This window comes from Cricetulus griseus, chromosome 2 (genome assembly GCF_003668045.3).
Source record: "Cricetulus griseus strain 17A/GY chromosome 2, alternate assembly CriGri-PICRH-1.0, whole genome shotgun sequence".
In the NCBI taxonomy this organism is placed as follows: Eukaryota; Metazoa; Chordata; class Mammalia; order Rodentia; family Cricetidae; genus Cricetulus; species Cricetulus griseus.
The window spans coordinates 305303403-305375491 of record NC_048595.1 but is presented as its reverse complement, the minus strand read 5'-3'; the positions used below and the strand labels follow the sequence as shown (position 1 = coordinate 305375491).

Below are 72089 nucleotides of genomic sequence, written 5' to 3'. Positions count from 1 at the left end.
ATGATCTCTTTTGGATGGGAATGGTGGCACACATCTATAATCATGGCCTTTGGGAAGCCGAGACAGGAGGATCATCAGTTGGAGGCCAGTTGACTTAACAGAAAGGACTGCATAACAAAGTCCTGTCTCTATTTAAAAAAGTCTCCTTCTCTATGTCCTCATAGTCTATCTTACATTTCCTTTCTGTGTTCTCCTATGACTTGAGCACCTCAGGGATGCCTCTACTCTAGGGCTTCCATACACACGGAATTTATGACTATGTTAACTAGATGTATTGCTGAGTGGATATGGGAATAAGCACAAGAAACTTTCCATTTCCTCAAGAGTTTTTATACAAATGTTTTGGGATTGCTGACACAATCAGTCTCCATAAAGTCAAGTAAAGCTGAAAACATTACACTTGTCCAATCAGAGAAACAGCTGTTTGAGGTGAGTGAGAGTATAGAAATGTCATGTTTACAAGACTGGAGCCACAAAGAGGTGTTGGAATCAGAAAGGAATGACTGAGTAGCTCAGCAACTGGCTAGTATCTGTCATCACAGAAACTAGCAATGGCCCTGATTGGCATCAAGTATGCTTAGACACTAGGAGGGGTCTTGGTCCCTTGCCCAAGTTTCCTCTTGGGTGACAGTGGTGGAGTGTCTGGCCCTTGAAAGTTGTGAGTGATCTGTTGCTATTCATCCTGACATCAGTCCTCTATGGACTATGTGTTTTCCCTTCCTGTTTATAAGCATTGTCTTCTAGAAAACATCTGTAGTCAGTGTTGTCACAGTGGAATATGGAAATCACATAGGGTGGTTATAAGAATAAGTCTTTCCAACAAAGCTGCCCAAGCTCTGCTACCATGTGGTGTCTTCTGCCAGCTGCCTGAGTTCTGCCTGCTGCCACGTTAAGGTCCCAAGTAACACAAAGAAACTTATATTAGGTACAAATGCTGCTTGTCCAATGACTAGGATTTCTCATCTGCTAGTTCAGCCTTAATTATCATAAATCTATATATTTTATAAGACTTATCGGACACCAGTGGAAGTGTCCAGTCTTCTCAGGCTCACATGGTGACTCTGCATTTTCTCCTACCTTTCCCAGAATCCTCCTTGACTCCTAGTCCCACCTATCTTGTTTTCCTATTGGCCAAAAGTACTTTACTTATCAACCAATAAGACAATCTTATACACAGAAGGACCTCCTCCATCAGGTGACAGATGAACACCTTCTTTTATAGGTTCTTATGCTATATTATCTTATTTATTCTCAACAGATTGCAATAAGAATAAAAGTAAGAATAAAGAAAGAAGTTAAAATGAACAATGCTTCTGAGAGCAAAGCATTTTGAAGTCCATATTATGTGCTAACTGACTTCATATTCACAGTTTAATACTGAAAGTAAATGGAAGTTACTGGACTAGAGGAAGACAATGTTAGATGGTTCATTAAAGATACCTCAGTAATCCAATCAGCCTGTACTTGGCTGTACCCACCACTATGTGCAGAAAATAAACCAAATAACAGAAATTCTCCAAGTTCCTGTCATTTGCAATCTATAAGTAGTTCCCTAATCATAATACAAAGTGACTGGTAAAGGAAATGACTTCTATAATATGTAGGAATCAAATCTCACAGTCTTACACACACAAGAAATGTATTTACTATTTTCTATAATTATGATTTGTCTTTTTTCACAATGAACGTCCTTGTTTCCAGACAAGGAAAAATAGTTATGTTTCCATTATTTTGATAAATACCTGAAGTAATTAACTCACCAAAAGAAAAAGATTGTTGTGGCTTCTATCTCATGAGGGTTTTTCTGGTCAGAAACACTACTTATTTAGAGCATTTTGCAGTTTTGAAGTGGGGTCTGCACCAGCAGCAACAGCAAAGAAATTGATGAGGGTATCCAAAGCCATGAAACACTGTGGCCCTGCTCCTTTGTTCATGCTCCCTCCCACAGGTAACAGGAAGAAAGTATCAATCTTCTTTTCCTAGCACTTAAAAGAAGACAGACTGGCTGAGTCGGCCCACACTCACTGAGAGAACTGAGTACAAACCAAGCACTGCTGATGGCAAAGAAACCCTATTGAGATATGTTGTCAATAGACATTTGTGGTAGCTCACAAGGCCAGACACAGATTATTTCCTTTAAAAAAATGGGGGAGGGCTATAACTTCTCATTGTCAGTCACCCTAGATTAGCTAATATTTGGCTGTTGGTCTCTGCATCTGTTTCCATCAGTTGCTGGATGAAGCCTCTCAAATGACCATTGTCCTGGCTCCAGTGTACAAGTATGAGAGTATCATTAGAAATCATTTCATTTACTTTTTTCCAGATGTTTTTGGTTCTATTCTAGGTCTCTGTGCTATCTAACCTCTGGTTTCTTGCATGGGCTTTTTCTCATGGCATGGGTCTCAAGTTGGACCAGTCATTTGTTGGCCACTCTCACAAATTCTGTGCCACCATTACCCCAGCACATCTTTCAGGAAACACAATTTGTAGTTAAGAAGTTTTGTGGCTAGATTGGCATCCCAGTCCCACCACTGGAAGCCTTGTCTGGCTATAGAAGATGGCTGGTTCAAACTCTGTATCCACCATTACTGGCAGTTTTCACTAGAATCATCTTCATAGTTTCCTGGGAGTTTTCATTGCCTAAATGAAATTATCCCTAAAATGCACCCTAATTCCAATCATGCCTCCCAGTATTCTCTCCCTCCTTATGCCCCCCACCTCTTCCCTCCTATTCCATCTCTACCTTCTCCCAGTCCACCCATGAAATCTATTCTATTTTCCCTTTCCGGCAAGATCCACAAGTCCCCCCTCCCTTAAGCCCTCCTGACTCTTCACAATAGCCACAAATAATATAGACTATCTTGGAGTAACTCTAACCAAGCAAGTTAAAGACCTATATGAAGAAAGGAACAGAAGAAGATGGTATCAGAAGATGGAAATATCTTCCATGCTCATAGATTAGTAGGATTGACATAGTGAAAATGGCTATTTTACCAAAGCAATCTACATATTCAATGCAATTCCCACCATGATTCCAACCCAATTCTTTACAGACCTTAAAAGAATAATATTTAACTTCTTATGGAAAAACAAAAAACCCAGAATAGCTAAAAACAATCCTATACAATAAAAGAACTTCTGGAGATATCACCATCCCTAATTTCCAAGCTCCATCACAAAGCTATAGTAATAAAAACCATGTGGTATTGACATAAAAACAGACAGCTTGATCAATGGAATAGAAGCAAAGACTCTTACATATATCCACACACCTGTGGACACCTGGTTTTAGATAAAGAAGCCAGAAATACAGAATGGAAAAGGGAAAGCATATTCCACAAATGGTGCTGGATTAACGGGATGTCAGCATATAGAAGAATGCAAATAGATTATATCTATCACCCTGCACAAAACTCAAGTCCCAGTGGATCGAGGACCTCAACATAAACCAGACACACTGAACCTGATAGAAGAAAAAGCATGGTATAGTCTTGAACACTGGCAAAGGAAACAGCTTCCTGAACAGAACACCAAAAGCACTGACACTAAGATCAACAATTAATAAATGGGATCTCATGAGACTAAAAAGCTTCTGTAAAGCAAAGGACATTATCAATAGAACAAAAAGAGAAGCTTACAGAATGGGAAAAGATTTTTACCAACTCCCAACCTAACAGAGGACTAATTTCCAAAATATAACTAAGTCAAGAAACTTGACATGAACAAACCAAATAACCAAATTTTAAGAAAATAGGGTGCAGATCTAAATAGAATTCTCAATGGGGGAATCTCAAATGGCCATGAAACACTTGAAATGTTCAACACCTTTAGCCATTAGAGAAATGCAAATCAAAATGACTCTGTGATTCAATCCTACACCTGTCAGAATGGCTAATATGAAAAATACAAGTGACAGCTCATGCTGGAGAGGATATGAACCACGGGGAACACTCCTCCATTGCTGTTGGAAGTGTAAACTTGTATAGCCACTTTGGAAATCAATATGATGGTTTCTCAGAAAATTGGAAAGTCACCTACCTCAAAACCCAGCTATATCACTCCTTGGCATATACCCAAAGGACACTCCACTCTACCATAAGGACTGTTGCCCAGCTGTGTTCATAATGGCTTTATTCACAATGGCCAGAAACTGGAGACAACCTAGATGTCCCTCAACCAAAGAATGGATAAAGAAAATGTGGTACATTTAAACAAGGTAGTATCACTCTGCTGTTTCAAAAAAAAAAATGACATCCTGCAATTTGCAGATAAATGGACAGAACTAGAAAAAAATCATCCTGAGTGAGGTAACACAGACCCAGAAAGACAAACATGGTATGTACTCATAAATGGATATTAGATGTAAAAGACAACCAGGCTACAATCCACAGAATCAGAGAGGCCAAATCTTCACTTTGTACTAAGTTCTGAGTCACAGGTGTGTGCTGGAGAATTCTTAAGAAGATGTCACTCACCCTGAAGTTACTCACCCTATGTTCTCTGTTCCCAAAGCAGCAGTTTTACAACACATACAGTTTGTCTCTTTGTTGTGATTTTCATGATGCCTGAACTTTTGGTATTTGTACTAACATTTTTACCTGGTTTCAGTTGTGGTGTGGGGAGTAAGGAAAGGGTCTCTCTTTTTCCTGAGAAAGTAGCGGAAGTGCCACACTTGCTTGAGATCAGAAAAACAATAGTGGGTGTTACCATACTTGGAGAGGAAGAGAGCTGAGCCCATTTGCTTAGTGGTCTCTTGAGGATGGCCAGCAGCGGAGACAGCAGCATGGTGAGGAGGCCACCTGCTCTTGAGCATATGGGACACAGCACACAGGAAAACTCTCAAAAGTAAATAAGTCTAATTCAATGATGAGGATGATTAAAAAAAAAAAAAAACTAAGCTGAGACAATTGGTTTCATTTTATAGGTACTCTCTGCTAAATTCTGGAGCCTTTGAATTACATTTGCAGTTAGTTTATCCAGTCAAGAAAAAAGGTTTTCTTTCTTGTAACATTAATTAAGTCTCATAAGAAAATTAAAATCACAATTAAAATGTAAGTACTCAAATATAAATATTTTTGGTACTTGAGAAAAACCTCTGTGCTTGCAAAGATAACTAGGTTGTATGACAAATCACTTCAATGGACCTGTAGGAAGGACACTGATGACCAGCAATTTTGCAGGAATGTTTGTAAAGTTGCCTAAAATAAAATGCTTTGCTTACTGCCAGGAACACATTAACGAGGTGGAGGCAATCATATTTTTGGCTTTATAAAGATGCACTTGGCTTCTCTTTGAAGACCACTATCTTAAAATGAAAGCATTAAAGTCTGGACAAAAATGAATACTTTAAAAAAATAAGGACATTTCTTGATTAAATATTTATACCAGTTTAAAACCATTTCTCCAGCCAAGTTAATTTAAGAATCGGAGGGGGGAAAAACAAACTTTATCTTTGTCCAAAAAGAAAATGTTATGGTGTTCTTGATGAAGCTTTAGTTTTAACTAACCATCTTTAATAAAAATTTAAAATGTTTTTTTTTCAAATTGCAAATGCTTTTAGCAAATGTCCTGATGTTTTATTTATTCGATCTCAACATTTACAAAGCAGAAACTGAGTTAGATTGGTATTACTCATGTGGCCATTTAACATTGTTTAAATTCTTACCTGTGTAAAGTCCAATTCGACAAATTAGGAAAAACTTTCCATGAAGTGATAGGAGTAAGAGCACTTACTGGGCACCTACAGTATTGCTGCCATGTGTGGCTTCCTGGTGTAAACACTGCATATTCAACTGGCTCTCTCATGCCTTAAATTTAAAAACTATTTGTTAGTACATTAAATAAAAATTAAAAATAAAAATCACCATCGAATAATCAGTCTAGTTATTTTTGTTTTTGTTTTCCACACTTGAGTGTTGGGATTAAAGATGTTTACTTTTAAATATGTTTTTGTACCATTCATTAAGTATCCCTAGCTCTCTGCTTCTCAAATATAACACTATCATATGTCTAAGAACAAATGGAAACTTTTCTCTCTCAGAAAATAAAGCAGCAAATGTTAATGAATATTTTAATACCTTATGTCCTTAATATATATTTTTGTTGAGAATCTGATGTTTTGCTTTTAATGATAAAGCAAAGCACAATCTAGAGATTATTCTAGCTAATATTTAATGAATTATAAAACATTTAAAATGTACTTTATTATCACTGGATAGTTATAGGGCTTGGTTAAAATTATAAATAATAGGAAATAGAGCACATAGGTCATCAATAACGCTGACATCTTTCTGTTTAGAAGGGGAAATAAGCAACCTATGAACACTACCAAAGAGAAAAAACTTACTTTTTGACATCTATTATTTGGCTATCTACATTGCATGTAAATTAAATATTCTTCCTCATTCAAGGTTTATTAAAAACATTCCATTTCCGGCTTGTAAAAGGGTATCTTTGAAGCTCATGCATTGAAACAGCGTGGGCGGACTCTGAAAGCACTTCCATGCACAAAGGCAGCATGGTAATGCTGGAGGTTTTCTATTATTAATGAAGAGGAGTGACAGCAGAAAATACAAGGAGACAAGGGCAACAGCAAAGTCATGAATTAAATAGTGTCTTAAAAGCACAAGACTTTCTTCCACCCCAGCACATAACACCTGCTTGCTAAAGTTTACTCAGTGGGGAGTAATGAGGTAATACTGTTACTACAGAGGAATATGACCACTCCATGCATAGAAACAATATTTCAGTATCATGAATGCTGGAGTAAGTAGCATCAAACACCCATTGTCATTATTTGAATAGCTCATAACACCAAGTACATTTTATGCTTTCCATGGCTCCACACAAATAAGGATTCTTTGTAAACCTTCATACAATATATATTTTCCTTTGATCAATACCAACATCAAGTTTGCAGGTTATTCTGTCTGAGTATGCTATGCCAAGGTTAAGTTCAACAACTCTGGCACCATTATAAATATACATACTGAAAAAGTAGTCTCAGAATGTGGAAGAGGTTAATTCATACCTAATGAGCACAACCCAAAACTCCAATAACCAAAAATATATACAAGTTTGGACCCAATCTTTGTGATGCTGTCAGTAGTATTTGAAAAGCTCATGGCAAAGACAGAGGGTTTCTTCCTACTCTTTTGTAAGCAACTTTATATTTAATGAGGCTCATTTCTTATAACCCATTGATCTTTATTTCTGTTCCTTAGCTTGTGTGTTATATATTTATTTCTTATTCCTCAGCACTTAACTTGCAGGTAGTCTCTTACTTACTTTGCTTTCATAATAGTTTGTGAATGAAAAATAGTAAGTACAAATGTCCACAATATTCTTATCTGTAATAAAAAAATAACCACATTACCAATCAGTTAAATGACTCCCCTGAGCCAGTAAGTAACCCAAAGCAATGAGGTGTGGTTTATTTTATCCCCTTGAAATCTCTGGAGAATTTTTGTAGTTGAGCTAATGTGTATCGACAGAACTATTTACTTGGGTGGACATTATCACCTTCAAATAATAACAGCAAATAGAATTTCTTGGGAAATTGTTTTAAAAAATGGAGGAAACTAAAGAGTTTTAAGTCAGAATTGACCAATGTTCATGTAAAATAAATGAAATAAAGTAAGTAAATATGAGGCTAGAAAGACAGCTCAGTAGGTTAAGAGAATTTTATGTTCATGCATTAGGAACTGAGTTTAAATTCCAGAACCCACATGAAAAACTGGATATAGTCATACATGTACCTGTATCTCCAATGCTGAGAGGGAGAAAGGAGGACCTCTGGGGGGCTGCTGGCATCATGCTAGCCCCAGGTTTAGTGAGAGACCCTATCCCAAAGGAGTAAGTAAAGAGTAACAGTAGATAATTGATTCCTTCTTCAGGTCTCCAGGTGTGCATGTATGTATACACACATACACATTTCATAAACTATAATATACACATACACAAAAAAGTAAATACAACTTATTTTTTAAAGGTTTCTGAGTTTTACCTCTTATTTTCTCAGAACTTTCTGTCAAGTTTTCATTTTAGTATTCAAGATTACCTTTCAGACTATTACATTCTTTTTTTAACATTTGCAAAAAATTTTAATTTTATCATTATTACAGTGAACTTCTATACAAATAGAATGATTCTTCTGAAGCTACTGAGTTTCAGCTGAGGGTTTTACTTTTCCATTATCAATTACAATCTTATGAACTTATCCATCACTCACACACAAAAAAAAAAAAACCAAAAACTATGACAGATTTGAAACTAGAAAATCAATTAGCTTCATATACTTTTTCATGAATCATGTGTTCATTTGCTTGCATTCAGTCCTTCCTCAGCATCTAATATTATCCTTCCTTGGTCTCCTTTCTAAATGTTATACTATATATACACTTACATGAGTTTACACACACACACACACACACACACACACACACGTATGTATGTATGTATGTATGTATGTATGTATGTATGTATGTATGTATTATAGGCTAAGGTCTATCCATGAGGAAGAACATGTGGTTTTTTTTTTTCCATTCATTTATTTAGCTCATAAATAAAGTCATACACAATTATGATACACAATACAGTATGTTCACAATGGCATGGCTAAATTAAACCACTTAACATGTTATATCACACATATTCACCATTTTTGTTTTGAGAACACTTAAAGTATACTATCTCACAACTTTTAAAATATAGCTTATTGTTATCAACCATATTTATCATGCTCTCAGTAGACCTGAAGACTTCACAGAGTCCATGCCTCTTGTCCAACTGCAGTTTTATATCCTTAAACCAATTGTTTCCCCATTGTTAAAAGACCCACATTGAAGCCTAATAGCCACAATTCTGCTCTCTGTTCCCCTAAGTTCATCATTTCTAGGTTACACATTGCAGACATGTAGAAGACTGTAGTTAGACCCAAGCCTATCGCCTTGCACAAAACTTAAGTCAAAATGGATCAAAAATCTCAATATAAATCCAGCTACACTGAACCTATTAGAAGACAAAGTGGGAAATACCCTTGAATTAATCGGTACAGGAGACTGCTTCCTGAACATTACACCAGTAGCACAGACACTGAGGTCAACAATTGATAAATGGGACCTCCTGAAACTGAGAAGCTTCTGTAAGGCAAAGGAGACAGTCAGCAAGACAAAATGGCAGCCCACTGACTGGGAAAAGATATTCACCAACCCCACATCTGACAGAGGGCTGATCTCCAAAATATATAAAGAACTCAAGAAGCTAGTCACCCAAACACCAAACAACCCAATTAAAAAGTGGGGTACAGAACTAAATAGACAATTCTCAATAGAGGAATCTAAATGGGCTGAAAGACACATGAGAAAATGTTCAACATCCTTAGCCATCAGGGAAATGCAAATCAAAACAACTCTGAGATACCATCTCACTCCTGTCAGAATGGCTAAAATCAAAAATACCAATGACAGTTTATGCTGGAGAGGATGCGGAGAAAGAGGAACACTCCTCCACTGCTGGTGGGAGTGCCAACTTGTACAGCCACTGTGGAAATCATATGGCGACTCCTCAAGAAAATGGGAATGAGTCTACCACAAGATCCAGCAATTCCACTCCTAGGCATATACCCAAAAGAAGCACATTCATATAAGAAGGACATATGTTCAACCATGTTCATAACATCATTATTTGTAATAGCCAGAAACTGGAAGCAGCTTAGATTCCCCTCAACCAAAGAATGGATAGAGAAATTGTGTTACATTTACACAATGGAGTACTACTCAGCAGAAAAAAACAATGGAATCTTGAAATTTGCAGGAAAATGGATGGAACTCGAAGAAACCATTCTGAGCAAGGTAACCCAATCACAAAAAGACAAACATGATATGTACTCACTCATATGTGGACCTGTTTTATGATACATAGAAGTGACCATGCTTTATCAGAGCTGTTTTTAATGATGTTGCTCAGAATGGTTTCCTCCCAGATGATGACTGAGAAGCTAATTTAAAAAAAAAAAATGGTGCTAAGTACCACAAGTGTAACAGAACTGTGCTGTTTTCTGGGATTTTGTTTTTTACTTTTTTGTTGTTGTTGTTTGTTTGTTTTGTTTTTGGTTTTGCTGTTTTGTTTTTTTTTAATGGAGTGTGCTGGATGTCTCTACAATTTTGTTCAAATGACTGCAGAACCTGGAAAAAGATGTTGCTGCTATTGATGCATAACATATTGCCATTATTGCTCTTTTTATATAAATATAAATATATATATGCTAATTGAAGCTCAAATATGTGATGAATCCAAGGTGTTTCAGTGAGTGTTCACCTGTGCATGCAAATTTGATTTCATCTTTAGTAAGTAGTAAAGTTATATGCTTGCCAAAAAAAAAATAAGTGACTATTAGATTCTTCTAGTATTAAACGTCTTCCTCTGCTGACCACAGTAACCAACACTAGCTCTCCAGAGAAGACAGCAAACATTGATATCACACAAAGCAATGGCACACTTAAATGACATGGGGGAAGCAGGAAAGTTGAGTCAGGGGAAGAACAGAGGAGAGCAAGATAAGAGATATCATAAAAGAGGGAACCATTATAGGTTTAAAGAGAAATCTAGCACTAGGGAAATGTCCAGAGATCTACAAGATTGACCTCAACTAACAATCTAAGCAATAGTGGAGAGGCTACCTTAAACGCCTTTCTCCGATAATGAGATTGATGACTACATTATATGCCATCGAGTAGCTGATGGAAGCAGAAGTAGACACCCACAGCTAAACACTGAACTGAACTCCTGGAATCCAGTTGCAGAGAGGGAGGAGTGATGAGCAAAGGCATCAAGACCAGGCTAGAGAAACCCACAAAAACCGGTGACCTGTACAAGGGGGAGCTCATGGTCCCCAGACTGATAGCTGGGAAACCAGCGTAGGACTGTTCCAGACCCTCTGAACGTGAATGTCAGTTTGGAGGTCCAGTTAACTTAGGGGGCCTCTGGTAGTGGATCAATATTTATCCCTAGTACATAAATGGACTTTTGGAGCCTATTCCACATAGAGGGATACTCCCTCAGCCTAGACACACAGGGGAGGCTCTAAGCCCTTCACCAAATGATATGACAGACTATGAAGATTCCCCATGGAAGGCCTCACCCTCCCTGGGGCGAGGAAAGGGGATGGGGGGTCAGTGGAGGTAGGGGAGGAGGGGAGGGAGAGGGAACTGGGATTAACATGTAAAACAACCTTGTTTCTAATTTAAATTTTAAAAAGGAAAACAAAAGAAGCTTTATATGTAAAAAATAAGTGGATGGATCATATAAGATCCATGAAAAATCCATGACAGTAACCTGGGGCTCCTGCTACTTGTTGGTCTACCAACACCATAATATTGGGAAGTAAGAAGAGAAGATACTGGAAGACAGAAGGAGAGGAGGGTATTAGAGTCTTCAGAGTCAGGACTAGCGACTTCCTGCAAAGAGGATTCTCTTTGGCCTATAGAAGCCTGAGTAAAGAAACCAGTGAAATAAACAACCTGACCATGTGTCCTCCCCCTACTGACCTATCCTTACTAAGCTTACCATTGGCAAACCCAACCAAAACACGGGCAAGGCTGAGATGACCGATACCATAAACACAAGTTAACTTTGAGAGGAAAAAGAGGAAGTGGGGAATGATAGCTAGTAGGTCAGCAGAAAATAAGCAAGTAGGCAATATCCCCAGCATGGTAGCACTGGAAGGAGACTGAGTAGGGAAGAAAGGCACTGCTCTGCAGCAATGGATGCTCCTTCCAGGGATTTTCTCTCCTCTTGGAAGGTGGATTTGGGTGTTAATGACTCTGGAAATAAAAGGATTCTCCTCCCATAGAATCCAGAACACATTTATCAAACAGCAGCCACTGTGCATCAAGAAGATGTTGTTTATAATGCTTGGTAGTTAAAAACACTGGCTGCACTTCCAAAGGATCTGGGTTCAATTCCCAGCACCCACATGGCAGCTCCAATTCCCTGAAACTCCATTGCCAGTGGATCCAGAATCCTCTTCTGACCTCCACAGGCACCAAGCATGCAAATGGTGCATAGACATATATGCAGACAAAAGACCCATATATATAAAAGAAATAAATTTAAGGTTAATTAAAAATAAAATTAGATTAGGTGCAATCTAATCTTCTTTGAAGTAAGAGCATGCCTGATGAATACTATACTAAGGCCAGGGTCCAAGATGAGAACGGGCAACCAGCAGGCAATTACAAAACAAAATGCACAATCAATGGAAATGTGAACTCCTTAGTGTCATAGACTGTGTCCTGCCCTTTTCTTCAGCAGCAGCTTATGAACAAGATACCCATTACACAGAAGGAACAGGAGGTCTGAGGGCAGAGCTCACTAAACCCAGAAAAGACATCTCTAATGTCTGGCAAATTAGCCTTCAGCACTTTTGTGGGGTGGGTAAAATTTCTGGGTTTATTTTGCCTCTACCTTTAAATCATTTCTCATTGTTTATTCCTGACAAATACTTAACAGTTTCCCTTTGTTTTCTGTTTTCAGTGGAGATTCCTTCAATGTGAGACAAGCTGCCTTCTTCCCACTCCCATTGAAAACATTATTTTCTTAGGTCCCCATTTTGTTATATTCATATATGTACACACACACAGTCTAACGTACATATTTTTAAATTAGCTAATATACAAATATTTCACTTAAATTATACATTCAGCATTTTGAATCATTGAGAAAAGAATCTACTCAAAAACAATGATACAATTAGTTATCAGTTTGAGGTATGAAGGTAAATTTAAAATCTGATGCTTTACAATAATTTCAATTTGAGTTAAATATTTTAGTGAAAATTTAAATGATAAAAATATAAGAAGAAAATTAGCAAATTAATTATATTCACCTTGAAATATGGAAATATGAGGGCAGAAAAACTTTACTCTGAACAAATGAAAAAAAATCTGTGCACCAACAAGAGGAACATTTGAAGCATATATGTTACTATAGATAGAACAAAGAGAATGGATTGTGACTGGGATGGAAAGACCAGCTTTCTGCTGGGAAAATGATGCTTAGCCAAAATACAAATAAACCTGTAGTCTCCAATGCTCTGTTAACCTACAGCCACCAACTGCTCCTTTGTGATAGATGCTCTGTTAACATACAGCCACCAACTGCTTCTCTCCAATGCTGTTAACCTGCAGTCACCAAATACTTCTCTCCAATTCTCTGATTGGTATCCAATTAGAAAACTAAGGTTTAATTGTAAAATTACCAAAGTGCAATGGCTTGAGACCAAAGACAAATGTGTGAAGAATTGTTACAAATCAATAAGAAAACAACCTCAAAAGTCACCATAAGAAATTAGCCAAAGTGTACTTTTTTGTGATGCTGGGACCAAATCTAATGCTTAAAATGATAAAAATCCAATGTGGGATAGGGTCCAGGTAAACTGGCACTCACATGCTTTCTGTGTTAATATGTTACCTCAGCTTTTGTAATCAATCAGCCCTTACATTACTAAGAAAAATAATCATGATGTTGTAGAACAAAATTCAGGTATTTAAAAACAAAAATGCCATGTGTGGCTGACTATTTGGTGATATGAAGGGATTATTGTTAATATGTTAATTTTATGTCTTGTTAACAAGGTCTCACCTGTAAGGTGAGAGGTAAGGATCTACTTTCATTTTCTACATGCTGAAAGCAGGGTTTCCCATCACCATTTTTTGAATATGCCATCTTTTCTCCAATATATATTTTTGGAGTCTTTGTCAAAGATCAGGTAGTTGTAGTTATGTGTAGTTATACTCGGATCCTCTATTCTATTCCATTGATCTAAATGTCTATTTTTGTGACAATACCATGCTGTTTTTATTACTATGGCTCTGTAAGAATTTGAAATCATGCATGGTGATACCACCTGCAATATTTTTATGTTAAATATTGCTCTGATTAACCTTGGTCCTTTGTATCTCCATATGTGTTTTGAGAATATTCTCCATGTCTGTGAAGAAAGGTCCTGATATTTTGTTTGTGGTTGCATTACCTATAGATTGCTTTTGGTAGGACAGTCATTTTTATAGTATAATCCTGCCTATCAATAAGTTCTTTACATCTTCTGTTGTCTTCCTCCATTTCTTTCTTTGATGTCTTACAGCTTTTAATACAGAGAACTTTTGTTTCCTTGATTAGACATGTTTTTAGGTATTAAGGGAGCTCTATAATATAGGCCCTAGAGGACAGCCTATTGATACTGTTCCTCTAAATTGTCATGTTGTCACACAGCCTTCTAAATGTGTGTGTATGTATATTTGTGCTGCTCTCCTCTCAAATTAGATCACAGAAGCTTCTTACCACAGAGTGTACTAGTTAATACAGGTGTGTTGATGTTCAATGGGCTGAAAACAAGTGGCTATGAGTGCTCAGCCAGAGATGGAATATCTATATCAATAAACCCCTAAGCACACACACACACACACACACAGAGAGAGAGAGAGAGAGAGAGAGAGAGAGAGAGAGAGAGTTTTATGAAAGAGAAAACAGAACGAATGAAGAACAGAACAAATGAAGAGCTGGAGGATGAGAGAAGTGCTGTGAAATGCTGTCTTCTTGTCTTGGCACACTAATTTCACAACCTCCCAGCTGTGGTTACCTGTACATGATCAAACTAGTTAAAATCCAACAGATTGGGGATGAGCTCTCAAGTCCCCATACCTAGCCTAGAAGCTATTGTCATTTGATGGTTGCTGGAAAGAAAGAGTCACTTTTCTTTGCTATTGTGGGCACAAGTAAGTTTCCCAAAGCCCCAGTAGATGACTCCATGTCCATGGATACATGAACAAAACGAATTGGACTTGGTGAGTTTAAATAAATAAAAGTATAGATGAAAATTATCAAAGGATGTAAAGTGATAAATATGTTGGGGGTCCTGGGAGGAGTTGGGGGGATATGATCAAGATACATTATAAACATATGACATTTTCAAAGAATACTTTTTTAATTTCTTATCTTTGAAGCACATCTGTTTAAATGATTGGCCACATGGATTTTCTTCAAATTAATTCAAGTTCAGAAGACCAGGAGAAGTTACTGATAAAATGTCTAAAGATAACTGTTGATAAGCACATGGAAATTTATTATAGGTTTTTAAAGAATAGGTTTTTATTTACTTATTTTTTGACAATTTCATACATGTATAAAACGTATCCAGAGCACATCTACCCCTATCCACTACCAATCCTCCCCCTACCAGCTCCTCCCCCTACCCCTGTTCTCCTTCCCTAACAGATCCCCTCCCACCTCATGTACACACACACACACACACACACACACACACACACACACACACACACACACACGCACACACACGCACACACACGCACACACACGCACACACGCGCACACACGTGTGCGAGTGCACAGAATTCAATTTGTACAGCCTTTATATGAATGGATGTATATCTATCCACCAGAACATGGAAAACCTACCAAGGACACACACAACTCCTAAATGACAGCCTTAGAGCAGACATCAACTGCCAATAATTCCTCAGGTGGCAGTAGAGCTTCATGAGCCTCTCTCCCATTCATACAGGAATGTTGATGTGTTTGATCTGGCGCAAGTAACCACAGGTGCTGTGAGTTCTGACATTCTCAAATTGTAAAAACAAAACTCTATACGAAAATTTATTAAACTGTTACATAGTAGTACTAAAATTTTATAAAAGCCAAAGTCATAAATACATTACACAGTAAGAAAAACATTTGGAAAGATACACAAAAAGCTTTTTCTTAGGGGTAATATTTCTTTGTCTCACCTTTAGTTTGCCAACTATTTTGAAATCTTTATAGTGCATATAAATTGCTTTTAATAGCTAGTAAAAACATTTAAAAATACATTTAGGAGCACTTTCCTGCTATGCATAAAGTTCTGGGTTCAATGTCCAGCAGCATACACAAAAACACACACACAGTGGTGCAGTCACCTTCATCTCAGGAAATAGGAGCCATCAGAAACAAATGATACAATTGTCTTAGTCTCAGTTTACTAAAGTAATAATAATAATATAAATAATAAAGCACTTATTAATGTTAAAAATATATTTATTACATTTCAAATGTAGCTAGCTAAGGCATTCTAGGTGTTTTCAACAAAATCAAATACACACTTAACTGCACCTTAGCAGCAATGGTTAAATGTGTAGATGAAGGATACATAGTGTGTGAGTGCGCGCGCGTGTGTGTGTGTGTGTGTGTGTGTGTCTAAACCATATGGACATGGAGAATTATTGAACTGAAGACCCCATATACCCTAAGTATATACTGTAATGAGTATTTCTCTTCTCTCCCACAAGAAAGCTCCCAAATATTGAAATGGAGAATTATTATTAATTATGAAAGTTCAACCTTAGCTTAGGCTTGTTCATAACTAGTTCTTATAACTTAAACTAATTCATATCTTTTAATCTACAGTCTTTTACATGGCTCAGTTACCTTTTCTCTGTGACTGTCCATTCTGCTTCCTCTGTCTAGCGACCCTGCCTTCTTCATAGCATTCTCTCTCTGCCCAGAAGTCCCGCCTATCTCTCCTGCCTACCTATTTGCCATTCATCTTTTTATTATACACCTTCACAGTGTACAAAATCTGACAACAATGTACCCTGTCAACAAACTATACTCCAATATCTATTTATACTCCAATCTCTATATTTTTTTACCATTTTTTTTCTTTTTTCTTTCTTTCTTTTCTTTTGGGTTTTTCGAGACAAGGTGTCTCTGTGTAGCTTTGTAGACCAGGTGGGCCTCGAACTTACAGAGATCCACCTATCTCTGCCTCCCAAGTGCTGGGAGTATAGGTGTGTGCCACCACTGCTTGCTTTTTCTTTTATACCAGTTTCCTATTGGGTATGAAGCACACTCCTAATTTTCTGAGATGTATCTTTTTCCACAAGTTATCTTCTGTTCAATCTTTTTTCTCTGTGCATTGGTGCTTCTCAATATTAGCCTTTTATTTTATAAAGCCATAGTTAAGCATTACCTACATACAAAATGTTGTAGCATTGTACAATCATGTAAAACTGATGGGAACACATTTATAATTCAAGCTATAAGCAACAAGCAACGGAGATGCAAGATGACCTTAGGATATTTTTGTAATGAGACCTACAGTGTAACTTTCTGTGGTAGGAATGAGAATAGTGTGACCACCCAAGCCCCCAAGTGTGGTTGTTCCTGGGAGATGCTGTGGACCTGAGAGGTAGAAATGAGCAAGGGTGTCCTTTGTTCACTGTGGGGCATGCAAGCAAAGAGGACCCACCTTCTCTGCCCTGGTTTCTGGCTTGTGAAGTGAGCCAACTGCTTTATATGTCCCCCCACCCTGGTTACCCTTCCTACCAGAAGCCCAAAGAAACAAAGCCACTAGAGTAGAAGCTCCAGTATGAACCACCAGAATAAACCAAATTTATCTCCTTTCATAAGTAATTCCTTCTGGTGTTTCGTTCTGTGAAATAATATAAGAATCTAAACCATATTGCATTATCTTAACAACACTGTATGGTGTGCATTTTACACACAAGATCACCAATCCTAAACCAGCACCCACTGGTTTACATTTGAATGTCTCCATTACAGAGGAAGATGCTGAGACCCAGAGAAAGGGTCGTTAGCTTGTTCAAGATCACATATTCAGGATTTAAATTCACTTTTGTATCTTATGCCAAAGCCTATGGCCTTGATTCCACCATAGCACACCTGTGAATGTAGCCAATAACATAGACAATGGGGACTAAAAGGGGATATAGGAGGATGGGAAGAATAAATTCTCATTTTAGCTGTGACAGAGTCTTTTACCCCATGCTTTTAGCAGTAAGTGTGTACTAACAGGTTTACAACAACACTTTACATTTGTAAAGACATTGCTCTCACCATTTTCTACATAATAATGCACACTGAGATGATTCATGCATATGGAGGACATTAAAATGTGAAGGAACAATGGAGATACGTAACAGAAAAAACTATCATTTTCCTTCTGCAAATAAAACCAGAAGAATACATGAATACTATGTGGGTTCTTTCATCTATAAATTCAACCACTACTGCAATTATAATACCAAAGAACAATTGAGTGTGGATTCAATTTTTCTAGAAAACACCAAAAAGAAGATAAATAGCTACACTTGAAATGTAGTAAGTAGCAATTATAGTCAGGTAAGTAGGGTATAATAGAAGGCAAGGCATGACATTGAACCAAAATGAGAAGCTTGGGGCTTTAGTTTTATTGGAGTTTCTAACAAGCTAAATGACACTGAACACCTCACTGTCAAATTACTCATGAGAATGAGGAAGATATCAGACTGGGGTCCATAAAAGGAAAAAGCCACCAGCATCTCATGTTCAGAGTGCATCTGCTTTCCTTACAAATCAGAGAATGTTTGTTCTTCCTGAATATAAGTAAATCCACAGATACCTTCTATATTTCCCTGATGTTCTGCTTTTGTTAATGAAAGAAAACATAAAGAAAAATAAAGCCACTCCAGGTAGAGTGTGAACACTGTAGGGTTATTCTCCTTCAACTTTCTCATAAGGCCAAATTGGAACACAATTAGATATAACTTTAATCAGTCAGAGGTCAATGGGGTGAGCACATTTGAGAATCCGGGGTAACTGATAGTGGACAAAGTCACAGGATAGACACAAAATTTTATTTCTTTAAGAAATGAGGACGTCTGTTCAATGATGTTCATAGCAGCACTAATTGTAATAGCCAGAAACTGGAAGCAGCCTAGATGCCCCTTAACCGAAGAATGGATAGAGAAAATGTGGTACATTAACACAATGGAGTACTACTCATCAGGAAAAAAAAAATGGAATCTTGAAATTTGCAGGAAAATGGATGGAACTAGAAGAAACCATTCTGAGCAAGGTAACCCAATCACAAAAAGGCAAACATGGTATGTACTCACTCATATGCCGATTTTAGACAGAATAAATGATTACCAGCCTACAATCCACACTGCCAAAGAAGCTAATAAACAAGGAGGACTCTAAGAGGACATACATGGTCCCCTGTAGAAGGGGAAAGGGTCAAGATGTCCTGAGCAAATTGGGAGCACGGGAAGAGGAGGGAGGGAGCTAGGAGAATGAGAAGGGGAGAAGAGGAGGGATGCAGAGGACATGAGGGAGCAGAAAGGTTGAGTCAGGGGAAGAATAGATGATAACAAGAATGGAAACACCATAAAGAGGGAGACATTTTTGGTTTACAGAGAAATCAGGCACTAGGGAATGTCTGGAGATCTACAAAGATGACACTAGCTAACAATCTAAGCAACAGAGGAGAGGCTACCTTAAATTCCCTCCCCTGATAATGAGATTGATAACTAATTTATATACCATCCTATAGCCTTCATCCAGCAGTTGGTGGAAGTAGAAGCAGACACTCACAACTAATCACCGAACTGAACTGGAACCCAGATGCAGAGAAGGGTGAGTGAAGAACAAAGGGGTCCAGATCAGGCTGGTGAAACCCACAGAAACAGCTGACCTGAACATCCGGGAATTCTTGCTCCCCAGACTGATAGCTGCAATACCAGCATGGGACTGATCCAGACCCCAGGAGCATGAATTTCTGTGAGGAAACCTCGGAAATCTACGGGACCTCCTGTAGAAGTTCAGTATTTATCCCTAGCATAGGTGTGGGCTTTGGGAGTCCATTCCTTATAGAGGAATAATCCCTGAAGCAAGACACATGGGGGTGGGCCTAGGCCCTATCCCAAAGGATACAATAAACTCTGATGACACCCTATGGAAGGCCTCACCATCCAGGGGGAGCAGAAAGGATATGTGATAGATAGGGTTTTAGTTGGGCGGGTGGTGGTAGGGGAGGACTCGAGGGAGAAGGGAACTGGGATTGTCATGTAAAACAATACTGTTTCTAATTCAAATAAAAAAAGTTAGAAAAAAAGAAAGAAAGAAAGAAAGAAAGAAAGGAAGGAAGGAAGGAAGGAAGGAAGGAAGGAAGAAAGAAAGGAAGGAAGGAAGGAAGGCCAGGCAGCGGTGGCATACACCTTTAATCACAGAACTCAGAGAAGCAGAGGTGGGAGGATCTCTTGAGTTCAAGGCCAGTCTGATCTACAGAGTGAGTTCCAGGATAGCCAGAGATACACAGAGAAACCCTGTTTCAAAAAAAAAAGAGAAAAGAACAGCCCCCTTGTGCAATCAGATCGATCTAAGTCTTCACTGCTGTGACTACAAGGGCCAAGTCTATTTGGTTCATTGTTTCTTGTTTTCAATGTCTAGGTCTTTTTACTTTCTTTTAATCCTGTATTTAATTACACAAAGGAAGATGAAGCCTTTACAAAAAAGTACATTTTTTTGCTTCTTTGCTGAGATTCCCACCTCTACATTCTGACTTTTCCACATGCCCCATGTTTCTCCACATTATTTTTTAATAGTTTCTGGCTTATCCTTCCCTGGCTTATTCTCCAAAACATAAATACCTAATTGGATTTTCTATCTGCTTATTTATTTTTAGCAAGCAAAGCATATTCCAAATAGGTTGACCTTGCTTTGCTCAAGTTAGTAACACAGACTAAGATAATGAAAAAAAAATATAGAACTCTCTCATCCTGTTAAACCCTACTTCTGTGATAGCCAGCTGCTTGGCTCTTTCTTATTTATCACAAATACTGTAATATTTGTATGCTTTCATGTACATAACATTTCCACTTACATGTTTTTAGAATTCCTGTAGATTGGGGCATCTTGGTCAAAAGATAAATGTACTTGTTAATCTGCCAAATCAAACACATGAATGTTTGCATTTTATGTCCTGACATTAAGTTGTAAAAGGCATTGCAGCTCCCTCTCAGCTGGCTCTCTCTTTCCCATGTAGTTGGACCCAGTAAGAGATCATGTAATTTATAACTAATTTTCTTTTACATACAGAATTTGTCTAAGTTAAGGTTTGAGTCTTAAAAGGGACATGGATGTGAATGAGAATTCCTGGAAAGAAGCTGTGGCTACAAAAGCTGATTGACTGATTATAACACAATGATGTATAGAGGTTGAAATGCTGCACATCCAGAGCTTAATTATCTTGGGTCAACTTTTGCCTCCTCAATAGCCTTCCTCTGGGCATATCTTAACATCTTTGTGATGATTGGATAAATTCCTTGGAATGTATAAATAGATAATAATTCTAAATTAATTCAAAAAATAGATCAAATCTTAAGATTTCAAAAGTATTTTTAAAGAAATAATCAGATTTATATGAAAGTTCACATAGTAATATTAAAAGGCAAAAGTAAGGAAACATTTTTGAAGACAGGTACAGAAACAACTAAGTGTATCATGTATCATAATGTCATTTAAAGACATGTGTTCAAATACGATGGTAATGCTACAAAACCAGACAAGAGAACAGTATAGAAAGTTCATAAATAGATATAAGAATTTAGGGGCATCTCAGATTAGTGCAACAAATTAACTTTTTAATAAATGCTACTGGGACAAATATATCTATCAAAATATATTGTTCCAATATTCTATGTACTCTTGTGCAAGATAAAGCTGGTACACATAGAAAAAAACCTGTCAAAGGATACAAACTTTAAATTCAAAATACAAGAGTAGATAAATGTGAGAAGAAAAATGGCTGTTTATAACCTTGGAATGAGGAAGATTTTTCTAATGTGACCCAATTTCCAGGAACCATAAAAATTGATTAATTTATACTCCATAAAATTTCATCTTCTATATGGAAAAAAAGGCACAGAAGTCAGATGACCCACAAAATAGGGAAAAGTACATGCAATTCTGCTCTTAAATTTAAAACATGAAAGAAAAAGAGAGACACATAGACAAAAATGCCCAGCAGAAAATGAACAATTTGGCAACAGATAGGAAAAGGCAATTCACAGAAGAATATTATATTTGATTTAAATGTAAAAAAAAAAGTCAGTAAATCCATGTATTCAGTCCCTGCCCCCTACTCCAAAGGACACAGGTTTGTACAAGAAAAGGCATGATATAAGAAAAATGAATTCAGGAAAAAGTTTAAGAAGATCATAACCTGTAATCAACCTACAATTAATAAAAAAAGAGATAGCCAATTTAACATGACCAAGGGACAAAGTACGCAGGGTGGCAATTTACAGCGTATGAAATACCAACACATAAAAATATTCCACTTCAGTGCTGACAAAGAACATCCCAAATTAAAACAGTGATGTTGTTTCATATGCAACCAACTTGTCCAGTTTAAACCTAGTGCTCATTGTTGGAAACAACCCGAACAACTACCAACACACCAAGCATCAGAGATGCTAGTAAGGCCCCATGAGGACCACTGTACAGCTGTGAAAACAATACTGGGTGAAATGTGAGTTCTCCCAACAGCTACACAGTTCAGAAAGGTACTGAATAATGCTACATACTTTTCTGAGATGCATATGCATTTAATAACACCTAAATAATGTGAATGATAAGTCCAAATTCTGGACTCAGAAGGAGGTAATGGAATTGAGAGATAATCAAGGAATCCAATTTTATTCATCATATCCTATTTTTTAAGAAAGGTGATGCGGCTGGGCGGTGGTGGCACACGCCTTTAATCCCAGCACTCGGGAGGCAGAGGAAGGCAGATCTCTGTGAGTTCGAGTCCAGCCTAGTCTATGAGCGAGTTCCAGGACAGCCTCCAAAGCAACAGAGAAACCCTGTTTCGAAAAACAAACAAACAAAAAAGAAAGGTGATGCAAATTTTCATTCAGCAAATTTTTTGGTAAGTCTGAGAAAGCTCAAAAAGAAAAAAAATGATAAAGGAGGCGAGAACAGAGTGTTTTTATCTTAGGACAAAACTCATTACAGTCTCATGCCTGCTACCTACTCCACTTAATGAAGGGAACTCGGCCAGATTGCTTCCCTTCTTCATCCTCTGCATAATAAGGATGATGCAATCTGGTTCAGTATTAGCAAAAGAGCTAGCAAATAGTGTGCTGTCAATGTTCTCTTTATTATTCATGAATTACTAATAGCCATGAATGTTGATACTCATACACATTTATGTGGACATAATGCGCGTGCGTGTGTGTGTGTGTGTGTGTGTGTGTGTGTGTGTGTGTGTGTGCATTCCAAATTGTTCATGTACACAGATGATACATGCATCTTAATTCTTGGAGCAAAGCATTTGTGTTCCTATGATTCCACCACCCTTGCTTTATATATAATCTTTTTATTTTGTTCATGCTATTTTAATTTTAAACACGGAAGAGAAAATTTCTAGATAATCAACAGAACAGCTGCTAGGGGGAAAAATAGAAATAAAATAGCTCGATGACTGAAGATTGAAACTTAAAAGAATAGTTTCACAGTTAACAGCTGTGGGTCCCTGAAATAAATATCTGATAACCACATGATTACAATGAGGAAAGTGGGCATGTAATACTGAAAATTTGTAGCTGGCGAGCTAAGAGCTACAGGAAAGTAATGACAAAATGTTAGTGTTGATGATTTTCCACAGGGAAAATAGTTTACATAAAGAGAAACAGAAAATGTGTGATAACTCCATTTATAAAGGTTAAATTCCTGTTAAGTCATAAATGAGAACTGTGAAATATACTTTAAATTTAATTTTTTTAAAACATGATTTGAATATGATACACTAAATTTAGGTCATGAAAATGGCAACAGTTTCCTTTGTTTCAATGTCTTCTTGTTCTTGTTCTCTGATATTAATGTATGGACAGATAACATACTGTCAAACACACACACACACACACACACACACACACACACACACACACACACACACACACACACAAATACAGTGGCAGCATGCTTCTGTTTTCCCTGGGGAGATGGAGCACACAAAGTCAAGAAACCTGGATACCAACCTGTGAAATCACACCTTATGAAATAGTGGACAAGTTTTTGCCTCACTTAACTTTTATTCTATTCTTGTAAGGCAGGGTTGAAGTAGGCTAAAATATGACTCAAATCATTGAGAAAAAAAAATCTAAAGCATTATCCAAGTGCAAGATGCTAACCTCAGGAAACACTGTGAACGGGGAAGCAAAAGGACTACTTTCTAAATAGTTCTCCCAGGAAGTGAAACAAACCTTCAGCCTGTTTGGCTTCCTGTTTCTGTACCTCCCACGTACAACAAAGACAGATGCACTTGAAAGTGTCTCTGTTGACTTCCTTAGCTAGTTCGTACTTTCAGGCACTGGTGGGTTGCATAAATTTTAATTTGTTCATATAACAGATACTGAGTCTCATTAAGCCTTTTATATGTTAGGCTCCATAAGAGGGACCCATAACAAAAACAACAGGGTTCCTTGCTTTCCAGAGATTAGCATTTTATACTGGGAGAAGAGTAACAAGAGAGACTTAGAGGGTGAGATAATTGCTGGAAGAATTATAATGGAGAGGAGCCTTCTGAGAGTGAAAATCTAGTTCCAAAGCCCTAAGGTGAATCTTTCCTGGCATGTTTGGAAACATAAAACAGCTACTTACAATTGGAAAAGATTAGTAGGTAGGGGAAGGATGGAAGGGATGCACTCAACACAGCAGCTTACCTAAAAATTTGACTTACATTTTAGTAGTTCAAGAATAAATTTATGCTACATATTATGTATATTTCTATCTCCCTCCCTTCTTCTCTCTCTGCCACCTCTCTGTGTAAGAGAGAGGTATGGGTTTTCATATGTCTTTGTGAGAGTGGCCGCTTGATGCCATAATGCACATGCTGAGGACAGAAGGACAACCTTGGTATAGGTGCTCACCTTTGACATTGTTTGAAAAAGGATTTCCCATCATTTGCTGCCATACTCCAGAGTAGCTAACCCAGGAGTTCCCACCAGTCTCTACCCCCATTTCTCTATAGGAGTCCTGGCACAACAGATGGATGACAATGAAAAGACAAAGACAAAAATAGGAGACAAATAAAAAGGGAGAAAAGGGAAAAAGGAGAGGGAGAAGGGATATTTGCCCTAGAGGGACAAAAGTTACAGAGGAGGAGACAGACGGGGCCTATAGGCAAATTGCAGTTTATAAAGACAAAAGGGAGACCCAGGGTAGCCAAAACAACCCTGTACAATAAAGGAACTTCCGGAGGCATCACCATCTCTAACTTCAATCTCTATTATAGAGCTATAGTACTGCAAACACCTTGGTATTGGCACAAAAATACACAGGTAGACCAAGGGAATCCAATTGAAAAACCTGATATTAATCCACATACCTACGAACACCTGATTTTTGAAAAAGAAGCTAAAATTATACAATGGAATAAAGAAAGCATCTTCAACAAATGGTGCTGGCATAACTGGATTCTGGCATGCAGAAGACTGCAGATAGATCCATGTCTGTCACCATGCACAAAACGTAAGTCCAACTGGATCAAAGATCTCAACATAAATCCAGCCACACTGAACCTATTAGAAGAGAAAGTGAGAAGCACCCTTGAATGAATTGGTACAGAACACTTCCTGAACATAGCACCAGTAGCACAGACACTGTGATCAACAATTAATAAATTGGACCTCCTGAAACTGAGAAGCTTCTATAAGGCAAAGGACACAGTCAACAATACAAAACGGCAGCCCACAGAATGGGAAAAGATATTCACCAACCACACATCTGACAGAAGGGTGATCTCCAAAATTTACAAAGAACTCAAGAAGCTGGTCTCCAAAACACCAAATAATCCAATTAAAAGGTGGGGCACAGAAATAAATAGACTATTCTCAACAGAGGAATCTAAATGGGCTGAAAGTCACATAAGAAAATGTTCAACACCCTTAGCCATCAGGGGAATGCAAATCAAAACAAATCTGAGATACCACTTCACACCTGTCAGAATGGCTAAAATCAAAAATACCAATCACAGTTTTTGCTGGAGAGGATGTGGAGAAAGAACACTCCTCCATTGCTGGTGGGAATGTCAACTCATACAGCCACTTTGGAAATCTGTATGGCGATTTCTCAGGAAAATGGGAATCAGTCTACCACAAGATCCAGCAATTCCACTCTTAGGCATATACCCAAAAGAAGCACATTCATACAAGGACATCTGTTCAACGATGTTCATTGCAGCATTATTTGTAATAGCCAGAACCTGGAAACAACCTGGATGCCCCTCAACTGAAGAATGGATAGAGAAAATATGGTACATTTACACAATGGAGTACTACTCAGCAGAAAAACCAAACAATGGAATCTTGAAATTCTCAGGCAAATGGATGGAACTAGAAGAAACCATTCTGAGCGAGGTAACCCAGTCCCCAAAAGACAAACATGGTATGCACTCACTAATATATGGATTTTACACATAGAACAAAGATTTACCAGCCTACAATCCACACTGCCAGAGAAGCTAGGAAACAAGGAGAACTCTAAGAGAGACATGCATGGTCCACTGGAGAAGGGGAAAGGGACAAGATCTCCTGTGCAAATTGGAAGCATGGGGGGAGGGGAGAAGGAGCTAGGAGAATGAGAATGGGGGAAGAGGAGGGGTGAGGAGGACATGAAGAGCAGGAACATTGAATTGGAGGAAGAATAGAGGAGAGCAAAATAAGAGATACCATAATAGAGGGAGCCATTGTAGTTTTAAAGAGAAATCAGGCACTAGGGAAATGTCCAGAGATCTACAAGGATGACAACAACTAACAATCTAAGCAACAGAGCAACAGGGGAGAGGCTGCCTTAAATGCCCTCCCCTATAATGAGATTGATGACTAACTTATATGCCAGCCTAGAGCCTTCATTTAGTAGCTGATGGAAGCAGAAGCAGACATCCACAGCTAAACACTGAACTGAACTGGAATCCAGTTGCAGAGAAGGAGGGGTGATGAGCAAAGGGATCAAGACCAGGATGATGAAAACCACAGAAACAGATGACCTGAATACGGAGGAACTCTTGGTCCCCAGACTGATAGCTGGGAAACTAGCATGGGACTGATCTAGAACCCATGAATGTGGGTGTCGGTTAGGAGGCCTCCAAAATATATGTGGCCTTTTGTACTTTTGATCAGTACTTATCCCTAGCATAGGAATAGACTGTAGGAGCCCATCCCACCTGGAGGGATACTCCCTGAGCCTAGACACAAAGGGGAGGGCCTAGACCCTATCCCAAAGGATATTACAGACTCCGAAGATTCCCCATAAAAGGCCTCACCATCCCTGGGGAGCAGAAAGGATATGGGATAGCTAGGGTGTTAGTGGGGGGCAAGGGAGGAGAGGAGAGGGGGAACTGGGATTGACATGTAAAACAATTTTGTTTCTTTTTTTCCATTTTTTCAAAGATTTATTTTTATTTTTAACTATGTGTATATGAGTGTGGAGTGGATATGTACACGTGAGTGTAGGTGCCAAAGCCAGAGGCATCAGACTTCCCTGGAGCTGGGTTTTTTTGTTATTTGTTTTTCTTTCATTTTTTAATTTAAATTCTTTAATTAGCACTCATATTTACATATCCACCTCCCCATTCCTTCCCTCTCCCATCACCAACCACCCCAAACCCATCCCCAACTTCTCCCCAGGGATAGTGAGGCCCTCCACCAGGGACCTTCAAAGTCTGTCATATCATTTGGAGGGGGGGCGCCCAGGCACTGCTTGCTGTATCTGGGCTACAATAGTATCCCTCCATAGGGAATGGGATCCCAAAGTCCATTTGTGCTCTAGGGTTAAACACTGGCTCCACTGATAGAGGTCCCATAGACTGCCCTGGCCTCCTAGCTGACACCCACATTCAGAGGGCTTGGTTAGGTCCGATGCTGTTTCCGCAGCTTTATGACTAGGGTCTCCATGCTCTCACTAGGTCAGGTCCACTGTTTCTGCAGGTTTCTCCAGCCCTGTCATGGCTCTTTGCTCATCCCTCCTCCCTCTCCATAACTGAATTCCAGTAGTATGGTTCGGTGCTTAGCTTGGTTCTGTTTTGAACAGCTACTGGATGAAGGCTCTAGGAATGGTAACCAAGGTAGACAACAATCTCATCATAGGGGAAGGGCATCAATGGCATTTTCTCCACCACTGCTTGGATTCATAGTTGGGGTCATCCCTGTGGATAATTTAAATAAAAAGTGGAAAAATAAAAAAAAAATAAAAGGATAAACCCCTTGTTAGGATGAGGTGTTTAATTTTTTCCTCTGCATTTTTATTTAAATTAGAAACAAGATTATTTTACATGTCAATCTCAGTTCCCTCTCACTCCCCTCCTCCCCTGCTCCCCCAACTAACAACCTACCTATCCCATACTCTTTCTGCTCCCCAGGGAGGGTGAGAACTTCCTTAAGGGGTCTTCAGAGTCTGTCATATCCTTTGGGATAGGACCTAGGCCCACCCCTTTGTGTCTAGGGGAGTATCCCTCTATGTGGAATGGGCTCCCAAATTCTATTCCTATGCTAGGGATAAGTACAGATCTACTACAAAAGGCCCCATAGATTTCTGAGGTTTCCTCACTGACACCCACGTTCATGGGGTCTGGAATAGTCCTATGCTGGTTTCCCAGATATCAGTCTGGGAACCAAGAGTTCCCCCTTGTTCAGGTCAGCTGTCTCTGTCAGTTTCACCAGCCTGATCTGGACCTCTTTTCTCATCACTCCTCCTTCTCTGCATCTGGATTTCAGTTCAGTTCAGTGTTTAGTTGTGGGTGTCTTCTTCCACTTCCACCAGCTGATGGGTGAAGACTATAGGATGGCATATAAGTCAGTCATCAATCTCATTATCAGGGGAGGGCATTTAAGGTAGCCTCTCCTCTGTTGCTTAGACTGTTAGTTGGTGTCATCATTGTAGCTCTCCAGACATTTCCCTAGTGCCTGATTTCTCTTTAAACCTACAATGGCTCCCTGTATTATGATATCTCTTATCAATTGGGCAAGTTAATTAGGTGAGACAAAGGGTGTTTTTGATTGCTGGACTTCAATACTTTTATAGCTGTAACTTGGTGGTCAGCCTCAGGAGGAGTAAGTGGCCAAACAAGGAATAGACCTTGGTGGCTAGCTTTACGAATGTAATCTAACATTTCCAAACCCCCTCCCCTCTCTGCAAGGAGGAGAGGGAAAGGTGAAAGGCAAAACCTGTTGGTGCCATGTTTGCCATGCTCGGGCCTCTTAGCAGACTTCAACTACCAGTACCACATTATCTGGGTGTGCTCTGGGTCTAAGGTTCTGAACTCAACCATTAACACCTGCATAGCAATCACTTTGCCCACTAAGACATTCCCAGCCCAGTGCTATATATTTTAAAAGCAAAATTTCAGTTTTTGCTCAACAACTGTTCTGCTGAGCATTTGGCTTTTCTTAGATGCTACATCAATCTTGTAGAACACGTTTGTTGCCCTTGGCTTTGTGTTTTCCTTCAGCACTATCTTTCCTTTGTTACTATAATAATTGAAAAGTGTGAGCCCCAGCCAGGCATTGGTGGTGCACACCTTTAATCCCAGCATTCAGGAGGCAGAGGCAGGTGGATGTCAATGAGTTTGAGACTAGCCTGGTATACAAGAGCTAGTTCCAGGACAGCCTCCAAAGCCACAGAGAAACCCTGTCTTGAAAAGCTAAAAAGAAAAAAGTGTGAGCCCCTAACCTATTCAATAAGTTTATCTTAAAGTCTCCTCTTTTACCTTATATTTCTTTCTTACCACCATGTCTAGTTCTGGAGAAAGCACTTCCCTTGGTGGCCATTTTGTGTTAGAGAACCACTGTAGTTGTAATTCTATTTTTAATTAATATTTTATTCACTTTATTTTATGTGTAAGTTGTTTTCTTACTTGCATGTATGTGCACCATGTTCACACTTGGTGCTGAGTTGCTCAGAGGAGGGCATCTGATTCCCTGGAACTTGAGTGTTACAGCTAGTTAAGGGCCACCTTCCTCTCCAGTCCCCTGTGATGGGTATTCTAAATCTTGATTCTCTCCTTTCAAATGACTTTGCATTTTCACTAGTGGGAGCTTCCCATCTAGACACCTTCCTTTTTGTACCAGAACAGAGCACTGGGGCTTTTCTTTAACAACTACCACTGCTTCCTTCTTGTCTACAACTATAAGTTGTTCATGCTTCTCTCCTCAGCAACCTGCAAGTTTTTCATATCCTTGTGATCCACTTGTGCCAGTTGCTGACAGTACTTCCAACTGTTAACATCACCTTTATTGCCTCTCAGACATTATCTTCCACACTCCCACCAGAATTGCTGGTTAAGCTCAGTCTACAACATTCTAGGGCTTCTCTAGCCCAAGGCTCCATTCTCTTCCATATTCCCCCACAAACCAGTTCCAAAGGCCTGTGAGCCACATAGTTAGATTATAGCAGAGAAGGCTCTACTCCTTAATATCAACATTCCTGTGTTGGTTATTTTTCTCGTTGCTATGATAAAGGACCTGAGTGAAACAATTTAAGGAAAGTAAAGTTGGTGTTGGGTTCTAGGTTTGAGTGTACATTCCACTGAGGTGGCAGGTGTGCAGCTGGAAGAGGCTCTAGCTGTGGCAGCAACAACATGAATTGGTCAAACAGTGTACAGAGTCAAGAAGTAGAGATGAATGTGGCTTATGTTCTCTCCCTTTTATTCAGTCCACATCTCTAGTCCACAGGATGGTGTGACCCACATTGAGGGTGGATCTTCCCACTTCAGTTAAATTTCTCTGCCAATGCCCCCACAGGCACACCTAAACTTTCTGAGATGACTCTAAAGTCCATCAAACTGACAATCAAGATTAACTACCACATCCATATTCTGGCATCAATAGAGCTAGCAATGGCTTGTCTTGTTCAGGTTTTTGCTTTCAAGTAGTTGAATTTCAAAACGCCTTAAGAGAATCTTCAATAATCAACAAGGACAAAACAGTACTCCCCCAGTGTAAAAGACTTCATTTCAGGAGATCCCATATAAACACAGGAAGATGTCACTTTGGAATTGAGCATATGGAATGAGATTGTGTATTCTTGCCTTAGTTTGGGGCTGTCAATTGCAGTTTAAACAGAGAATCCTAAAAATTAACAGTTACCTATACTTACACAGTTTCCTAAAAATAGTTTGGTCAATTCTGACTGTGCCCCCCTCCCCAACATACTCCCACACCCTGTACTGAAATGCTATAGTCTCTAACTTTACATGCAAAATACTCATCACTTCACAAATGTTTTGGCAGTGATAAGATATTATGTCTGATACCCATCCCTCACAGGAGGTCAAGATGTTATTTTCTACTTTAATGGAAAAACAAGGAATGTGTGTGAGTAATACCATGGGCTCCCCTGAAAAGAAAGAAATGGATTGAACAAACATTCTACAAAATTGTCTACAGTTTCCAAGGCAAAAAGAATTATATTAAGTAATCAATCAATAATAAAAGATAGAAGAAAATAAAACTGAGTTATCTTTGAGCTTTAAAAATCATGACAAATATTAAACAGCACCTCCTATCACAAAAAAAGCAATTTTACTGAAGGAAAATTTACTGAGAGGAGGAGGACATGACTACTCCCAAAGGATAGTGTGGTGGTTTGAATAGGTATGGCCCCCATAGACTCATATGTTTGAATGTCTCAACCATAGAGAATAGCACTATTAGGAGGTGTGATCTTGTTGCAGTAGGTATAGCCTTGTTGGAGAAAGTGAGTCACTGTGGATGCATGGCTTTGAGGCCTCATATGTTTAAGCTATACCTAGTTTGACACACAGTCTCTTTCTGCTGCCTGCAAATCAAGATATAGAACTCTCAGCTCCTTCTCCAGCACCATGTCTGCCTGCATGTCACCATGTTTCTTGCCATGATGATAATGAAATAAACCCCTGAAACTATAAGCCAGGCTACAAGACCTAATTAAATGTTTTCCTTCATAAAAGTTATCAGGGTCATGATGTCTCTTCATAACAATAGAACACCTAAATAAGACAGATAGAGAAATTTTTACTGTAGATATAAGGAAGAAAGCAGGCAGATGGAAGAGTCCAGGCTGAATATGGTCAGCAGACTAAACCAGAACATGAGAGGAGAAAGGAGGAGAACAAGAGAGGAACCATTGACCAAGAGAGATAGCCTGGGCCAAGAAACCAAGAGACTGGTGTAGCTGAAATGGCTGAATTATATAGGGTTCAGTTTAGTTTAGAGCAGGGGGTGAGGTCAGAAGTGCTGGGAGGAGATGCAGGTACTGAGGGATGCTGGGAGAGCTGACAGTAGCCACAGGCACTGAGGGATGCTGGGAGACCTAGGCAGAGTCCACTTTGATAAGTTAATAGGCATCTCAGTTAGCCATCTGCCCCAGGTTTCTATGACCTAACATTTACCATCTACCACATATTTGAAAATTTTCATGACTTTTTTCCAGTAATTGAATATTTAGGAATTTTGACAAGAAAATAATCTAAAAGTCTAGAGAAATGTTTTTAAGGAAAATGTGTTGCTCAGGTTGGAGAGATGGCTCAGTGGGTAACAGCACTTGCCACACAAACAAGAGAACCTGGGTTTCAATCTCTGTCATCCACATTTTAAAAAAAAAGCCAAACAGTTCATGGCATAATGTGTCTGTAACCCTAGCATTGCCTGACAGAGGCAGGTGGGTCCTGGAAGCCCACTGACTATCTGGCCTAACTAAAATGGTGAGGTTCAGTGAGAGACCCTGTCTCCAACACTAGGATACCTGATGTCCTGCTCTGGCTTTTGCATATAGACACACACACACAGCTGAATACACATGCAAATATACCACACACACTACTAATTTTTAATATGAAATATGATCAAATAATATTTTATAAAAGTAAAAATATAAACTGGGTTTGATGGCACATACCAGTAATCCCAGCTGCTTGGGAGGCTGAAGTGGGCTGATGTGAGTTTCAGGTCAAGCAGAGCAAAAAAATGAGTCACTCTCTCAAAAAAAATGCAAGGTGAAAATGGAGAAATACTTAAAAGCCCTAAATTAAGGCAATGGCAATTGTAAATCATAGTTCAAATACACGGTAAAATGTTATCTAATCATAAATTTAGTAATGGAAAACTGCTAGGCAAAATAAGTGAAAGGAGCATTACTTTTATTTATTTGTGGAATGGTCTTTAAGAAAGATTTGAGGCAAATACTCTGAGAAGTTAACAATGACAATCTTGGGTGGTAGCATTTTGGATTGTTTTCCTTAAAAGAATAAATCTTAAAAAGAGATTTAAAGAACTTTCCTTTTCACTACAGTCCCCAGTTTATTCAAGAAAGGAGCTGCAACCCACAATATGCAAAGCCTGAGAATACCTGCCTGCCAGTGGCTACATCCATCTACATCCCCTCTATCTGCTGACACACTCTTCCTCTACCTGCTGTCAATACTGCACTAACAGCTTACACCTAGGACTTTTTCCCAGTGGCTAGTCCTTGTGAGATTCCAGAGTACAAAAGTCAGACGCCCTTTACTCCAGAAAAGACAATGTTATGGTGGAATTTGCTTCTCTACTCCCACTCAGTCAAACCAAGATGAAACCACTACTATTACACCCTGATTTGTCCAATATTTTATTACTTCCTTCGAATATTTTTATTATAAAGAGTGCTTGTAGCACAAATTCTAGTTGTCTTAATAATAAAAACCCAGAGACAGATATTAGAGTTAAAACTGAAGATCAGAGAAGCAAAGCAGCCAGCCACTAGCTCTTAACCTCTACCTCAGACTGAAATGATCCTGTCTCCATGAATCCTCGGACAGCCATTTGTCTCCATCAAATCTCAGACTGCCCTGAGCTCCTGTCTCTTCCCACCTTATATTTCTCTTTGGTTCTCAGGTTAAAAGTGTGGGATCCCAAGTGCTGGGATCACCTTTGTGTGAGCTCTGTTTCTCTTTGAGACTGGATCAAATTTGTGTAGCTCAAGGTGGCCTTGAACTAAGAGAGATCCGTCTGCCTCTGTCTCCTGAGTACTGGGATTAAAGGTGTGTGCCACCACCTCCTGACTTTGATGGCTAACTAGTGTGGCTAACTTTGCACTCTGATCTTCAGGCAAGCTTTATCTGTTAGATAATAAACAAAATATCAACTCAGGTGCCCCCCCGATGAACTATGTACAACTGAATACTGTCTCAGAATCCACTGCCAATAGATTTGCCCGTAAACCTACTTCTGGCAAGGCACACAGTGTCTCTAGTTTAAGAAAACCGAGTTTCTGATTAGTGAATAGGCACTTGGTCCTCAGCATTCAGTGTGTGTTCCAGGTCTCTAATCAAGCAGGCTTCACAGAGGAGTTGTAATTTAAACAGAGACTTGGGTAGGAGATGACAGCTGAAGGACAAGTACAGAGGCAAGGAACCCCAAGGGCTGCCTGGGCAGTGTCTGTAGCTCTGGAATGAGAAATACTTCTCTTCAGTACAGCTGATAAATAAATAGGGCCACTGTTTCCAGCCTCAGTGCTCTTCCCTTTACTTCTCTATCAGACTCTTTCCAGTTCTATTGATGGGATTCTACACCTAACTCCATGAATGTTTGAGTGTTCCTTAAGCCCCTTGCGCTTTTTCTTTTTGACTGTTAGATATCTCTATAAACTCACAGAACTATGGCTTGAAAGTTTGTATCTCACTCCCCAAAATTCATATGTAGTTTGTTTTAGAAGTGAAGTCTTCAGTTGAGCATGTCATGAGAATACTACCCTCATAAGTGGGAGTAGGACATTAGGAACAGACCTAAGAAAGCATGTCCATCTCTTTCATCATTAAATGCAAGGCACCATCTCTTACATAGAGAGAAAGCCCTAGCAAGTCAACGAATGTGCTAGCCCTTTGATCTTGAGTTTCCCAGCCTTCAAAAGAGGAGCAATAAACCTTGGCACAAGTAACCCAGCTGAGATTGGAGATATAACTCAGTTGGTAGAGTGTTTGTCTAGCATGCATAAAGCAACAATGGGTTAAGTCCTTATCACTACATAGACCCACTATGTGACACTCACCACCAACCCTAGCACTCAGGAGGTGCAGCCATGAGGAGCAGAAATCCCAAATCATCCCCTACTATGTAGCCAATTTGAGGCCATCCTGAAACACATTAAAATTTATCGCTAAGTAAATACCAAGTCTAAGATATTTTGCCATAGCGTTTCAGATGGACACACAGCCAACTCCTTTCTTAGCTTTAGGAACTTATACTCAATGGTACACTCTACATGGCAACTAGAAAATCACTCACACACCTTTTAGTTACTTATTGTGTTTTATTTATCTATTCTATTCAAAATTTACTTGAATACTCCCCATACCTTACATATCTAATCACATCATCCTATGAACTTAATTACTGGGGGGAGGGAGTGCATTCCTTAACTTCAAGTCATCTACTAACTGCTTCCCATCAACTCCTTTGAATTTTCTCTGGGTCAGACATTTATATAATATCATAGCTACATGAATGCAGTAGTTTTTTATAGGGTCTCTATGACTCCAATATTGTCATCATTCAGTCCATTCTTAAAGCCACTGTTAGAATAACATTTATAATATTAAAGATGACAATGGCATTCACACAAGTTGAAGTTCTCAACTCATTGGATCATAAAAGTCTAATCTCACCTTATTTCTTTTCATGAGTTATTCCCACTCTGACTTGGGCCTATTTTTCCTAGGTTCTCATTACTTACTTGTTCATACTATCCTGAAATGATGACCCATCCATAGCATTCAAAATGATCCACACTCATCAGTTTGGTTATACAATAGTGTCAATGTCAATGTTATCTCTGACTTAATTGACATTGGCATAGCACCTCCAACACTGCTCACTTCCTCTTCTGAAAAAATTTCCCTTGCTCTTGCAGATATGGTTAGGACATTGTTTTGTGCATACTGGTTATAACATCCATAATACTGAATTCTTTTTTAATTTATTTATTATGTATACAACAATCTGCTTCCATGTATATCTGCACACCAGAAGAGGGCACCAGATCTCATAAGAGATGGTTGTGAGCCACCATGTGGTTGCTGGGAATTGAACTCAGGACCTCTGGAAGAACAGTCAATGCTCTTAACCTCTGAGCCATCTCTCCAGCCCAATACTGAATTCTTTAAGTATATCCTTAATATTGGAAGTTGGATAAAAAAATTTTACTTTTGCAGATTGAGCCTAAGTTCATGATTGACTTAGTTTGTTAAAACAGTGCCACTTTATTTAAACTAATTGACCATGTAACTAATAATAATAATTAATGACAGTTATTTCCACCTGCCACTGACTATAAATAAAATAATAATAATTTACCTCATTTTACAGGCTATAAAAGTTTTTAAAATAAATAGAATTTAAGTATTCTTGTGTGTGCTATAGATACAACTATCTGCATAGCCATAATTAAATGAATTATGCCAGTATAGCATTAGGATTGGTAGTAATGTAAGAAGTCAGTAAGATAAGGAAAGCATTTGTGGTCAGATACAGGATTTTACATGAAACCACACTTACTGGAAAACCAAAAATCTCCATGTCAGAAGTTCCCCAGGGGATATGTGGGACTGATACAGTGGGAATTAAAATCAGAGTTAATCAGGTATTTTGAGGGCATGGAGATGGCTTAATTAGTAAAGTCTTGCCATTTGAGCATGTGGACCTGAGTTCAGATCCCCAGCACACATGTAAAAGTTGGGGACAGTGATGGGCATCTAGAATCCCAGTGCTGCATCAGGTAGTGGGACCAGAGCCAGATGGATCTCTTAATTTCTATAGCTAGGCATATAGGCAAAGCAGTCAACTCTATGCTTGGTGAGAAAGCCTGCCTCAAAAAACAATGGAGAGAGACTGAGGAAGATACCCAGTGTTGATGTCCTAGCCCACTCATGTACATGCTCACACAAACACACATATGCACACATACATACACATACACAAGCAAATACACACATGCAAGTAAATTCAGACATAAGCAAATACAAATACACATACAAGCAGATATATATACACATCCAGGGAAGTACACATGCAAGCAAATACACTGAATACAAGCAAACACACACAACTAAATACACATGCATGTGAGCATGCATGCTTACTTGCAAGAAAGTTAATATTTTAGAATGTTAATCTGATTTAAATATCTTACAATATATGCATGCATATACTGAAACATTATATTGCACCCCACTAATATAAATATTTTTTATTTTTATATGTCATCTAAAAGTAAATATAATGTTAAAACATACATTATATTGCAACCCACTAATATAAATATTTTTTTATTTTTATATGTCATCTAAAAGTAAATATAATGTTAAAACATACATGCACACAGAGTTTCAAACCAATTTCACTTTCTACTTAAAAAATAATTTTTACTAAGCTGTTTCAAAAGATATCCTACTTAATGTAAGCCTCCTAGCTCAGTTGAATTATCTCCCAGAGCAATGAGAAAGCTTGTTGGTACTCTTACTGAACACTGTTGGAGATTATTTCAAACTGTTATATGGGAACTGTTTGTACACAGGAAAACAGCAGCTGCACTTCATTTAAGTGCAGTCCTGGTCCTTGCAATTTACTCTAAGATGTGCAAGTCCTCAGTAAATTACATGAGATGGAATAATGCAATCATCATTTTTCCCAAACTGCAATGCATTCCTACCTTACTGCAGAAGTAAAATTAAAGAAATGACAAAATGAAAGGTTTCATTTGTGAAAGATTGTAGTGTCTGCACATGCAGCTTCTTAAGGTTGGAGATGGGACAATGTAGAAAGTAAATTCATTATAAGAGAATTTAAGCAGCATAAAATGGAAATACTTTTTAAAGCCTAAAGAATTAAGCCCAGTTTATTCTCGAGTATCTATCTCTTAATGCCATGCAACTGCTGATCACATATTTACAAGCTGAACATGTAATTATCAACAGCTCAGTGGTAAGTCACAGAGTGCAAACTCACATTTAGGCAACTCAAGCAGTTTCTTCAGGAGGGAAGGGAGGTGCAAAAAAGGAAGAAAACAAGGGAAGGAACCTGGAGTTTGCATAGAAAGGAAGGGAAGCAGCCCTATTGCAGGATGCTGAGTACTTCCTGGCCTGGTGGGCAGCATACACACTGTTGGCAGCACACATACACACCTAATGAAGAGGCAACTTGGTATATGAGGAGTATGCACATTGAAACCACAGTTCAGAATTTTTAAATAGTAGAGAAGGAAGAAAGTAATGCTGTCGGATATTCCTTTTGAAAAGTCCATTCTTCCTGAAGAATGGAGATAAAATGAAGACAAAAAGTAAAGCTTGCCGGATTAGGTCATTGAATAAATGGTGAAATTTAAGTTCATTTGAAGATGTTTAGTCATTCTTCTCCCTGCAAGAGACTAGAAAAAAATGTCCACTCTGAGTATTCTGAAAACGTACCCTCTGTTTTAGAGGAGAAAGTATCCAAATTATGATGGGGAATGTACTTCTTTGTATGTTTATCTTATTGATTGTTGAATAAAATACTGTTTGGCCAATGGCAAGCAAGGACTAGGAGTCAAAGAGGATTCTGGGAAATGTAGTAGAGAAGTGATGATCCAGGCAGGAAGTGACATGGCAAGGAGACTCATATCTAAGCGAGGAAACAGGAAGTATTCCCTCTTTCCCCTCCGCTCCTGCTCCCTATGGCACAATGTGATCCACCGACAAGGAGGGATGCCATTAAGGCGTCCGATAAGATAAGTCTTATAACATATATAGATTTATGATAATTAAGACTGAGCTAACAGATGAGAAGTCCTAGTCATTGCCCAAGCAGCATTGTACCTAATACAAGTTTCTATGTATTCATTTGGGCCTAACTCGGGCAGGAGGCTGGCTTAAAGCTCACACGTGGCGGTGGGGCTCAGGCAGCTTTTAGCAGAAAGATTTATCTTAACAAAATTACGTGAATATTTTGAAGACAAGATAATACATAGAAATGTATTGAGTGTGGATATAATATACAGAATATAGCCAAGAGTTATGCAATAGTACAAATAAGAATTCCATTCATTTGGGGAACAATGGTAACAAGCTATTATAAAGTAGGTAAAATTTGTTGTACATTTACCATGCACCAGGCAATTGTTCGAAATGCTTTGAATATTTTATAAAATTTGTTCTATATAGAAGTTTGATAATAAAGGTACTAGAGTTCTTCCCACATTATCAATAAGGAACTGAATCAAGGAAATAGAGAGCAACTGTGCAACCCCTGAGTCCAGGTTTTAAATCTGGAGTTCTCACTTCTACCTACTATCCTGTAGTCATTATGCTCCTCCCTCACCCGCACACCTCTCAGTGACATTCCAAACCTGATCCCATTATTGTGCTCAAAAAAATATAGCCACTTGAATTCCTCAAGCAGAAACTTTTTTTATCACTCTGTATTTTATCCTGTTCTCTTATCACTCCTGATGTTTGCATAGCTTCTTAGAAGTCAAATTATCAGTCTCTCTCCAGAAAGTGCTTCTGTCTTTGAGTTGGTGTCGCTGCTCTGAATCATAAATTACTGTAATATGGGACTGGGAAGACAGCGGTGTTGATTCCAATGTGCAGGCCTGATATTCAGATACAAGTCGGTGGACAAAATGAACCATGGTATCCTGCTTTGACTGCTGTAATAAATGATGCAGACTGGATGACTTCAACAATAGAAAATGCTTTTCTCAAAATCGTGGAGGCTGGAAGCTCAAAACTGAAATGTCACCATGATGAGTTTCTACAATGGGCTTTCTTCCTGCCTTAAAGACAACCTGGTGTTTCACTGAGTCCTTGCATGGTAGAGAGAGGAGAGAAGATGGAAGAACAGAGGAGAGGATGTGAGAGTGATCTTTTCCTCTTCTTAAGAGGTCACTGGTACTTTGGGATTAGAGGCCTACTAATCCCTATCTCCAAATACATGGGAAACCTATTGAGTTTCATATATGAATGAGCATGGAGCACATCTTAGCCTATAGTATTGTAGTCATTAAGAAAACTTATTAAAACTTAGTACAAATCTATTCGAGAGCCCTAGAACATCATTCATTTTCTCTAACTTAATAGTAATTCTGCCTCAGTTTGGCAGTAGAAGTTCACTAGATTTCATTTGTGTCTAAATAAATGGAATAATAGCTACATGGAACTCACTGAAAATAGACTGGAAAAGCAATTCTTAGTTCACTGAGGATAACAGGATAAAGCCACCCCTGCAGGAAGCATCAGCAATAGCTTGTCTGTCTGCTTTGAAAATTCCAAACCTTCAGTCACACTAATAGTCACTGATGTCTATGTGCAATACTGGAGCCCACAAGGGCTTGCTCAATATTTCAGCTTCATTGCCTCCTACGGACTTCAGTGATAAGTAAAACAGATTAGGAACTGAGTTAATGGGCCCACGGCATCTGGAAGTGAAAATCATTGAAAAGTGGGATGGCAGAACTCAGTGGCAGAGCACTTTCTAGCAAGTATCTGGCCTTGGGTTAGATTATTCAGCACAACCAAATAGAAGAAAAACTCAGATGACATCAATGAGACTGATACCCCCATACCACATTCCCAGGCTGGCGTAACCTGAAGAGAAAAGAAAATTGCATGGCCCATGACCTCACACAGTTTAGCATGACCCTAATTGTAATAACCAAATTTAGTGTAAACTCTTCTATATCTCAGTCAGTTTCTTTCACCCTTACTCTCTCTCCCTCTCCCCCCACCTAGTATTACCCCTTTGTTAGAATGATTGACAGCATATTGGAGAAAATAGTCCTCAAGAATCCAATCCTTTCAATATTAAACCCCAACAGTGGGAGCAAACCAGGGTATTTGGCCATAGTAAGTGATGTTTCTATTGATGTGGGATAATGTTCTTATTCACAGTAAAGATTTGTCACTTGTATTGCTTTAGTAAAATGCTGATTGCCCAGTATCCAGGCTGGAAATACAGGCAGGGCTACCAGAGTAGGAGAACTCTGGGAAGAAGAAAGGTAGATACAGTTGCCATACTCAGGGAAAGAAAGATGAGAATGCCTCACTGAGAATAGGTACCAAGCCACCTGGCTAAACTTAGATAATAATATGGGTTAATTTAAGTTGTAAGAGTTTGGTAGTAATAAGCCTGAGCAAAAGGCTCTGAGTGTTTAATATAAACCTCTGTGTGTTTATTTGGGACTGAACAGGTACAGGACCAGTGGGACAGAAACTTCCATCTACATTTCTATAGTCAAATTGGAGATTCTTGGGAGGGTGAAACTACAAACAATATTATCACCATCCTCCCTAAACATGGCACCTGGACCTAGTAGGGGTAACTCTTCATTCTGATTTTATTCAGGGTGCATCCTTTTTCCTTAGACTACTGACAGACAAGAGACAAAGATATCTCATAGAATGAAGAAGTTTGGAGCTCTGAGTCCTTTTGTATTTATAAAAATAGGTGGTTGGTCTGTAATTTGTTGAGTTTTTAAGGTGACCCTAAAACAGTATTTTATTACTGAGTTAGGCATACCCCTAAATTTTCCAAGTATGACACAGGGCTCCTTTGCCTCATCCTATTTCAGTGCTGCCATAAAACAACAGGTTCCTGGAGATTCCTGGTGGCTGACTATTGTCCTGTAACAGCTCAGTCTTCATCCCACCCAAAATGCATCAAACCCCCAATCAAACTAAACTGCCAGGTGTGCCCTATGATTCTCAAATCCAAGTTAAACAATGATGGGCTTTCATTGTGGGGCCTTTGCTATACTTATCTTGAAATCAAATGATGGTGATTTGATTCTTGGAAAAAAAAGTGTATCATGTGTCTTAGATTACACCAGACATTTATGATCAGAAGAAAACAGTGACATTTTAGAAAGCACAGCTTTTGAAACAATGAGATTGTTGATATTAACAGCTATTAAAAGTGTGTCCACAATAAATTTAATGAACTTCAATTTTATCCACTTTAAAATAAAACTACTATTTAAATTTGTGAAGATTATATTAATTATTTAAATGAAGTGTATATTAGGGCAGCCAGCCTTCAGCAAGATCCTATGAGTGCCCACTATCTCCATTGCTCCTGTTTAGAAGGATTCTTACCACGTCTCAGCAAAATCAACCCTTAGATTTCTATGTTGGTGTATCTAATACAGTGTCCTAACATGTACCTTGCACCTATTTATAAATGTTTTAGAAAAGAAAAAAGAAAAAACAGTTCCTTTGACATTGTACTATTAGGTCCAAGGTGTATTTCCCAGAACTGTTTGTTTTCAAGAAAGTAAATGAGCAGGCTGAAGATTTCTAACATCTAATAAGATTTTTAAAAACTAGCTACTGATCACACAAACATTTCCTTTCAGCTCCCTAGATGATACTCCACTTTGGATTTTCTAATAAAAGAAAGCTATTGTGAGGGAGCTGCTGCACTCAGGGTTTTCAATCATGAGCCACCCTTGGGCAGACTTTCTCAGCTCATGCAGCCTCTGACTTCACTATGCTCAAGTTACCACTTCCATATTTATTTCTCTGTAAGACAACATCCTTCTATCATTATCCCTCTTCCTCCCTCATATCACCTGTATTCTACTAGTCTCCTATGCCTAAACCAAACAAACAAAAGCCCCTATCCTGATCATGTGGGGGAAAGATAAATCACTCATTGAGCAATCTAACTTATTTTCTAATATAAAACAAAAGCCACGACACTAAATCAGAATGCATTAGATTAAATAATGCAGAAATGAAGCCATCCCAGTTGCTTCTTCAGCTGTTGTTTGTTTAGAGTATATGGCACGTGGCTAAAAAAGCAGGCAGTTCTTTGATCCTCTTGTTTTAAGCTATAACAATGCCTTAAGGAATGCTAACCCTCAAAATAGGCTATTATCTGTCATCTCTAATGTCTGCATTTCAATGGAGAGTACATTCAGAATATCTAGTCCTGTGGTTATGAATCATATCTTAACGAAATGTTGCCATCTTTCCAGCAGCCAGTAAAACATATCCGAAGGCCCAGTGCCAGCAAATGTGTTTTAGAAAATTATTTCATATGATCATGATTATGTACTTTTAATTAATAGAACTTACATGAAATCAAAAATGGATATTTTAAAGGAACTAGTGGCAGTAACATTTGCATTATATTTTTTAAAAGGAATATCATCAATTTTCAAATAATCATTTTATTAATTTTAAGTGTTAGGGACAAGAAAGATGCAGTTTTATCCCTGATCTTAACTTACCATGAGTACTGTGACAAGTAGAGATCTGGGAGATGGTCAAACACAGCACCTCATTGAAAAACAAAATGGTGAAAACTTCAACCACTCACCAAGGACCAACAAACCATGTGCAGGAGGTCCAGAGCAAGAGGCTTGAATTGCTGGTCCCCAGAGCAATGCTTGCCTAGTCTCTGTTTCTACTTGAGCCTTGCTTTTGGACTTCATGCTTTTATTCTTGTTCCTAAGTTTCTTTGTATGGGAGAGAAGCAGTCACAGTCCCCTTCAGGACACAGGGAGCATGTACCATACCTTAAAGTGGAAGTTCCAAATAAATGAATTATAGTAAGACAGACATTATAAGACAGAAAGAAATGTTGAAACCCCAGGCAATCTTGTCCTATTCAGAGAGCATAATAAAATACACACAGATTCTAAAATGTCTTGAGTTTCAGGGAAAATGTTCTATCAGTGAGTCATACTTTCAAAATAATGATGGCAAAGGAAGTGACTGATGATGCGTGGGTGAGATTCTATTTTTTTTTAGAAGTCACATGAGAAAAAAATAGTTCAGTATGTACACTTCTGAAGCATTCTTCCCCCACTCAGTCCAGGGTTTCCGCAAATGCCCAGACTGTCACTGACTAACTCAGATCTGCTTTGCTTTCTGCCCTCTTGCTTCAGACAATTTTGAGCTCAGGTACAGTATTCTTTTCTTTGAATAACCCACATTCCTCCACACATCTATTATCTTGTCATTGATTTATCATTGACTTCAAACAACATTTCATTATTTTTATCTCCACTGTCAATAATCCTTGGTATCTTTCAAATAACTGATGTGACACCATCTTCTCCTTGAAGGTTTTGCAGATCTCCAAAAGAATAATTGGTGACTACTTGCCATAGCTTTTTCATCATGTCTCTAGTAGAAATGAATCCAATGTACATTGTTCTGTTGCATATTCCTCTCACACGTGCTAGATTCAAATCTAGTAACAGCCTAGAAAAAGCACTTCATTTACATTTACACAACCCTGGGCTTTCAGAAACTACCTAATATCTAGCATATACCCTTAGATTATACTCCATTTTCAGAAAGACCACTATGACATGGGTGTTTAGATACAAGTATCTATTTGGCAAGCTAGAAGTGAGGAAATGAGTTAGTGAAGAGAGCCAAAAGAGGTACTTAATGATGAGAAGATTTCTGCTGGGAAACTGAGGCTTGGTCCTACTGAGTACTCTCTGGAAAACCATGTAGAAAGTGCCTGTGAAGGTCATGTTGCAATGAAAAGTCAGGGAAGGATATAGATATCCCTACCCTCCATGTTGAGGGCTGCTCCAGAGAATAGGATGGAAGATTGACTAGAGGTTACTCTTACCTTGACCATATACAGAACCAACATTCCTCTAAGTATCCAGAGAAGACCCCAGAGCAGAGACCCAGATGCTGAGGCAAGTAGTCAAAGAAGATACTCCAACCATCCAGCACTGCACATGACCTTCAGAGTAGTCAAAGGATAGAGGCAGAATGGTTATAGGCTTACAGACCTTACTCAACAGCTGCTCATCTTATTTAGATTGTTCCAACATGCCTGGTTGTTGTTCTTAACAAGAGGCCTCACCCTCTCTGAGGTGTGTATGGGGTGTGGGAGGAAAGTAGAGAGAGAAAACTGGATTTGTGTGTAAAATAAAATTGTTTTTAATTTAAAATTAATTTTAAAAAGAATGAATGTTGAAAAAGAACTGCATTACTGTTCTCTCAGGCAACTAAAGGAAGTATGTGCTTGTATGTAAGTGGTTTTATTTTTGGTGTGTGTGTGTGTGTGTGTGTGTGTGTGTGTGTGTGTGTGTGTGTGTGTGTGTGTGTGTGTGTGTGTATTGCCAGCATACAAGAAGGCTTTATTATCATGAATAAATTAAATTGTTCCTGATGTAATCTAATTTCTAAGAATAGGTTTTGAGTGTACCATACTATTCCCTTAAGATTTTTATATTTCAAATTCTAAAGATTAGATGCATCATAATTATAGAGAAATTGTAAAGTATACAAAAGTAACTGTAACATAGGATATGCATATATTCTTTATACATACATATACAATAAATATACTAATTGGATGAGGTGGGAGCAAGAGAAATATAACTTATGTCAAATTTAAATTAAATACTCCAAAATTGTTTCTATTTTATCTTATTTTTGAAGAATATTGATGCTGTTATACTTTTTTCTGGTTATAAAAGGCAAATCTTAGGAAAATTCTTATGTATCCATCATGAGGGTATGTTTGATTAATGATTCTCTGAGTGATGATATTAAATTTGCATTGTGTTGGTATAAGTTTAACAAAGAAAACAGAGACATAAAATAACTGCTTTTAATACCATAATAAATTTAATCCCACTTAGTCATCAAGTATTTATTAGATATTAAATACAGCAATTAATAAAGCAGAACTCCTGACTTTTTTATTTTAATTTTTTGCTTTATTTTTATGATGACAAATAATTTTCAAGTTTATTTCCTTTTTTGTTTGCTATTTAAATACAAAGCTAAGCCACAAACAGGTACAACCAAGACATTTTATCTCACAGTTACACCCTTTCAGATCCTCCTCCAAGTCTGACCACTGACCAGCGTAGAAAGGGGTGTGGGGAAGACTTTCTTAGGTAGAACCATCATGAGAGCCTCTGACTTTTATAAATTTCCCTGAACTAGGACACAATGCAGAGTATCAGTGTTGCAATTTTCTTTGTCTGTATCATAAACTCTTAGGACTGTGATTGACACATTTTGCTATCAGTACTCATCAGACCATATCAATACCCCATGGATTATTAGAAAATATTAAGACACATCAGACCATATCAATACTCCATTGATTATTAGAAAATATTAAGGATTCTAAGTCATAAGAAAAAAGTCTATTTTTTACCTATATATAGTACCACAGTTCAACAATTATATACCCAACACATCATTAGAAGTCACCTATTTGTTTGCACAGAAATGAAATTACATTAAGAATGTTAGAATGAATCATACACCTATGCCCTATCCCAAAGGATACACTAGACACTGATGACACCCTATGGAAGGCCTCATCGTCCAGGGGGAGCAGAAAGGATATGTGATAGATAGGGTTTTAGTTGGGGGGGGTAGGGGAGGACGGATGGGAGAAGGGAACTGGGATTGTCATGTAAATCAATCCTGTTTCTAATTCAAATAAAAAAAGTTGAAAAAAATCATACACCAATGCCAACATGGGTACCAAAGGTTTGTCTATGCATTTGATTCATTTTACAAATTTGTGAATAACCCATTGTTTATTAACCCATTGCTAAGTATTCAGTTTCATATCATATAATTAGAAATGAGGTGTTGTGTCTCTGACAGTATTATAGTGTCAGAAAAAAAAAAGCATTCAGTTACAGAGCTAAGACAAGAAACTGACTTTGATATCAACAATGACAAGTACACTATCAACAGCATATGATAATGTGTCTAGAAATGATCCAGGTCAAACTCTAGATTATTCTTACTTCAAATTTTTTAACTGAACTTTTTCAAAAACTCTGGCATTACCAGGTATTTAAGGTGATCTTCTGTCTTCACAGAATGCCACTACGAAAGGACATTTTCGCATTTTACTGATATGAGAAGTGAGCCTTCAGGGTATGAAGTAACCCACCCAACCTCATACAGAAGGACAGTATACAGGATGTGAAGTTTTGAATTGCTGTATCATTTGTCCCCAAGTATACTTGTCCATATTTAGCTCGCTGCTCACACTAAGTCAAGCCTGGAGCTCTAAATATGAAGTAAGTGGTACATGGTTATTATTCAATTCCTTCCAGCAATGAAAGTAACTTTGTTTTTTCAGTGTATAGGATAAGATAGATGCAGTACAGTTATACCATTGGCTTTCTATTTTAACTTTCCTCCTAGATTTAGGTAATTAAATGGTTCGAGAAATCTGTAAATTGCTCTGAGCAAAGAGGCATTTAAAGAAAAATTGAAAATTAGCCATATATTTTGTTATTGTAGGCATTTAAAGCTCTGTTTTCATAATCTTTATGCCTTATTTTGTAAGCAGTGCTGACTGGAGGTGTTTGAAAGTGGGTGAGATTGATTTAAATCATTGATCCTGAACTTGACACATGTGGTCCATACTAACCCAACCTGATTTTCAGTATCAGGATCCACTGGGAATCCAGCCAACAAGAAAAAATAACAACTGCCTCATGGAGTAGAAATAACTTCACATATACACAGTCAGCCAGGCAGAAGTGTACTTTAGGAAAGTGACATTGATCTTGGGCCAAGACATGGCATTCATGCAACTACTCAACACAAAAATGAACCCTTGATGAACAGAAGGAAAGAAACAAGAATGAGGAACTATTTGTGAGACTGTCTAGTGATGCCTGCAGAGGTATGGTTTGACTTAATGCCATAAGCAGCAAGTATTTCTGACAAGTATAAGTCCATGCATATCTGAATGCTCATGTACATCTGTGATGGGACTCTGTTGGCATTAAGACTGGAACAGATATGATTGCTTTATTTTAAAATGTATTAGTGTGGGAGTAAAAGTAGCACTAGCACTATGAAGTCTAGACTGAAATTAAGGCAAGAAGAGAACTGACAATTTCATATTCACTTTCTAATAAATACCAGCATATGTAACCTTAAGTATAAACTTCAATGGAGCCTCTGGTGAGTATCTAAGGAGCTTGAGCTGTCTAGAAAACTCAAAGATACATTCATATGAATCTAAACTATAAAATCATGGCACTACAGCAATTAACAAAAAAATATTTCCTGCCTTCATTTAAAAGATGGTATTGTCTAAAACAAGACAGGGTATATGATGTACTATGATCTTTCTATTGCTTAGAGGACAGGATTTTTAATTTTATCAGTTTTCTCCTTGACTTGCAAGGAGCCCCTTAAGTTTCTCAGACAATCTGATGCAATATTCTGCTATTATAGAGCCTTGTCTTGGTCTGCACAACTAAATCACATTCACTTGTCCAGTAGCGAGTGCTTCCTAAGGCTGTTATATACCAGAACCTTTCATTGATGATGTCATTCCAAATAGTGTTCCACAGTAGCAGCTGTCAAGGCAAAGTCTGGTGGTAGCAATATATAGGCAAATTGTGATTAGAAACAAGAGTAAAAAGGACAGATGTTAGACCCACTCTAGGAAGGTCAGTTTGGTCTGGCTGTTGTGTCCATGGGCGTCTTTTGCAATATAGAGCATCAAGTAGAAATTAGTCACTTGTAAGAAAGCACAAAGAAATGGAAGAGGAACAGACAAGGAGATGGAAAGTGTTGTTAATGAACTTGACCTTCCTTCTCTGCCCATGGAGAGACTCCAGGAAAAAATCCTAATAGGCATGAAAATCTATTTTTAGCCAACAAATTTTTCTTAATCTCATCCTTAGCATTACCTATAATTACACCCCATATTTCGTTGCTAAAAGAGAATTAGTTAGAAAGTGTTCAATTGGAAGATGAAGCTGAGACCCAGAAGTGTTAAATAATGTAAGAAAATTTACCTGACAGGTTTGTTGTAGAATCTCCTACGAACACCTAGATGGGCTTTCTTCTATTTGTTCTCTGCCAGTGTTGGTCATTCTTCAGCAGTTTTTGTCTGTCTTCATTTTAGGGCTCATCTTCACACTGCCAGTGTAATTTACCCTCTAAACTTACATGGTTTTGTATAATAAACTTACATAAAGAAAATATGTATTTTTAATATCCCAAATAGAAAAGTAAAGTTATTGTCACAAATAGAAAGTAATAAAAATACTGACATAATACAGTTTTGATGCTGGCTATCAGTTAATGAACAAGGAACCTGAGTGTACTGGAAAACCTGTGATATATCCTTGTAAATCTAAAGTCTAATATATGATACTATAGCTGTTAACAAGACTGTGATTCCCTGCCTTCCTTTTTTCTAATGAAAAATATGTTGTCTGAAATGAGAGTTGTACAAGCTACTACAATGTTTCTGTAATTTAGAAAAAAAATAATAAAATATGATACAGTTTGAATATTCCTATCCAAAGGTCTGAAGTTTGAAATGCTCCAAGATTCAAACTTTTTGAGAACTGTCATGATGCTGCAAGTGGAAAATCTTACACCTAATCTCATGTTATGGGTCCCAGTCAAAACACTAGCACCACATATTTTATTCAGGATCCTCAGTGTAGAAAAGACCTTCTCAGTAAGCCCTCTCCATCTTCTTCAGCTGTGATTTGTCTGTTCCAGAGATGCCCATTCCTCCATGTAACAAAAAAGAAATTCCAACTCTAAAACAATTATGGTCCTAAGCATTTTATATAATGGGTATTCAACCTATGTTGCATTATAGCCAATATGTACCTACTTTCTTAAACATGATAAGAAAATTTATAGAACTCTTTTCACAACTTGAGGCTCTCTTTTTAATATAATCTCAGGGATTGAATTTTTTTCAAAAGTAATTTAGTCTTTAAGTGGTCCACTGCCAGCCAAAGCTGTATCCATAGACCTCATGAGATCCCAACACAATCATCATAATATGACCAGTGCCACCTGCATCATGTTTCTAGAAAACACTGTGGGAAAGTATCACCTGGTATTGATAAACAGAGTCATTTGGTTATGTATTCCTAGTTATATTTAAATTTTTAAGTTTTTTGCTTTAAACTCTGTGGTGGTTTGAATGAGATGCCCTCCATACTCTCAAGCATCTGAGTACTTGGTCTCCAGCTTGTGGCACTGTTTGGGTAGGATTAGGAGGTATGGCCTTGCTGAAGAAAGTATGTCACTGAGGGTGGGCTTGGAGGTTTTCAAAAGCTCCATGCTTCTGTTGCCACCTCTGCTTTCTGTTTGGTATTCACGAGTCCTGACTCTGAGCTTCCAGCTCCAGCTGCCATGTCTGCTGATGCTGCCAAGGTGTCTTTGCCATTAGAGACCCTAACCCACAGGAACTTTAAGCCTCAAATAAATACTTTTGTCCTCATTAGAGTTTCTATTGATGTGCTAAAGCACCATGACCTAAAGCAATTTGGAAAGGACAGGGTTTATTCTATTGTTCAACTCTCAGGTTACATGCCATCATTAAGGAGAGTCAGGGCAGGGACTCAACAGGAACTAAAGCAGAGACCATTCAGGAATACACTTACTGGCTTGCTCCTCATGTCTGTTCATCATGGCCTGGTCATCCTCTTTTCTTATATAATACAGGAGTGCCTCTGTCCACAGTGACCTGGGCTCTCACACATCAATTGTTAATCAAAAAAAAAAATGCCCTATGGACTTGCCTGCAGGCAAAATGATGAAGACATTTTTCTCAATTGAGATTCCTCTTCCTAGATAACTCTAAAACAACCAGGAAAAACTCCTTCTAATACTACTGACTTAATTTCAGGTCCAAAACAGGATTATTTGATTTGTATAACTTAATGCCAACTTAAAACTTTCTTAGTTATAACTTTAGCAAGATGTAGCAAACATAGCTACCTGTTTTGCTTGTGTTTTTCTGTGTGTTTAGTTGGAAATGGAATTATATCTTAATTGATCGGTGTCTTCTTACAACAGTACAGAGGGTCCTGACTCATGGAAGGAACATCATTCTTATTAGGGACACATTTGTTTATTGCCATGGAAAATACTGAACTCTGTGAAGTTATGCAATGATGTGGTCTGAATGGGGTCTCTAAATTGACATGGGGAACCTAACCTTCAATCCAGCTGTTTCAGAAAGCAATGCATTCAGGGAGGTGTTTTGATCATGAGATCTATACCCATTGAAAAGTTTGACACCATAACAAAGGGCTTGTTGGAGAGAGTTAGTCTCTTTCTACTGTTCCCCTTTCTCCGTTGCAAGGACACAGCAAGAGGGTCCTTGCCAGTTGACAGCACCTTAGTTTCTGGCATCGTAACTTCCAAGATGTAAAAAATAAATGTTCATACTTTACAAATGGCCCAAATGTACTCAAATACACTCAAGTAAGAACTCTCAACCAATTACTAAATTCCATAGAATGGCTCTTTGGTTGAACATATAATAGAGTCAGCCATAAAGCATATCACCACCTAACTCCAGGGTAAATACTGACAAGCTTGGCTTGTCTATGCCTGCCTTCTATTATTGAGGATAAGTGAGTTATAAATAAAGTAAAACTTTGTCTCCTCACCCCACCTCCACTAGAAGCAAGTACTATAAAGAATAAAATATATTAAAACCTGCTTATGCAATAAAGAGCATGTACCTTGGAGTCAGAGACTCAAGTCTGAATAGCTAATTAGCTCTACTTAATAGCTAGGAGAGAAATCACACCACATAGCACAGTTCCTCTCTCAGAAATGAAAGATAATTATTCTTTACTTCTGAATTGTAATGAGAATTAAGTTGAATTAATATTTTAGATAAGATGGGCCAGACAAAAATATTGTCTTAATTATTTTGTTCATTAAGATTTCATGAGTGCCTAACTTGTTTTTCTTAGCCAATCTTCTAAAAATAATACTGCAAATATATTTTTCCATGCTTCAGCTTTTAAAAGTACTTTAGAAAGTTAATAAAAATATGGTTAACCTCTTCTTTTTAGAACTAAACTTATGAAACTGGTTCTTCAGAAACATCTGTGACTATTGGTATTATTTGTCAACTGATTTGATCTGGGATCGTAATTAAAAAGCACAAATCTGGGAAGGTTAATTACAGGAGCAGGATCTCCCCCATATCATGGGTAGCATATCCATGTTGTGGCCCAGATATAAAGAAGTCTGAGGGAAATAAATACTGTGGATTTCCCCTATTGGTCCTCACTTCTTGCTCATGAGCACATCTACATACTACATACTACAGCTGTTGCTGCCCTCTCCCGACATCAGAACCAGCTTTTCGGGAGGGGGCAATTCACAATCCTCTAGGGCTTCCATGCTGGTTGGGTGTGCTGGGGAATCTGACCCCAGGGTTTGACAGCTCACAGATTCTCAGCTTTCCAGTGCAGTCATTTTGTAAAACCCAACCCATATCCTGTAAACCAATCTAAAAACCTTCCTGGTAATACCTATCCGCTCTCTAGGTTGTATGTTGTGAGTCTCTCTGTCTCACCAGCCAGCTTCCAAATCACAACACGGAGAGTTATCATTAATCATGAAAGCTCAACTGATAACTTAGACTTGCTTTTAGCTAGCCCTTATAACTTAAATGAACCCATTTCTATTAATCTATGTGCTGCCCCAAGGCTCATTTAACTCATCTACATACTGTCCATCTTGCTTTCCACCATATCTCTTTCTGTCATCTTCCCAGTGTCCTCTGGGCCTGGAAATCCTGCCTAGCTATTAGCTAGTCAGCTTTTTAATAAACCAGTCCTAGTAACACGTCTTCATAGTATACAAAAAGATTATTACACAACAGCTGTATTCCTCTAGAGAACCCTGGCTAATACAACATCCACCTGTTACTAAATTTTATCATCACTTTTTAAAATAAATATTTATTGAGCTTTAATATAATATAGGCTGTGAGCAATAAATCAACACCAAAGCTATGAACAGGCAGCTGACAGATGGAGCTGGTGAGATGGCTCAACCAATAAAGATACCTGATGACAAACCTGGCAATCTGAGTTTGAGCCCAACCATACAAAAAACCAACTCCCCCAGTATTGTCTCCTGACTTTCACACATGTTGTATGATATGCTCACACAATTGATAAATGTATATTTTTAGAAAGCAAGTGATATTTTAAAATACATTAAGCAAGAATAAATTATACAATTAAATAGTTGAAGTCATCTTTATCAAGTAATATAAATCCTAGCACATTTAATCTTTTCATAAATATATAATAAATTAAACATGATTCCTAACATAATTATAGCATAGCTGCTGGTTTGGGTAGATAAAAGGCATATTCCCATATGTAACGTGAATGTTCCATAAATAAATAAATATGAATAATACAAATACAAATGTTAATGTACCCAAGAAAATAATAAAGAACACTTAATCAAACTTAGTATTAAAACCAAGTAAGTATTTAATTCAATAAATTATAACCTAAAATATAAAATAATTTATCGTTAGTGTATATGCATATGAATGGAGGGTATGTGTACACATATGTGCACATGCATGCTGTGGCATGTGTAGAGGTGAGAAGACAACTTCCAGTCAGTTCTCTTTGTTTATGACGGGTTCTGATGATTGAATTCCAAGTCCTTAGGCTTTCACAGAGTTTCATGATAAATGATCTTACAAGCCATTTCTCTGACTCTAATTTCATAAATTATATTCTAATTGTCTTTCTTGATAGTCTGCATTTAGGCTTCCAAATGTTTCTTAAATTTGATTTTCAGACTATCACGTGAAACAAACTAAAATGAAGCCCCTACAAAAATGATGAATTCTGCCAGTGCCAACACTTCTGAGTAAGCAGCTCTTTCTATCATCTTACCAAAGTCTGACTTCAATTGTCTCCTTGCATCAAATGTGGTTTAACCCAAAGCCTTTTTGCTTGGATTCAGAAGTGAATACATGTAGCTGCTCTGTGTAAATCTCTAGAGGAGGCTTTCTCGATGGCCTGGCCTGACTGTTTTCATTAGAATCAGCTGGAATAACTGTTAATTAGATAATCTTCTATGCCCCATCACTCCAAGTTTTAGTAGACAGAATACATGACTCCTTAAAGACAGTATGTCAAAATTCCCAAATCTGTTGACTATTTGATTGACAAATAAGAAGGTTGCATATGGAATTAAGGCTTCCAGTCAGCTGACCTTAAAATATGGAGATTATCCAGGTACCCATATGCTCTGTAAGAGCAGAATAAGCAGCCAGAGGAAAAAAAAATGTGACTACAGAAGAAAGCCTTGGAAATGAAATGTGGCCGGCTGGGAAGACGGAGGAAGGCAATCATGAGCAGACTGAGTGTGCCTTCCAAGAGACACCAAGGGTAAGTCTCCAAGAAGGAACCAACTTAACCCAAAAGAGCCATTTTAAATTCTACAGAATTTAAAATTTTACAGAAAAGGAAGGTCACACATTTTTGTTACTTAAGCCACTAAGCTGCTGGAAATTATGTCAACAAAAATGCATGACAAATCAAGATTTTGGGACATATGGGAATTAGCCTTTTGTCAATCTCCCAGATGATTCTCTTGTATGCTAATATTTTTAAAAATTACTAATCTTGAGAAATGAGAGATGACTTGTTGGTTAAAAGTACTCGCTGCTCTTACATAGGACCAGATTGCAGTTCCTAGCACCCATGTCAAATGGCTCACAATCACTTGTAACCCTCTCCTAACCTCTAAGTGAACACACACACACACACACACACACACACACACACACACACACACACACACACACCCCACAGGTATAAATAAAAGTAAATCTTTAAAATATTACTAATTTAATTTTTTCTTCTTTAAACTTAAAGATAACTTAAAGATAAATTTCCTACTTTGAATAAATAGAAAAAACAGCCACGACTTAAAGAAGTGAAGAAACAAGACAGTGAATTTTATCCTAGCACTATAAAATATTTAAAATTGAAATTAAAATTTAAAAATGTCTCCAGTGATTTCCACTGAGCCTTGCTTTCTTGGATTATTAAAGATTTTAAACATAAGGTATTATGGACTCTCATTTTTGAAAATCTAGAGGGTTTAAGGGAGGGAAAGTTTCCCATTACCTAGAACATATTAGTTATAGTTGTAATAAATAGATCTTCAAAGCTGAATAGAATTGGATACATAGGAAGCATTAAGGTAGATAATATCTGGAAAGAAAAACAAAATCTAATATTAAGAGGCAAGGCCTATGACTATAATTCAATTGTAAAATAACTACTTAATGTATTCAGGCCCAGCACTAAAAGAAAAGAAAGTGAAGGGGAAAAACACCTAACTAAAGAAGAGGTTTAAAATGGTCAATGAAGTTAGCAAGAGGCAGGGGCCTGTTGGACTTTTAAGAAATAAGCAGGCATGAAGAATGCAAGAATTTTGATGTACTCATGTCTTAAGCTTTATTATGCACATGGAATTGAGTTAATTATCACCAGGAAAGTTTTTACCAAATTGTGCTGTTTTAAACATGCCTAAAATAAACTACTCAGGGTCAGACTTCTGAAGTTTAAACCCAAATTTGTTACTGAGTCATGTTGACTCCAACTACCTTCTTGCCTCTGGTGGATCATTATTCCATTGGCTGTAGTGGTCACAGAGACCTGGAAAACTGGTGCCCAATATGTGGGCTTGACACTCACTGAAGGCAGGAAATTTTTCCTTTAAGCAGAAGTGGAGGATAGGAATTCAGTCCTCTCACCCAAGGGGATGCAATGGTAAATGAGAGAGGGAAATAACATGTGTTTCTCTCAGTCCTCTGAGGCAAAGCATTTTATACAATTATTGACCTGTTTGTTAAAGATCCAGAGAAGCAAAACATTCAAAGCAATAGCTGTGCAAATTTGTGCAAGTGACTGTAAAATGTAATCCTAAATGATTTGAATCCTAAACAGGGAACCATTGATGTTGAAGATTGAAAACACATATGAGCTAATGTAAAAAGAGCCTGTAATCAACTCTCTGTTAATTGTTTTTCCATTCTGGACTACAGTGGTGGATTCGTGGACCCTATCAGGAGGAACATTTAAAAAATATGTCTCTGCTGGACATATCTGGGCATGTCTTGGTAAGGCAGGCCAAGTGAACTCCAAAGCCTCTCTGGCTTTCTGGTGGTCACTGAGGCAGGTGTGTTTAATGCTTGCCCATTTGACCTGCCCCATGACCCTTTCGAATGCCTTGGTCCACAGAACACTGAGAAGAATATGATGTTCATTGCAGGGCTCCACAGCTGCATGAGCAACAGGGCTGGGCAGCCCCAGTGCTTAGCTTTTTGTTTTACCTTACAACAGGGAAAAGCCAGTATTTATTCATCTATGGCCCCTTAATTGGGAAAAATTATAATAGACCCAAATTCTAGTATAGGAACAATTACAACTAGGATATGTAGAAGTTCAGTTGGTCTTTGGAACGTCCCTATTTTTGTATTCATAAAAGGGGAAAAATTGACTGCTACACAATCTTAGTTACATAAATACTACTTTGAAAACAAGGGAGACCCTCCAGTCAGAATCCCCTACTCCTACTATGATTCCTCAAGGACATTAATTATTATACTTGACTGCAAAGATTGTTTCTTCTCTATTCATCTACATTCTGCTGTTGACCAGCTGAAGATAAACTTCTTAGACAGGCTGCAGATAGGGGATAGCCAGAGTGGTCCAGACCCCTGACCCCAGAGGAATGGAAAAAGCTGAGAGGCAAGGATGGGACTTGAAAAGTCCAGACTCTGCTATTTATTTAAACTCGGGTGGCAGTTTATTGGGTAGACTGAGGAGGAAGCCTAGTCTTCCAGTCACAATGGGTAGCTTTGGAGCTCCAGTTTGTACATCCTCACTCCAAATGGGTATCCTCAAAAAACAACTAAAGCTCAATAGTAATTGACCTCAAGTAAAACTTAGCCAATGAAGGATAGAGGTGCAGTGAAATGGGAACTTGTCTACTCTGAGTAAAATGGAATGTTGCAGAAGGATTATGAATGTGGAAGGGGTGTAGAGTGGAAGGATGGAAATATTTGGGATGAGGGCCTTGAGGGTGGAGTCTAGTAAATGGAAAGTGGGAATGAGTGAGACATGAGCTTAGGCATAGAAACAGAATAAAGGTTTAGCACACTCTTTCAGCTCAGTTTTCTTGCCTTGAAAATAAAACGTGAATAGAAAAACAAAAGCAATCCTATTGAAATATGACAGTCATACTGAACTGCTGGCACCACTGTCTCTAGAGCACAAGCAGGGAGGGCCAGCCTAGAAGAGAAGCCAGGAGCAGCCCCAGGGTGGGTGCGATGAGTTGTCTGCTCCTGAGAATACAGATGCTTTCCCTTGAAGTGCATGGTGAAATTATCATCCATCAAATTTCCATGGTCCAACACTCAGCAGTGTGCCTGCAGCCTTAGCAAAATACGGAATTTTATCTTGTCTTTGCATCCAATGTGGAGACTTTCTCATTTCAGGTCTTTCAGGCACTGAGTGCCCAATATACCCAGATGCCTTTGTGTTTATGATTACCAAAACTTCATGTGACAGACTTTGATGATTCTGTCTGGGGGGCCTCACCCTCTCTGAGGAGTGGATGGGGAATGGGGTGGGGAGATGGTGGGAGGAGTGACAGGACAGGAGTAAGGGGAAACTGGGATTGGTATGTAAAATAAGATTGTTTTAAAAATTTAAAAATAATAATAAACCTTTACAAAACTTCATTTTTTAAATTTGTATTTTTGTACAACGTAACAAAACGTTTAACAATGTGAGCAGACTTGAGAGAGGTATAAGAAGAAAAACTGGGGTAAATTGAAATCCAGAAAGTTTTTTGCAGAATATTTTCTTCTGGATAATACAGTGGCCTAGGATTGCAAATATAATTGAACATTTCTCAGATTCCCTTGGAGGCAGCAAGGTGATAAACCAGAAGTGTAATCAGTAGGAATTAGATTATTTTGAAATTTTCACCTAAAATTATTTTTGGTAGAGCCTGAGAATCTGTTACATCAAACTCTGTGAAATGTAGTAAGAACTAGAACCTTCCAGCAAGTTCTTCCCACATGGCATTGTTTGCTTTGATACTGTTCACATTTTCCTTTTTTTTTTTTTTCAGTACCAGCTAGATATGTACTTTGATACTTGCGTGGGAAAACACAAATTGTTTTCTCCTTCAGGCTTTTCTATATTCATTTCTCAGGTACTTCTGAGTATCCTGTTACCTAGTGGGAGAGTCTTCTTGAGCTCAGAATTTAAATTGCCCTGAATTTTAAAGATCCCAAATCTTCTCTAAATAACATTAAGTTTAAATCTTTAGAAGATAATGAACATTGTTAATTAAATAGGTTTTGGTTGTTTTTTAGTTTTGTGCGTGTCTTTGGTCTGACATTAAACGATAAGACTGTGGTAAGGGAGGAAGTTAGAGGAGGTTCGTGAGAGCATATCCTCTGTTGAGGGCATATGTTACACAGTATTCCAAGTTCCTGGTGCATAATTAGTAATGGGTGGTTCTCACATCAGCTTGGTGTCTGGACTAGGGCTGTCTGTGCCTGGGTCCTTTCTGATGTTAGATGTGTTCAGAGTGCAATACATAGTGCATCTCCCTAGCTAGATTGGCACAAAGCACGGCCCTGGCATAGCATGGGGCCCTAAGAGCTCCAGGAAAATAAATACCATTGTGTCATATCTGGAACTTAACTTCATCAAATATTTCTTTATACATTTCCTTTCTAGGACTCCCATTACAACTAGAAACTAACAATGGTCCTGCTTATACTGCAAATGATTTAAGAAATTTTGCAATTTATAGAATATTAATCATGCTACTAAAATTCCTTACAATCCACAGGTTCAGGCCATTGTGGAACAACACCATTAAGTACTTAAACAGCAGATTTTAAAAATAAAAAGAGGGTATATACAGTCACATAAATCCTCATTGTGATTATAGAGATCCTTCCGCCTGTTTCCTGTGGAGAATGTTAACTGGTGGGATTAAAGAAACCAGACACAAGTTCCAGTAGATGACTGAGAAGTAGTCACTATGGCATATCTCTAGTGCCCATGCAGGGTCTGAGGGACAGCAGAGCCAGTTAAACAAGATATATCTAGCTGTCCCACAGAGAGCAGAAGTTATATAAAGCTGATATCTATGTGGACCACATTGAAGAACTGAGAAAAGCTGTCAAACCAGACATGGTGTCAGGGTGATAGAGCCCTCCTTCTGACATAAGAAAAGCCAACTATACTCCAAATGGAGCTAAAACAACATAAAACTATAGTATTTCACTACAACATGATAATTATAGTGTGGCATCCTGGAAAAATTGAAACATATAAAACTAAGGAAGTCTGAACTTCACCTGATAATGGTATATTGATATTGTTTGATTAGTCATTCATGCTAAATTAACTTCATGTTCAAGATGCTGATGGCAGAGGTACAGGTGTAGGAAACAAATTTTAAGGAAATATCTCATGCAAGATCAAAGTAAGTAACAACTTGTTTAGTGGCCAACTTGATCTAGCAGATGAAAATGTAATGGATGACTCACAGATGACAGCAAAATTTTAGGCCTGAATGATCAGGAGAATGCACTCAGTGGGAAAGAAAAGCTTGAGAGGAAGTTAACTAGGGAGTCAGCAAAGGGCGAATTTTGGTACACTTAATTTGGAACTGAAATAGATGAGTCAAGGGCAAATATAATTAGCAGCTGGTGATAAAGAATGTGGTATTGGATGAAAGTTCATTATTGGACATGTGTAAGTGAATTTAGTCAGCCAAAAAATATACAAGAAACTACTGCTTATAGGGCCCTATATGGAGAACAACAAGGGAGGATCTACTAAAATGTGAATGAAGGTAATTCTCTCCATAAAGACAACATAAAACAGAGAATAAACCTTAGTATGACCTAAAAAGGAGTTCATTAGAGAGAATCAGCAATATGAACACCTTATGTATGAATGAAGCCACTGAGAAAAAAGACAGTGTTCTTTGAAAATTCATAAAGCAACAGATTAATTACCAACATTGCTGTGTCTGGAGATGGAGCTTCTGAGGAAGTAACTACAGTCAAATAAGGTTCTGAGTGTACAGTGGTAATCCAATAGTATTCCTGTCCTTATTAAAAACACATAGAAAACTGATGCCAGTGAGTGTGTCCCTTTCCTCCAGTTCCAATTTCCATGTTTATATGTTGTATTGAGGAATTGGCTGTCTGTAAGCCAGAAAGCAAAAGAGAAGCTGTTCCAGGTACAGAGGTCAATAGCTTAAGAGCTAAGCTGCTAGACTGTGAAAAAAATAAAAGTTCTGTTGTTATGTCACACAGCCTATAATATTTTTCTATGGCAGCTTGAGTTGAACATGATATAGCTGGTTATCAGAGAGAGGTACATGAATAAATGTGAAGTCAGAATGACAAAAGCCAGTAAATAAATAAAAATAAGTAGTATCAGAAAGTTTGTTGAAAAAATTTTGTTTTAAAATATTCATTAAGACAGTATACCAGACATATTAAACTGTAAGAGTAAGATAATAAACAAAAAGCTTCTTCCTACATAGAACTTGCATTCTATAATATATCATAAAAAGAAAGAGGTGAATAGGCCAGATGGAAATAGTAAAAATCACTACAAAGGGAGATATGATAAAATGTGAACATGTTCAGAGCAGTTATGTCTTGATCAATTAAAGAACTCTTAGTAGACTTGGGGTTCAAACTGAGAGCTGAATGATGGAAATTAGATGGCTAGGCAAAAGACTGAGCAAAGAGGTTTATACATGAGGAGAACAGGAAGTACAAATGCCAAGGCATCAGAAAATACTTGAGGACACTATGACAACAGAAGAGAGGAAGATTCAATGTGACATAAAGTAAATAGAGGATGTGATGGCTGTGAGGATATTGTCACTGAATGAGAAGTTGCATCATAGTCTTAGATATCAGCATTGGAAGTACAGACTGTTTTTTCTTCTAAGGCAAAACAAGTCATTAAATTAATTTTAGGAACAATTGCTGTGCCAAATTTTTGTTTTCAAATGATGGTTATTGATTCCTTTTGAAAAAATCTTTCTAAAAAGGATATGAGACTAAGAAGACAAGCTATTTCTACTTCCAGATAAATTAAACACTGCCTCTGTGTAACCTAGTGAAAGCCAAGAATCGGGATAAATGTAATACACTAATTCCCATAAGAGAAATAAATGAAGAGAAAGAAATAACCCACCATGAGCTCTCATTAGCAAGCAAGCCGCCAGCCAGTGCCCAGCCACACTGTGGTGGTCAGTAGTAGTGGCTGCCAGGAACATGCTCTCTCCCCCTGAATGTGGGTACCATAATAACAGTAAACTGCAGAAACTGGGCTGTGACATCAACACTGGGGGCAGATACACCATGTACAGAGAAACAACCAGAATAGACAAAGCAGTGGAGACAGTGGCAGAGAGTATAATAAGAGTCTAAAGCTGAGACATGTCATCAAGTCTCCATGAATACCCTGGAGGTAAATGCTGGAGATGACAACATTATTATCCCTGCCTTGGTGAGCAGGAATGTAGAAACATCCTGACTTGAGCATATCAAAGCGGCCTCTCATAGACAAAGGTAAACAGTCAGAGAGTCTTCTACACTTGCTCAGAGCCTCAGCCACAGAAAACTCCTCAAGTTGAAAGAATGGGAGGAATAGATTCCTGAAACACCATAGACAACAATTCTAATTGGCATAGAGAAAGTCTCTGACTAAGAAATTCCAGGAAAGAGAAAAATTTCACAAAGATATCCTTCTGAGCTAGGACACACGGCATAAATGTTTGGATTATTGAGATTATCAGTTTTCCCAACACTACAGGGTTTTCTACAAAAGACAATCAAGGTAGGGGAGTCCCATATCACCTCAGTTAGGAATAAATACTGAGGAAGTTTATAACATATATTTCTGTTTGTATGTATTTTAAATTTTTACTTTAATTTTTTACTTAATTTAAACGTGTACTTTATTTGTTCACTTGTTTTGCTGTGGCTTGTATCTCATCTGAGAAGACTTTTATCACAGCATCAGGACCACTGTGCAGTTGCTATACCCATCACTATAGTTAACTTCACCGCTAAGTAGAACTAAGGAAGGACATCCAAGAGAAAACTTGTTAGCAAGACTCATATAAAATAAATAAGAGAGAGTACGCGGTGGGGGGGTGTTAAAGCTGAATGGCCCATTCATCACAATAGATGCAGAAAACACAAGCACACATAGAATGAGACTGCATAAGCTCATGAATTCCTTAATACCAGAAAGTAAAGATAATGATATAATAAAATGCAGAAAGACTTCAGACATATGTTTTTAAAGGCTCAATGATGTCATAAAGGACTTAAACCAATGAATGAAGCAAAGAAATCCAGTCAGTACCAAGAAAATTAGCAAAATACATGAAATGGCTAGAAATTCCAGGAGAAATTTTAAAAACATGGGTGTATATTTAGTAAGGATATTGATATTTTGCAAAGGAATCACATAGAAAAGATGAGAACAGGTCAATCAAATAAGAACACAGTGGGAAGCATCATCAACAGACTAGACCAAACAGAAAAACAAACGTCATGTGGCCAAACCTCAGAATCCACAGAATAGAAGAAGGGGCTGAAATAAACTAGAAATATATAGATAACGTATTCAATGGAATTATATGGAAGATTTTCCAACATATAATGAAGGAAATGGACATCCAAACACAACAGTTACTTAGGACCCCAAATATCCATTACAGACAAAAACCTTCCCACCAAGTAAAGATAACAAAAATACAAAACATAGAACCAATACTAAAATCTATAAGGGAAAAGGGCCAGCTTGCATGCAAAGTCAGAAACATCAGAAGAAAATCAGACCTTTTCTCCAAAACTTTTTAAACCAGGAAAACATGACACAATATGCTTTAAGCCCAGAAAGCAAACAACCCAAATGTCTATAACCAGAAAAGTTATCTTCTAAAATTGATGGAGAAATACTATTGTACAATAAACATTAACTAACATTCATAATAACCGAGCCAACATTTCAGAAAAGTCCATAAAATCTACTATACACAGAGGAAGAGGACAGAAAGTCTCATTCACAAGATAACAGCAAAGAATATATTTCATGAACAGAATAAAGGAGACCTTGGAAGGAATCTATTATGCACAACACGATAGACAAGAAAACTTCTAATAAGAATCGGGGAGAAGAAAAAGAATTAGCAATAATCCAAACCAACCACAACTGCCAACAAGGGCTAGGAAATAGTAAACCCTTCTTTCTCAGTAAGCAACCCTAAGTGTAAATAGCCTCAAATTGTGATTTAAAAAAAAAAAAACACAGAGTAAAAGATTGGACTGGAAAACAAGATCTGTTGTCTTCAAGAAACACACTGCCCACATGGAGACTTCAAGGATAGAAATCAACATGCCAACAAGAGAAGCTGTAAATAAGCTGGCATAGCTGTTGTCACATGTGATAAAACAGACTTAGAACTTAAAGCTACTCAGAAGACTTAAAGATGGCACTATATATTAATAAAGCAAAGAATTTATCATAAATATCCATACATCAATATTAGGGCTCTTAATTTATATATTTGGAGTCAAAAGCTATTATTATCCCAACCTTTAAAATGTAATTGATAATAAATTTATTTTATATTAACTGAAAAAATACTAGGGCTCCCAATTTCATAAGAAAATCATTAGCAAGCATCAAAGTTTAGATTGGAATTTATGTAGTAATAGTGAATAATAGAAATTTCTCATGTTTTTAAACTTTTTTGATTCTTTGTGGATTTTACATTATGCCTCTGAATCCCACTCATCTCCCTGCCCCCGTCATGTCTGTCCTCTGTCCTTGCAACCACCTCCCCCACAAAACAAGACAAAAATTTAAAAGAAAAACCCCAAACAAAAACAACAGACACAAAAACTATCGGTGTAGAATCTGTAGTGTGGTCCAGTGGGTCACGTAGTGTACACTTTTTTAGTCCATCCATCTTTACTTGTAAGTGTTCGTTGCTATGAGTGGTTGGTTTGATTTGAGGTCTGTGGCTTCTGTTGAACAAACGATACTGGGCCCTCACTGGGACTCCTTTAGATATCCTGTTACCTTATGCCTTGGAGATCCTGCAGTTTTGGGTCTGTAGGTCCAGTCCCTTCACATGCTCCAGCAGTTCATAGATGAGGAGAATGCTTAGTCAACTCATAGCTCTGCTTCTGGGCCAGAGCAGAAGCTGGGTTGGTTAGCCATCAGCCTTTGAGATTTCCCTGGTTTTCACCACCATGTCGAGCACTCCAGTACTGCCCTGGCTAGCTCACCCAATGCAGCAGGCAACAAGGAGTCAGGTCAGTTTTCCTGTTCTCAGTCTCTTGGGTCCACCTCAGCCCACCAGTGCCAGCTCTACTGTTTTTCCCAGACAAGGTCCAGGGCCAACTCCTCCAGTTGTTGTAAGGGGACTCTGGGGCAAGAGGGTTGCTGATCAGCTCTCCTGCCCTCACAATCTCAGTGTCAACTCTATTGTGCTTCCCACGTTATATGTAGAGCATACTCTCTCCCTTGTGCTGTGGCAGGTGAGGAGCAGGGCTAGCACCCCTACTCTCTTGCCTCCAAGGCCAGCTCTCCCACTTTCCCTCCCCTCCCCTCCCCATGAGGGGTGGGGCCAGATCTCTCTCCTCTCCTGGCTCTTCCTCTCCCCTCTCTTCCTCTCCTCTCTCTCTCCCTTCTCCTCTCTCTCTCTCTCTCTCTCTCTCTCTCTCTCTCTCTCTCTCCTATCCTCTCCTGTCACTCTCTCTTATCTCTCTCTGTCTCTCTCCTGTCTCTCCCCCCTCTCTCTCAGGCATGCACACATGTTCATGGAGCAGAATCATTTGCACTCCTGTCTACAGGGTCAGTTCTAATGTGCTGCCAGTGCAAGGTGCAGGGTCAGCTCTCCCACCCTGTAACCCAGGGCCAGCTTTTGCCCCTTTGGCGTGGCAAGAGGCTACGGTAGCATCTGACCCTCACCCACACCATCGTGGGACAGACAGTAGAGTTGGCTCTCTCGTTCTCCTGCTTTTAGGGTCTGTCACTTGTATGCCTACCAAGGGAGACAGTTCTACTGTACAAGGCCCTCTCTCCTGGGTACTGCAGTTGGTGAGGTCCAGGTCCAGTTCTCCCTGGAGCTGCAGCCGGTGGGGAAGAGGGGCAATTCTGTACAGTCTTTGCCTTCACTGGTAACTGGTGCCACAAACTTCAACAGGGACCCAGACATGGCCCTTGGCAGCAGCTCTGGCCCAGATGACACTATGGCCTTGAGTGACAGTGCAGGCCACTCAGATCTGTATGGCAGTAGCAAAGGCTCAGCCCTTGGACACTAACACAGCCCTTGATGTCAGCTTAGGCCCCTGACACCCATGAGGCTGTTGGTGGCAACATCAGCCATGGCTGTTAACACAGACCCCAGCTATGGTTGTATCATGGACCCAGACATGGTCCTTGACAGCATCCTGTGCATGGATATCACCATGGTCCTCAATGGTAGTGCAGGTCACTCTGAATAGCATGGATTCAGTGACAGTATGAACATTAACATGGCTCCAGGTGGAGACTCACATCTGGGAATCCCCACAGTCTTTAATGATAACAGGAGTCTCAGATATCAATGCAGAACTTATCTGTGGCAGGACCGTTGACCCAAACATGGTCCAGGTTGCCACTTGGACCCATAGGACACCATGGCACTGGATAATGGTGCTTTTTACTCAGGTTTGTATGTGCCCAGCAGTGGCACAGCCCTCGGACACCAACATGGCCACAGGTGGCAGCCCAGATCTTGGACATCCATGTGGCCTTTGGTGGCAGCACAGACATCAACACAGACTCAGGCTGTGAAAGGACCACAAACCAAGTATGGTCCTTGGCAGTAGCGTGGGCACAGATGTCACTGTGGTCCTAAGTTGCATCATAGGTCACCCATATCGGCAGGGCCCCAGTGGCAGTGTGACCCCTGGATGCCAACATATCCACAGATGGCAGCCCAGACCCCAGACATCCCCTTGGCCTTCAATGATAAGAGAGGTATGGATATCAACACAGATCTTGGTTGCAGTGGCAACATGGCAATATCCCATTCTTGTTAGATTTTCAAACTAAAAGTCCACAAAGAAACTTCAACAAATAGCTACAGAATATTCCATCTAATGAATCTAGAATATACATCCTTCTTAGCAGCTGTGGTAGTCTGAATGTAATTGTCCCCACAATGTGATAGGGAATGGCACTATTAGGAGGTGTGGCTTTGTTGAAGTGGGTATGGCATTGTTGGAGGAATTGAGTCTCTCTGGGGGTGGACTTTAATGTTTCTTATTCTCAGGATACTATCCAGTGTCTGATACTACCCAGGGCTTGCTGCTGCTTGAAAGATGGAGGACTCACAGCTATTCCTCCAGCACCATGTCTGCCTGCACAATGCCATGCTCTCTGCCATGATGACAATGGGCTGAAACTGTAAGCCACCTCAATTAAATGTTTTCCTTTATAAGAATTGCTGTGGTCATGGTGTCCCTTCATAGCAATAAAAACTAAGACAGCAGCCCACGGAGTCTTCTCTAAAATTGAGCACACTGTAGGCCACAAATGAAGGCTTAACAAATAAAAAGGGAACTGAAATAATTCCTAGTATTGTATTAGATCACAGTAGAAAACTAAATTTTAGCAGTGAGAGAGGCCCTGCAAAGTACACAAATTTATGAAGACTATACAATATACTTTTCAGGACTAAAGATTTATTTCTTATGTGTATGAGCATTTTGCCTATGTATGCCTGTACACCTTGTGCATCCCTAGTGCCCACAGAGGCCAGCAGAGGATATAAGATTCCCTGGGACTAGAGTCGTAAGACAGTGTGAGCCAGCATGTGTGAGCTGAGAATTGAACTTGAAGGATCCTCTAAAAGAGCAGACAGTGCTCTTAACTGTTGAGTCATCTCTCCAGCTCTATAATAAATATCTGAATAAACAGGGTTATTGAAGTAATTCAGAAAGAAAAAGTTTAAATTCTTAGAATTAAGTAGAAGTAATATTAACAACCGACCAAAACTTCTGGTAAATAGCTAAGGCAGTTATAAGAGGAAATTTTATAAGTATAAATAAATCAGAACTCTCTGGCCTGTGGGGATTGTTCAATGTGTTAATCATTTGTTTCACAAGCATGAGGGTTTAGAGCCACAGAACCCAGGGAAAGGTAGACCTGGTAGCTTATTTTGTAATCCCAGCACACACAGGATTTACAGAAATTAACTGAAGAAGCTATGAACAATAGACACTTAACAAGCAATGAGATTGAGACAGTAATTAAAAGTCTCCCCACAAAGAAAACCCCAAGACAGGATGGATTCACTAATAGATGCTACCAAATATTTAAGAAACAGTAACACCATTACTTCTCACACTCTTCTACAAAGCAGCATGGGAAGGACAGTATCATATTCATTCTAAAAAGTCAGTACTAATATGACACCAATAACGTGGTAAGGAAACATTGAATAAAAGGAAATTATATGTTTCCCCCAAATATCAAGTCAATGTTCCTCAAAAAATTATTTGCAAACCACACTCCAGAACATATTAAGAATATCACAAGACTCTCTTAGTTCCAGACACATCCACATCTTCTTCTTTGCAATACTTTAGACATGATGGTGACGGTTGGAGTCAACACATTGGACATCTAGTTACCAGGGATTCCTTAATTCTGGGAAAGTGGATACTGTTGCCCTCAACCACCCCTTCCTTTACCTCAACTACATTGTTTACATGCTCCAGAATGACTATCCACAGGAAGTTCCATAGCAGAGTCAAGGCTGAGAACAGAAAACTTATCATCAAAGGGAAGACCATCACATCTTCCAGGAGCAAGATCCCACCTATATTAAATTGGAGCGATGCTAGTGAGTACCAACTACCTTGTGGAGGCTGGTGTCCACTTGAATAGTGGAACCAAAATAGTCATCATCTCTGTCCCTCTAGTGATGCCTTCTGCGCCACCACACTGCTTATCCCCCTTAACCAATATCATTAATGACAACTTTGGCATTGTGAAAGGACTCATGACAATAGTCCATGCTATGACTGCCACTGAAAGACTGTGAAAGATCCCTTTATGAAGCTGTGGTGTGATGGCCATGGAGCTGCCCAGAAAAATCATCCTTGTATCCATCAGTGCCATGATAGCTGTGAAGAAAGTCATCCTTCACAGAAAGAGCTGAAAAGAAAACTACTGGCATGGCCTTCCATGCTCCAAGTCTCAATGTGTCCACTATGGGTCTGACATGCCACCTGGAGAAAGCTGCCTGTACAATGGCATCAAGAATGTGAAGAAGCAGGTATCAGAGGGCCAACTAAAGGGTTTCTGGGCTACACTGGGGACAAAGTTGTCTTCTGTGACTTAAAGAGTGACACCCACTCTTTCCACCTTTGTTGCTGGGGCTGGCATTGCTCTCAGTGACAACTTTGTAAAGCTCACTTCCTGGCATGACAATGAATATGGCTACAATAACAGGGTGGTGAACCTTATGGCATGCACAACCTCTAAGGAGTAAGAAGTCCTGAACCATCTACCCCAGTAAGAACATGAGAGCAAGAGAAAGACCCTCAGCTGCTGAGGAGTCCCTATCCCAACTCAGACAACAACACGGAGCATCTCACCTCACAGTTTCCATCCCAGATGCCCAGAAGAAGTGGGGGGAGGAGTGCTTAAGGATCCCTTCTCTCTTGAATACCATCCATAAAGTTCACTGCACCCACCATACAAAAAAAAGAATATTATAAAACAAAGCCAAACTGGTTTCATCCCAGATTACAAAGCTAATTTACCATATGCAAATCAAATACATAAAATGACATAACAGAAATAACACATTTTTAATAGATGAAGAAAATGCATTTCACAAAGCTCAGCAACTGTTCAAAATAAAAGTCTTTGTCATGAATTTTACTTGAACTAGGCAAAGATGGGTTATATTCATTTACGTTGCATTTGTTTAATTATGTAAAGATGTATTGCTCATGTTGCAGAATATTTAACTATGTAAAGATATGTTGCTCTTGTTTATCCTGCATGTATTTAATTATATAAAGATGTGTTGTTGTTCCACCTTGCCTGCCTAAGGCACCTGATTGGTCTAATAAAAAGCTGAATGACCAATAGCTAGGCAGCAGAGGGATATAGATAGAAAGGATATTCTCCCTGGTGGACAGAGACAATAAGTAGAAGAAAAATCTAGGCTTAGGAGAAAATGAAGAGAGAACAATGAGAGGAGAGAATGAGGGAGAAAGACAGAGATACACCCAGGGATGGCCAGCCAGGCAGTTGCCAGACAGACAGACAGACAAAAAGGAACAGTGAAAGTAGGACATACAGAATGAAAGAACAGTTAAAAACCCCAAAGCAAAATGTAGATGAATACAAATAGATTAATATAAGAGCTAGTGGGACAAGCATAAAGTAAGACTAAGCATTCATAACTAATATCAAGTCTCCATGACTTTATTTGGGAGCTGGTTGGTGGCCCAAAAGAAAGCCCACTACAAGTATTAAATAAGTAAAAATATTATATCTCAACATGATAAAGTCTGCACATGACAAACCCATAGTCAACATTATACTTAATTGGAAAAATCTGGAATGAGATATGAGTGCATACTGTTTCCACTCTGTCTCCAAAGACTTAGCTTAAAAAATAAGATAAGAAGTAGAAAACTAAAGGTACAAACAGGAAAGGAAGAAGTCGCACTGTCCTTATTTGCAGATGATTTGATGCAGTACTTTAAAAACCTTAAAGACCCAACAAAGAAACACTTAGATCTGATTAATCTTTGGTGAAATTAACAGAATCAATGAAATCAACAAACAAAACTCAAGGTTCTATATAACATTAACGTGTGTGTGTGTGTGTGTGTGTGTGTGTGTGTGTGTGTGTGTGTGTGTGTGTCATTAATAATATCTTCATTTTAAAAACACCAGACATAAATGTTACCAAGGAGGTGAAGGACCTTTAGGATGAAAATTTCAAAAAAGAAACTAGAAGTTAGAAAGATCTTTTGTGCTCATTGGCTGATGCAATTAATAATGTGAAATAGCTATCCTACTAAAGCACTGTATAGATTCAACACAATTCCCAACAAAATTCTAGTGGCATTATTCACAGGAGAAAAATAACCCTAAAATTCATGTGCAGATACAAAAGGCCCTGAATAACTGCAGAAATCCTAATCAAAAAGAACAATTCTGGAGGTATAATACTCAAATTTAAATCACCCAACCTGTACATAGTGACAAGGACAACATGGCATTTGCACAAAAGCATACATGTAGCCCAATGCAATACAGTAGAAGACTCAGAAATAAGCCTTCACAGTTATAGCCACTCAGTATTTAACAAACATACACTAGGAAAAAAAAAGCTTTTTTTTTTCTACAGGCAGAAGTTGAAAATTAGATTCATATCTTTCATCCTACACAAAAAGCAATCCACAGTGGGTCAAGTACCTTAATATAAGACCCAAAATGTTTAAATTGTAAGAGAGAAACTCTTTAAGATACAGACATACACAAAAACTTGCTGAAAAGGAAGGAGATGGCACAGGAAACAACCCCAGTGTGACTGAGAAATTTTAAACACTCTGCACGGAAAGGAAATAACCAACAGTAAATAGACTAATTACGGAATTCAAAAACACTGCGGCCAACTAAACTAGATGACAGAAAGAACTGCAACAATCAAAAACAAAAACAAATTCCATTTCTCAAAAGAATAAATAAAATGACCAAATAAATATTTCTGAAAGTGGTCTGTCTTTAGCTATCAGAGAAATATAAATTAAAACTGCCCCAAGAAGTTAGGGTGATGACTCTGGCAGTAAAGTTCTTGGTGTGCAAGAGTGATGAACTGATTTTGGATCCCTGGCACCATATAAAACCCTGAAATACTCATGCACACATGTAATCTCAGCAAAAGGAAGGTGGAGAAACAAGAGGATCCCTGGGGCTTGCTGAGCAGCTAGTAACTGCTCCAGATTTCATGAAAAACCTTATCTCTAAAAATTAGGTGAAGAGTGATTAGAATGTCCCACTCTGGCCTCCATATGTGTGTGTACACATCCCCAACTCCCTAGACACACATATAAATGTGTACACATATTCATGTGCACATACATATACACACACTTTTTTTCATTTCCTTTTATGGAAAATAGATTCTTTTCTCGTACAATATATCCTGATTATACTTTCCCCTTCCTCTCCTCCCACTTCCTCCCCCACCTCCCTTCCCCTTTAGGCCCACTCCCTTTTTGTCTCTTACTGGAAAAGAATGGGCTCCAAAGAGATAACAACCAAATATTGAATATAATAAGATGAAGCAAAAACTATATTATATTGAAGTTGGACCCAACAACCCAACGGGAAGAAAACAGTCCCAAGAATAGGCAGAAGAGTCAGAGACCCCTCATTCTCACATTTGGGAGTCCTGTTGAAAATAAACTACTATCTATGCCCAGGAATGATATAGCCAGATCTTAAGGTAGATTGATTTCCAACTCTCTGAGGAATCCCCATGTTGATTTCCAAAGTGGCTTTACAAGTTTGTACTACCACTGTATTCCACATCTTGTACAGCATGAGCTGCCACTTATGTTATTGGTCTTAGCTATTCTGATGACTGTAAGATGGAATCTTGGAGTCATTTTGAGTTGCATTTCATTGATGGCTAAGGATGTTCAATATTTCATTAAGTGTTTCTAAACCTTTGGAATTTCCTCCATTGAAAAATTCTCTGTTTGTATCTGTCGCCCACTTTTAATTAGGTTAGCTGGTTTTTTTTAAAGTTTAGTTTCCTGAGTTCTTTATATACTTTAGATATTAGTCATCTATCAAATGTGGAGTTGGAAAAAAATCTTTTCCAATTTTGTAGGCTGCTGCTTTGTCCTATTGACAGTGTCCTTTGCCTCACAGAAGTTTTTCAGTTTCATGAGGTCCCTTCATTAATTGTTGATCTTAGTGCCTGCACACTGTTCTGTTCAGGAAGTTGTCTCCTGTGCCAATACATTAAAGGCTATCCCCAGTTTCTTTTCTATCACATTCTGTGTATCTAATTTTATGTTGAAGTCTTTGATACACTTGGATTTGACTTTTGCACAGAGTGATAATTATGTATCTATTTACATCCTTCTACATGGAGACATCGAGCTTGACCAGCACCATTTGTTGAAGATGCTATCTTTTATCCAGTGTGTATTTCTGGCTTTTTCATCAAAAATCAAAAGTTCATATGTGTGAATTTATATCTGGATCTTCAATTTGATCCCATTGATCACTGTGTCTGT

At 38.4% G+C, this 72089-nt stretch overlaps 1 long non-coding RNA gene and 1 pseudogene across 1 annotated transcript; both read left to right on the top strand.

Moving 5' to 3' along the window:
- The first annotated feature begins 43662 nt into the window (after positions 1–43662).
- LOC103162920 lies at positions 43663–49135 on the top strand. Its single transcript, XR_003482548.2, has 3 exons — positions 43663–43786; positions 46708–46911; positions 47284–49135. It is a non-coding gene; the product is annotated as an uncharacterized LOC103162920 (long non-coding RNA).
- A 15985-nt stretch (positions 49136–65120) lies between these two features.
- On the top strand, positions 65121–68305 carry LOC113834195 (annotated as a pseudogene).
- Positions 68306–72089: the final 3784 nt, after the last annotated feature.